This window comes from Eumetopias jubatus, unplaced genomic scaffold (genome assembly GCF_037043125.1).
Source record: "Eumetopias jubatus isolate StellerSeaLion01/CBP00866 unplaced genomic scaffold, mEumJub1_p1.0 scaffold_13, whole genome shotgun sequence".
NCBI classification, from domain to species: domain Eukaryota; kingdom Metazoa; phylum Chordata; class Mammalia; order Carnivora; family Otariidae; genus Eumetopias; species Eumetopias jubatus.
In genome coordinates, this window is record NW_028274819.1 from 5,638,743 (window position 1) to 5,698,356 (window position 59,614).

The 59,614-nt window shown below is 53.9% G+C and overlaps 2 protein-coding genes across 3 annotated transcripts; both read right to left on the reverse strand.

Annotated features, from left to right (window-relative positions):
• Window positions 1-1,466: 1,466 nt before the first annotated feature.
• RHOD (ras homolog family member D) lies at window positions 1,467-10,059 on the reverse strand. The gene is made up of 5 exons (XM_028118267.2): window positions 9,928-10,059; window positions 5,485-5,572; window positions 4,572-4,681; window positions 2,632-2,766; window positions 1,467-2,082 (listed from the first exon to the last, which is right to left on the reverse strand). Exons 1-5 carry the CDS (start codon window positions 10,057-10,059, stop codon window positions 1,915-1,917), a joined length of 633 nt encoding a protein of 210 aa, XP_027974068.1. The 3' UTR covers window positions 1,467-1,914.
• A 5,922-nt stretch (window positions 10,060-15,981) lies between these two features.
• Window positions 15,982-29,014, reverse strand: SYT12 (synaptotagmin 12). 2 transcript variants are annotated; one of them, XM_088017727.1, is made up of 9 exons: window positions 28,981-29,014; window positions 25,286-25,479; window positions 24,861-24,885; window positions 24,652-24,689; window positions 22,720-23,112; window positions 19,805-20,020; window positions 19,041-19,161; window positions 18,011-18,144; window positions 15,982-16,632 (listed from the first exon to the last, which is right to left on the reverse strand). In XM_088017727.1, exons 1-9 carry the CDS (start codon window positions 29,012-29,014, stop codon window positions 16,459-16,461), a joined length of 1,329 nt encoding a protein of 442 aa, XP_087873853.1. In that variant the 3' UTR covers window positions 15,982-16,458. The 2 variants fall into 2 exon arrangements, with proteins under 2 accessions (XP_087873853.1, XP_027974160.1); XM_028118359.2 differs by lacking the exons at window positions 24,652-24,689; window positions 24,861-24,885.
• Between the last annotated feature and the right edge of the window lie 30,600 nt (window positions 29,015-59,614).

The following is a 59,614-nucleotide window of genomic DNA, read 5'->3' on the forward strand; positions in this document are numbered from 1 at the left end:
AAGGCAGGAAGGGGAGAATAGGGAATATTCTGGGTGTGGGGTATGCTTAGCGGGGAGGAGAAATCAGGCTAGAAATCTAGGCCAGGAAATGTTATTTCCCATTCCTGAGCAGTTTATAGTAAAACCTTGGAGTGGAGCCTGTAATCCACGTGGGGTTTCTGGAGCAGGCCAATAATATCATTTCACCTGCCTCAGTTCAGCTCTGTAACCCAAGCCATGAGCCCTCCTCTGGCACAAGGGGTCCTTCCCTTGAGCTGTTTGTCTTCGTCCTTTTCTCCCTTTTTTTTTTAAGATTTCTTTTTATTTATTTATTATTTTTTAAAAGATTTTATTATTTGAGAGAGAGAGAGAGCACAAGCCAGAGAGGGAGGGATAAACTCTAGACTCCCCGCTGAGCACAGAGCCCCACGTGGGGCTCCATCCCAGGACTCTGAGATCATGACCTGAGCCGAAGGCAGATGCCCAAACTACTGAGCCACCCAGGCGCCCCAAAGATAGATTTATTTATTTATTTATTTTTAAAGATTTTTAAAATTTATTTATTCATGAGAGACAGAGAGAGAGAGAGAGAGGCAGAGGGAGAAGCAGGCTTCCCGCTGAGCAGGGAGCCCGATGCGGAACTCGATCCCAGGACCCTGGGATCATGACCTGAGCTGAAGGCAGACGCTTAACCATCTGAGCCACCCAGGCGCCCTCCAAAGATTTATTTTTAAATAATCTCTATACTCAACATGGGGCTCGAACTCACAACCCTGAGATCAAGAGTCACACGCTCTACCAACGGAGTCAGCCACATCCCCATGAAGTGGTCCCTCCCTTGAGCTCTTTTTTAAATTTTATTTGAGAGCGAGCGAGAGCCCGTGTTAGAGTGTGGGGAGGAGCAGAGGGAGGGAGAGGGAGAGAAGCTCTAGCGGACTCCATGCTGAACACGGATCCCGGTGCTGGGCTTGATCCCACAACTTACCTGAATCTCCAGCTTGCCCTACTGGTGTCGGACTTGCCAGGCCCTGTGATCCCATGAGCCAATTCCTTACAATTTCTCTCTCTCTCCGCACACACACACACACACACCCCCTATTGGTTCTATATGGTTCTGTTTCTCTGGAAAACCCTAATATAATATTATTGAATATATTACATATATTACATCTCTGCAATATTATATTTATCATAAACAAAAAAACCCCACTTGTGAACCTTTTGTGAGCACTTACTGGGTGCCAGGCACCTGCTAAGCTCTTTGCGTGTCTCTCATGATGCCCTTACTCCTCTAAAGGCTCCATGACATCATCTGTGATTGGTCCCATTCACAGATGAGGATACCGAGGCGCAGAGGGTTCAGGTAACTTGCCCAAGGTCCCAAAATGATAAAGCCGGGTTTGGATCCGGGTAGTCCCATTCCAGTGCCTACATGTGGTGGGTTCTCTCCTGCTATGGAACATGTGTGTAAAGCAAGACACGTGACATAACTGACAAGCAATGTAGCTTTAGTTGTTATAGTTACCACTGGATGGGCAGGGGGCAAGGGGATGGGGAAGGGTGTGAGTAGTGGCCCAGGGTCCTGGGAGTGCCAGGTCCCGAAGGTGCAGCCCTGAACAGGCTGCTTCCGGATGTGTGGGTCCAGGCTGGGAGCTGGGAGTCTGGTAGTCATTTTTAGGGGACCCCAGGAGTAGCCCTTTACCGGGCAGGTGGGCTCTGGAAGCCCCTTCCTCAGGCCTTGCAGGGGGGATTACGCTCTAGTCCAGGGATTGCAGCCCCAGGGTCAGGGGCCCGGCCTCGGTGGTGTCCATCTGTTTGAGGTGCAGTTCGGTGATCACAGCCTCGGGACTGGGTCCAGCCCAGCCAACTGGGCAGCTCAGCGCCCAGCTCCTTCCTGAGCTGCTGGGGGGTTGGGGCAGGGAGGGCCTCAAGATGTCAGGTCACCACGCAACAGCTCCGGGTAACCCTCCTCCAGAAGTTGCGACTGCGGCTGCTGAGGGCCACCTGCGCTGCTTCCTGGAAGACCGCGTGGACGTTTTCTTGGAGCAGGGCTGAGCACTCGAGGTAGGCCACTGCGCCCACGGACCTTGCCATCTCCTGGCCCTAAAAGAGAGAATGGAGGGGGCTGCCTTGAGGTGGCGGCCTCTGGGGTGGGGGGAGGGCTCACGTCCTGCCTCCCCATAGCCCTCTTGGCCATCCTAGGGAGTCTCCAGGACAAAAATGGAAGGTGAGTTTTTCCAGGACACCCACAGCGCCTGCCCCTGGCTTGACCAAGCACTCTCATGACTGCCTTGGGTTTCCTGCCTCAGTTCTGGGATGGGTCCCTGCCTCTCAAGGCACCAGCTAACCCATTTCACAGGTGTGTAGCAGAGAGGGGCCTGTGGCCTGAAGAGCTGTGGCCTCAGCTTACTGCACTGTGAAGTGGGTGGGTAGGATTACCTGAATGGGCACACCACTCGCTCTCCCTTCCATAGGCGGGATCTTCTAGAGTATTCTAGGTACCATTTCCAAGCCCAGACCATTCCAAGATGACCCCTACCCTGACCCACCCCCTGAGTGTGCTGGACACTGCTGAGAGGCTCGGCGGGATCAGCATACCCCGAGGTTCCCCCTCCCAGGACCCGCCCTCCACCCCTGGGCTGGGTTTCCTACCCTGTGGTAGGTCACAGGCTCCAACCTATTTTTCCGCAGCTTCTTCACCAGCGACTTGTCCTTGCGCAGGTCAGTCTTGCAGCCCACGACAATGATGGGCACCTCCTTGCAGAAGTGGTTCACCTCTGGGTACCACTGCGGGGAGGGTGGCAGTGTGGGTGTGTGTGTTAGCCATCAGGATTGCTGTCCCTCCCTGCAGATGGGGAGAAAGGGCCACCCTCTCACTCCCCAGGTGGATTTCAGCAATGATAATCAGCGCAGCCAACATTTAGGGAGAATTACTCTGGGCTAGGCTCTAAGACTTTACATGTATGAACTCTTCAATCCCCCAAGTCCCTACAAAGCAAGTTCTGTCATCAGTCCCATTGTACAGATGCAGTAACTGAGGCTCGGAGAGGCTACATAACTTGGCCTTGGTCATACAACTGGAAGTGGCAGGATTTGAGCCCAGGGGCTGGGGCCCAGAGCCCTGCTCCTTCCTGGTCTAGAATCCTGCCACTCTGCAGGCTAAGGGCCCCCAGGACCGCCTCCCAACTGGGTAAAATAAAGAAATAAGTCATCCCTTAAAAATAAAGCAGCTCACAAAATGGTTGCCGCAGCTGTTTGCCTGTTGGAGGGAACACTCCTATTCTGTGTCAGCTGCTCTCTGGAATGTGAGGCTCCAGGGCCTGGTTATTTCAGCCTGGGCAACAACTGGGGAGTCTAGAATCCGGAGACAGGGGATTTGTATCTCCAGGAGTGCATGCCTACTCAGTTTGTCTGTTCAGAAAAAACTGGCATCAAACCGTCTGGCTCCTGGAGCCAGATGGGGCCCGGGTGGGGTCCTGGGCTTACTCCCCATACTCCAACCCCTCTACAAAACTGCGCCTGATTCTGGTCTCCCCCGTGACTTCACCTTGCTAAATCCAACACTGAATCCTCAGCCTTCATCCTGCCTGAGCCCTGGCACCAGGCAGGGATCTCTCCCTCCTCTACCGCCTGGTTGGCACTTTGCCCTAGGACCCTGCTCTCTTGCTTCTCTCCGGGTGACCTTCCCATGTGCAAGGCTCTTCCCCACCAGTGGTTCCTAAATGGATCTGCCCAGCTCAGCCTGGCCCTCTCCTGGGAGCTGCAGACTCAGACCTCCATGTCTACCTGGCCCTCCAATGCGATGTCCAACAGGCCCCCATCTCCCACCTCCCTACCCTCCACTTGCTCCTTCTCATCTTGGGAAATGGCAAGGCCGCCTTCCACTTGCTCTGGTCAAAACATCTCTCCCACTCCCAACCTGGAGATACTACTATTGGCTCTATCAGGTTGTTAGCGGCAGTAGACGAGTGAATGGGCAGAAGTGCCCAGAACGGTGCTTGGCATGAGCTAAGTTCTCAGTCGACAATTCCCATTGTTGTGGCTCATGTTACTCATGCCGTCGTCACCAGCTCTGCTCCGATGAACCCCCGGCACGCTGTTTGCGTGCCATTCACAGGGAGGCCCTGGCAGCAGCCGGGCAGGAGCAGAACATTTCAGGGGACCACATCCCTGACACCTGTGGGCAGTGAGCAGCCTTGGGAACCCCTGACATGCCTGGGGAGGGGGGGCATCTTGGGAGGCTGCTGAAAGCTAGCAGTTACACAGAAGGGGGCTGCCCATACATGCAACCTCGGGCAGGCCCAGGCTGGGGAGATGCGGGGGCCTCTGGGTGACGCAGCATACTCAGGTAGGTCACGGTGGAAAGAGCAACAGCGGTCTCAGTCCAGACCCTGCCCCCAAATCCCTAAGGGACCTCTGGTAAGTTGCTGCCCCTGCTCTGGGCCTCAGTTTCCCCATATACACACCAAAGGTGCTGGATTCGATGTCATCCGGGGCCTGCTACGCTCTGACAGGCTGCGGAGTCAAGGGTGGGGACAGAGCAGGGTGGCCTGGCTGTGGGGGCTGTACCTCCCCCGTGCCCTGGTACCTACCCGGTTAGAGATGTTGTCAAAGCTGTGTGGGCTGGTGACATCGAAGCAGAGGAGAAGGACGCTGGCGTCGGGGTAGAAGAGGGGCCGCAGGCGGTCATAGTCAACTTGCCCTGGGGAGAGTGGGGGTGGGCACTCCCTTCAGATCTTCCCCAACATCAGGGAATTAAACCCAGCAGATGGGGGAGCCCAGATCAGGGCGTGGTTGTGTGCCTCGTGGTCTGATATAAATGTGGTGCCTGGGTGGCCACTCCACGTGAACGTTTCCCTCCGGGCAGTGTTCCCCTGGCTTGCCCATGGGCTGTGTTAGCCCTGGTCTGGGTGAGACCACTTGCTGAGAGAGTCCTGTTCTGGTAGGAGTCAGAGACAAGGCAGAGGTCCGGCCTGCAGGGACTGGGACCATCGGTCCGAAGCCTGCTTTGCCCTGGGCTTTGCCCTGGGCTTGGGGGGTGAGGAGTAGGAAGCAGGTAGGACCCAGGACAAAGGCCCCTTATCCCCTGCATGGTGAGGTGGCTGCTGGGATACCCTGGGGTGAGCTTTCAGCTCTGGTATGGATTTGACTGAACCCTATGTGGATAAGGTCAGGAAGCTGGAGGGCAGAGGTCAAGGTCAGGCAGACCTCACAGAAGCTAAAGCCAGGGTGGAATGCTTAGGAGGCCAGGAATAGTTTACCCCTTGAGAGAAAAGAGCTCTGGATCCCCCGTCTCCGGAACACAGTTGGCTACCCTCTGCTGGGGGAGGCAGTGGATGCAGGCGCAGGAGCAAAGAAGGTTCAGGTTCCTGGGGACCCTAATCCTGGGCAACACCTGTCCCTGGGAGATTGGTGAGACTGGTTGGGCCTCTGTGGTTCAGGAGAAAGGGGGCAGGGCTTGGCTCCTGGGCATAGGGGGCCCCCGCCTCCCACCTGCACACCCACCTGCTGTGTCCCAGATTTGGAGGTTCAGGGGTTTGCCCTTCATTTGCAGATTAACGGTGAGCCGCTCAAACACAGTGGGGGTGTAGCTCTGAGGAAGAAGGGGGCAAGGCGGAGGCTGTGAGGACAGCTGCTGAAGCAGGGTGGGCCCTGGTGCCCAGGCCAGAGCCCTCGAATGCCTGTAGCAACCCCTGCCCCTTCTTTGGGAGTCTGACAGTCTGAGGGAGGGAGTTTCTGGGAAGTAGGTGGCCAGTGCGGGTGAGGCCTAGAGCTGCCACCTCCTAACTGTTTGCCCCAGTGTGGCACGGAACCTCCCCGGGCTTCTCAACTGTAAAGTGGGACTATGAAAAGCACCTACCGCAGTGTGTTGCCGTAAGGATTCAGTGCAGAGCCTGGCACACACTAAGCACTCTACATGTACCAGCTACCGTTATTTTTATCTTTGTCCCCTTGGATGGGGGACTGTCCCATTTCTGAGCCTTCCTTCATGCTGTCCCCTCCTCCTGGAATGACATTAACCTACATTTGTTCGTTCGATTGTTCATTCATTCATTCATTCATATATTCATTCAGTAAACAGTGGCACCTTCTCTATTTCTGGATACTGGGGAGCAAGTAATAAATCAGACTCATTGCCTACTCTAGGGAGCTTGTGGCTTTTGGGGGGGGGGTCCCTGCTTTGCCTCTCAACCTCTCATAATCCAACCAAGACCCCTGCCCCATGCCACCTCCCCCAGGAGGCCCTTCTGGATCCCTTCCCAAGTCCTCTCCATTTCTGCCTTTCTTATCAGCCCTGTCTGGCATCAGGAGGAAGTCACTCGGGCCCCAAGCCCCACCACCCCAGACCTAGGGCCTGACTGCACTCCCTCTCCATAAAGGCTGGACGAATGGAAACGGGATGGGTTTGGTATACCGACAAAATGCAGGAATGAGAAGGGGGAATGTGCAACAGGTGAGGAGGTTTTCAAAACTCGACCACGACACAAGCCCCTTGCTGGAGTGGCATGCTGGACCAGCTACAGCTAGGGTCCCCAAGGCTCGCTCACTTGCTCGGGGTTGGTGGGTGGGGCCACAGCATGAGGAGACCCTGGCCTCCTGGCCTCCCCACTTCCTAGGCCAGGTGGTGCCCGTGCCTGCCTTGACTCAGGTGGACTTCAAGCCGGTCTGCCTGCCCGCCGGCCTGCCGGCACTCTGAGTCAGGCCCTGGGCTGCTGGCAGGGGCAGCCCCTTAATGGTGGGTCAGTGCGGTCCTCCAGGCCACTTGGGGGGGTACAGGGGGAGGGTGGGGAAAAAGGTGAGTCCCAGCGTGGGCTATGGAGAAGTCAGGGATGGCCCTGGGATAGGGGTTCAATCCGCCCTGCAGCTCTAGTCACCTGTCACTCCCTCTACTAGTAGGTACAGACAAGGCTTCCACCTACCTCCCCAGCGCCCGGCCTGCCCCGGGCCCCTCCCTTCGGGTCCCTGGCCTGGCAGGAGACAGTGTGACATGATAGCCATAGCACTGGCTTTGGACTCAGATGTTCCTGGCTTAGGATGGGCTCTGGCCCTCACCAGCTGTGTGACCTTGGGCCTGTCCCCTCACTGGTTAAAGGAGAAGAGTGTCCCTTTACAGTGTGATAGGGGAGACCACGCCAGCTGCTGTCCATCCCTCCAGGTGGTGTGTCCTTCCCCAGCCTGTCACCATGGAAGGGACTGACACCTGCGGAGCTTCCACTCACCCACCTCCCACCTGTGGCAGGACCCCTCCTGATCTGAGGTGGACAGCAGCCGGCCACGAAGCTCTGGGGGGGGGGGCATGTATCAGTACTTTGCAAATGCCTGTGGAGATGACACTATCATCCACAATTTTTTAGGGCTCTACTGTGCATGGCCCTCCACCTGGTCTCTGATCCCTGCAGCCTCAGGAAGTTAGCGCTATCCCCATTTTCCTGATGACACAGCAGGGAAGTGACTTGCCCAGGGAAACACAGTGCCAGCTGGCTACGGATGGAACTGGGTCTTTCTGGCTCAAGAGGCCAGGCTCTGTCCCAGGCCACTGGCCTCTCCTGAGGTCACTGAACTCTCCAGCCCCTGGTATCAGGAGTGGACAGGCAAGCCCCATTCCAGACTGTGTGGCTGGGTTGCTCCAGTGGCTTGTAACTGGCACAACCCTCCCCCCGGCCCTGTAGACTTTGTCTACACCTTCTGTTGTGTTCTTTGAACCACCAGGCAGGGTCACTCTGACCGGTAAGTGTCTAATCTTATCTGTTGAAGCTGTCCTTTGCTGGAAAGGCAGGGCCAGGTCTGAGCCAGACCAGGGTAGAGGTGACTCAGGCTTGGGTCTGCCCTCATGGGGCTCGCAGACAGACAGATGGATCATTACAGGATGGGGGAACATAGTTCAAGAGAGGAGAGTCAGGGGTTTCACACTCATGAGAGTCCCTGTGTGGACCAGGAGGGACTGAGCTGGTTCTGGAAGGCAGGGCTGGTCCTCCCTGCCCCCTCCTCTTCCCACTCTTCTGTGAGACCCCTGGGCTTTGGAATGGTTGCTAATCCAAATGTCAGCCAGGACTGGGCAGAAGCTGGTGCCCAGCCTGGACTTCCCTCTACCTCAGGAGCTCTCTCTACTCTGCTCCCTTGCTCTGAACCCGAGGCTGGGCCACAGCCAGGCAAGGGTCCCTGAGGCCCCTTCAAATCCCAGCCTACTCTCTGCTTTTTGGGAGACTCGAGGTCTTCTAGCTGCTGGTTCCCTGAGCTTGGAGGCCTGCCAAGAGGAGGAGTCTCAGGGCCGGAGCAGAAGGCAGAGCACTGGGGACTGTGGAGAGTGTCCTGGTCAGGGGCGGGGAGATCTGGGCTCTTGACCCGCACTACCACCGCTGGGCCCTGCTCCCCAAGGCAAGAGTGTCCCTCTAGCTTCAATTTTCCCACCTCTAAAATGAGGCCTTTCCGGTGCTTGGACCTTGTGGTTCTTTTAAAAGAAGGTTCTTAAAAGGTTCTTTCTTGTGCCTGGAGGTAGAGGGGTCCTCAAACAGATGAGCAGCCTAGACAAGGACAGGTCCATCTCCCTGGTGACAAACATGTCCTCCCTTCCCCTGGCCAGCCCCAGCCTGCCCTTCAAAACACACGTTCCATCAACTTCCAGATGCCCATTTCCATGTTGCAACCTCTCTGGAATCAGGATGAGCCTTGCCATCAAGGATGTCTCAGGGCCTGGGACACCCCTCCCCGCTGGTCTCCTAGACCCTGGCTGGCCTGGTCCCTCTCCCCACCATGCCATAAATTGTTGGGTTCCCTTGGGCAGCGCCTGGGGGCCCAGAAACTTGTCCCACCCAACTTAAAAAAAAATGTGACTGGCCAGAGGAGGTGACGTCAGCTCCATAAACCACAAAGTAAGAGTTGGCTCGATGCTGCCGCAGTGAAAAGGAAGGTCTGACACTGTTACCAGGCCTAGCCTCTCCTGCCTCCCCCATCCGACTCCCAGGGGCCTACAAAGCCCAGGGGTTTGGAGGATGATGGGACAGGCAGGAGGGAGATGAGCTGCTGGAAGCAAACCCATAGACTCCCAGAACTGGGCTGAGCGGTGGCAGAGTGAATGGGTCCAACGCCCATCCTGGTGCCTGGGAGCCTCCTGGACAGGCTGAGCATGCTAGTGAAGGACTGACAGCCAATGTGCCCAGCGTGTCCAGGATGTCCAGGTCCATATGGGCTGTCTCTCAGCCCTACCCTAATTCCACCTCACTGGGTCACCCGCCCTCTGAGGTTGTGCGAGGAAATGGAGGCTCAGAGAGGGTAAGCAAGGTACCAAGGGCCACATGGTTTGTTAGAGTAGAGCTGAGGTGCCAACCAAGCTATCTGACTTGAGTCTGGTGTGCTCTGACCTCCACGACAGAGCCCACCAAAGGTCCCTTGTACATGCAACAGCTGGTGGGGAAGATATTTCCCAAATTTCAGTGAGCCCTTCCTGCCGCAGGCTCAGAGGTGAGCCCTTGACCTGTGTTAACTCACTCTTCACAGTGACCCTGGAAGGTGGGCACCATCCTTACTCCCATTACGTGGCCAAGAAAACAGGCACAGAGAGGGTAGGGGGACTTGCCCAAGGACACACAGCTTTAAGTGACAAAGCCATGATTCGAACCCAGGCAAGTCTGGCTCCAGTGTCCTCAGTCCCTCCCGCCCATGCTGGGCCACCAAGTGCTCTCTTAGGATCTGCGGTATACCCAGGTTGCCTAAGTCAGTCCCTGTGACACCTCTCCCAGGGAGGTGCCATTCTTGCCACTTTACAGATGATACTACTGAGGCCCTCGCTTCCGATGGCGGAGCGAGAACTGCCTTTGAGCCCCCACTCCGCTGGGAGACCCCTTGGAGGGCCCGGTGGGTGCACCGGGGCGCGCGTGCGGAACCCGACCGGGCGGCCGGGCGCGCGAGGCAGGGTCGGGGGCGCGGGGCCCGGAGGGGGCTGGCACTCACCTCGGGGAAGGCCCCCTCGGCGAAGACCATCAGCAGCGACGTCTTCCCGCAGCCGCCGTCGCCGACCAGGACCACCTTGACGGACCGCGCGCCCTGCGGCGCCTCGGCACCCGCGGCCTGGGCCGCCTTCATCGCGAGCGGCGGGCGGGCGGGCAGGCGGGCAGCGGCGCGGGGCGGGCGGCCGGGCGGGCGGCGGGGCAGGAATGTGGAAGGGGCGGGGCGGCGGGAGGAAGTGCGCGCCGGGCGGCCGGGGGCGGGGGCGCGGGCCCAGGTGAGAGCCGGGAGGCGGGGCGGGCGGCGGGGCGGGGAGGGGGGCGCACAGGACGGGGTCCCGCGCTCAGCCTGCGTCCTCGGGAGGGCACCCGGGTCCGATGGGGAGAAGACAAGGAGCCGGACGATGACTGTGTGTGGGGAGGGTGGACAGGGAAAGAGGAGGCATCTGGCCCACTTCCCCTGGGAGGAAGGAGGCGGGGGTCAGCCCGGTGAGCCTACCAGCTTTGAAGGGACAAGAACTGGGGGGTCCCTGGTGCCCAGCGCCGGTCGGCCCTGAGCAAGAGCCAGTGACTTTGGGTGAATGAATGGATGCGTGAAGGAAGGAATGTGCATTTCCCCCAGGGCTCCGGAATCAGAACCTACCACAATCCTCCCTCCAGATGTGTAAGGCCAGGTGGGAAGGCGGGGACCCGGGCATACCCTTATGGGTCAGTTGCTGGCACTGCCAGCCTGCCCTGCCCTTCCCCAGCCAGCACCAGGAAGTTTCGATGCAGGGGGTCGGTGACCACCTGTCTCAGCTCTGGCTGGGGCATCATCTAAGGAAAGTGAGGGAACCTTCCACCCATAAAGTGCTTAGAGTAGGGTCTGGTGCATGGTTGGTGCATGTGTTAGTGATCCTTACTGTTTAACCAATACCGATGCCCAAGGGCCTGGGAACCTTGAACACTTCAAGATGAAGTCCCTATCTTGAGAAGCTCACCTCTAGAATGGGGACAGACCGGACGTTGGTGTGGTAAGAGCTACAACAGAGGTGGGGGACAGGGATGGGACAGCAGTAGGGAAGAGGGGCTGGTTCCTTACCTGGTGGGGGGGGGGGGCGGGCGGGGATCAGGAAACCCTTCTAAGGAGAGGGGCCAGAGTCTTGAAGAAAAAGTGAGATAGTCAAATGGGGGTGGGGGGAGAAAGGTGGTCCAAACTGAGGGAGCAGCACAGCCAAAGTATGGAGGCAAGAGAGAGGGGGTACTTTGAGGGGGTGCTGCAGGCCTTCCCTGTGATGGAAGGTGAGGTCAGGTTGGGGAGCTGGTGCCAGGAGAGGCTGAGGTGCCAAACAGGGCCTGGGTAGTGGAGCATTTTGGATGCTGGGAATAAATACAGAACTGAACTGAACTGAAATCTTTTGAAAATGGGCACAAGGCTCTCCCCAGATCCTGGATTGAGTGCTTTCAGTGAAGCTCAAAGGCATGGACGGTAGAATCTTTGGGTTTCACACACCCTTCCCCATGCAGGTCATGACGTCATCCCTTGTGGAGTTCAAAGCCGGGCACGTGGAAAAGCACCCTCAACCCATGTTGCACCTCACTGGGAACCAAAGAGGCAGCTGGGGCAGGAGTCACTGTCCCCATTGCAAAGAGGCAGAGCCCAGACCCCTGACTCTTATTCCAAGCTCAGCCAGGGTCACAGTCAGCAGGAGGGATGGAGCCTCGTCTGGATGGAGGGAGCCTCTCATGACATCCCCACCCTTTAGGTGCTCTTTCCTCCCCGAAACTGCCAAAGGGCTGAGCAATGACTTGGCACTGAGCTGCATGTGTAGCCACTGAGCAGGGCTCCCCGCCCCAAGGAGTGGTGGGAGGGGCCCGTCCCCCAAGGATCAGCTGTCAGCCTTGTCATCCTCTATTCTCCCCACCGCTGCTGTCATCGGGCCTTGGGTGACAAGGCTAGGAGGCAGGTGGGGCCAGACTGGAGGTGGAGGGAGCTGAGAGTCAGGCAGAGGCGTTTGGCCTTGGTTGCTATAGGGATAATCATTATAATGACATCCTTGACGTGTGTCATGCCTTACAGTTTCGCTGAACATTTCCTAAGAATAACAGCGCCCATTAAAGTATAGCTAACTGTGTGCTGGCCCTGTCCCCTAGCAGGTGGAAATTGTTAGCCCCATTTTACAGATGAGGAACCCTGGGGGGCAGGGAGGTTAAAATTCTTGTCTAAGATCCACAGCTAGTAAGAGGCAGAACTTGAGTTTGAACCCAGGTCTGGCCACACAGCAGGTCTCTTTTGTGACATCACACCTCATACGCGTTATTTCATTCAGCCGTCAGACTGTGACGTGAGCAGAGCAAGTGGTCTGCTTCCTTCATTCTACAGATTTGGGAACTGAGGCTCAGGATGTTGTGTCCGATTGACTGCCTGGCTGGACAAAGAGGGGAAAGGAAGGAAAACGGAGCAGGGAAGAGAGGAAGGAAGGTTGGTTGACTCAAAAGAATGTTAAACAAACTGGAGAAACGAACAAGGACCAAACGACCACCCAGGTGAGAATACAGCGCATGACCCGATGGCAGGGGCAGCAGGCAGGTGACCACCCTCCAGCCTCCATCCGCTCCAGTGCCCCCTGGCCTTGGCACCTTTGCCGCATTTTTGACCCCACCCCCACCCCCTTCTCCCTGAGGCCAGGAGTCCCCTGCAGCCCCAGCCGAGTCTCTGCTGCCGCCTCGTGGCTGCTCGGTTCCCTGCACCATCCCGGCCCCGGCTGCCTGCTAGCTGCTGGGAGTTCCTAGCTCGGGGTGTGGGGCACTTATGAGTGGTTGACGGAGGGCGGAAGTGGGTGCCGGGGGTGGGGTGGAACTTCAGAGGTCAAGTGCCCCTGGGGATGGCTTGGCAGGGTCCACAGGCCCTTTGCTCCTCATGCCTCCCTCTGTGCCCTCCCCTCCCTTTCAGCTCAAACAGCAGGTCTCAAGAGATCTTGTCTTTGGCCAGAACTCTTCCACCCGAAGCCCTGATCTCCTGTTTACTGAGCATCTCCTGGATGCCAGACACTTGGCGTGTGTCACTTCGTTCCATCCTATCATGTATAATTCTTATCCTCCTTTGACAAGTAAGGAAACTGAGGCCCAAAGAGGACAGATGATTTGCCTAAGATCCCATAGCTGGTAAGTGGATGAGCTGGGATTCTAACCCGGGCATTTGGGGTCTAGAGCTCCTACACACAGAATCCCCGAAAGCCAGAGGTGTGGGGGGGGGCCTTCAGAGGCCTTTCTGACCAACACATTTATTCTTCAGATGAGGAAACTGAGGCTCTCGAGAGGAAGGGACCGGTCACACAGCAAGTAAGCTGCAGGCCCACTCTATGGCAGGTGGAGGCTGTTCTCCCGTTTCCATCTGTCTGGCCTCCGTCAGATCCACTCCACTCCAGCTACCATTTAACTGGACGCCTATCCTCGCCTCCTCTCCCTGACCTGCCATTATGGATCCCGGTGGGTGGAATGAGAAGGTTGATAATGGGGTGGAAGTGGCAGACAGCGAGGGGGCCCCGTGGCCCAATCTTATGTTTATTTAGCCTTTCTGTTTGTCCCTTTGGGCATCTGTCGGCATAGCTGGCTGAGGCAGGAGAGAGGAAGTGAAGGTCTGAGTGGCTGCGGGCACTATGCTGGCTCACCACCCCCCCCCCCACGCAGGCGTGGTCCAGTGTGGTCAGGTCACTGACCCCCATACCCGTCCTCCTGGCTGCAGTGCGGCCTGTCCCTGAAGCATCCCAGATGAAGGGGGCCTGGGACCCTCGAGCCCTGTGGGAGGCAGGCCTCCTGGGGACTGCTGGTGATTTCCACCCAGATGATCCTCCTACACTTGCTGTGGTCTTCCAGGGCAGGGGAGGGAGAAACTAGAGCAGCCTGGGGGAGTCAGGGAAGGGGGCGGTGTGGCCTGACAGTTAAGAGCGTGAGCTTTGGAGCCAGACAGGTGGAGCTTGAGTCCCAGCTCTGAGGCTGTCTGGCTGTGTGATCTTGAACTCGTTGCCTAACTTCTCTAAGCTTCTGTTTCTGGACCTGCAAAAAAGGGGATGACAACAGTACCTCCCTCTGGGTAGGCCGTGTTGCAGGACTGCAGGCTGGCACCGGCCCCCACTGAGCTTGGACGGCCCTTCTTCTCCCTAAGCCTTTCTTTTGGTTCTCTTCTCCTCAGCCTCCCCGAGAATTGCTCCCGCAAGGTTGACAAGTTGGCCCATTTTTTTTTTTTGCCCACTCCTGCCCTTTTGTGTATTGTTCCCTCTTCCAGAAATGCTTTGTTGGCCTTGTCTACCTTTTTCAACCTTATGGTTCTTCTTGCCCTAAAGACGGCTCAGCGACACCACGAGGAAGCCCTCCGTGGTGTTCCCTATTGCCGTGCTCCCCGACAGGCCTGGCTCAGGGCCCCTTCTTGGAGCTTCCCAAGCAGTCTGATGGCACTGGTCCTTGTGATGGTCCCCCCAGCCGGCCTCCTTCCCCTCTGGGCAGCCAGCAGCAGGGCGGTCCACTCAGAGCAACACACACAGAGACCCAAGTCCCTGATTCCTGAAGAAGAGACGAAGGTGACTTGGGGCTGAGCCAGGCTCCCCGGAAGCCCCCTCCTTCCTGCCCCAGCTTTATTTTGGTTCTAGAATCATTCCAGTCAGCAGACTCGGTCCCCACCATGCCCATCCCAGGTACACAGCCCACATTTCATGCAGTTAGAGGGGGGGAAAGGGGGGGAAGGGAAGGTGGGTGTAAATGGCCTGCCTGTGCTGCTTAGCCACTGGGGCAGGAACAGTCTGGGTCTCCCCGGCCGCAGAGGCTAACCAGCTGTGCCCCTGGACCCCATGCAGACCTCCTGGTGCCGGCCACAGGGCTGGGCCACAGCCGTGTCAGGTGGGGAGGGCCAAAGTTCTGCCTCCGGTCCCATGACCACCCTGGGCTCTCCCAGCAGCACTGTGGGGAGGGGGCGACTGGGTTGGGCCTGGGTCTCCATAGCTCACCAGGGCCAGAGGCAGCCAGCCTGAGAGCCCTGCCCTGACCTGTGGCTGGCCCCAGGGAGCAGATGCCGCCACACACCACCCTCCCCACCCCATCCCTCCGAACTGGCAGGGGCACCCACCCCTCAGCTGCCTGCTTCTCTGGGGCCACCTCTGGTGGATGGGGGTTGCCTCAGCCAGTGACAGCTGGAAAGTATGCACGCTCTTCCCCAGCTGGGGTGGGGTGGTAGCCAAAGCCCTGTGGGGGCAAAAGAGCCCAGCCCCTTTGCTTCTTGGCAGGACCCCTCGGGGGGGGGCCAGTCACGCAACAGAGGTCCTCAGGCCATCAGGCTAGAGCTAGACACTCCGGAAGCCATAACATGCTTAGCTTCTGCCCCTGCTCATGGCTTCCCTCTCTGCCCTCCAGTCTTCTCCTGAGGGAGGAAGGCTCCCTGCTCCCCTTCCAACCAACCCCTTGCCTGAGAGTCTCAGGATCCACTTCTAGAACTTGACCTAGGACACCGGGTGCCACCTCCTTCCCAGTCTGGCATTCAAACCTCCTCCCCACCCACAGCCCACTGCTCTCAATCCGGATGCCCCTCGACTTCCCCTCACTGTCCCTGCTCAGGCCGCCCCTTTCCTCCAAGGCCCACAAAGGCCTCTCCCACGGACCCCCTGCAGTCTATTCTGCCTGCCCTGCTGCCCACCAGCTACCCCCAGGCTGAGTCATCTTTCTTCCCAATAGGGCCTGGCCTGGAGGTATGGAGCCAATGCCTAATTCAGTTGGGACCGAACACAAGGACCTCTGGGCCTTGCAAGGATTATGGATCAAGGGAGTGGATTTCATAGCGCGTGACTCCAGAGCCAGCGTCCTCCTGCAGGCCTCTGCTTGGCCTGGTCTCCTGGTCACTTCTCCTGCCCAGAGGCTGAGGACAGATTGTGACGGGGAAGTTCATGCCCGCCTTGCTTGGGCTGGCTGCCTGCCTGCGACACTCAGTTCCTCTCCTGCCCCTCAGGGCACGGCTCCCATCTTGTCCCTGCAGCCCCCAGAGCTCTGCCACGGCCACATCCAGCACTGAGCGGATCCCCAGTGCAGGGGGGTCTTGTCTTCCGGCCATCCTAAGGGCCGTGTCCTCTTTATGTCATGTCTGCTGGTGTCTAGCACAGCGTCTGGCCCCCAAGACTCACGCGTTTCCTGTACATGACCCAGCTTAGCCCTGGCCTCCCAGCAGGGGTGGGGCATGGAGAGCCCTGAGAGACTAAGCCCCAACGCCCCAGGCCAAGGGACAGGCCGGTTGGGGATCTCAAAATGGGAGCACGATGGGCCAGTGCCAGGCTGCCTTTCCTGGGTCGTGGCCCAGTTCCAGCTGGCCCTCCATGGGAGAAAACCCTGGGTCCCCAGACACCTGGCCAGGCCCACTCCTCCACTGCAGTCTGGACAGAAGGACCAAGATGGCTCATGGGGGCTCCAGTGGGGGACCCCAGCATTCATGGCTCCCGCTGGACTAGGGAGGGGCTTCGGAGCTGAGCGTGGGCCAGGCCCCGGGCAGCTCGGTGCCCACCCTGGCCCGTTTTGCTGGCTGCTAGTTTCGACGGACGGGGTGCCACATGGACACGGGTCTGCGCAGCGTGGCCAGCATCTGGTTCCAGTGTGTGGTGCCCATGCCGCTGGCCGAAGGCCCAATAATGACATGGCCCACGTTGTCCCCTCGGCCGTCACTGCTGCTCTCAGCCACCGTCACACGGAGAGATAGGTCCTGGGGAGGAAGTGACATGGGTGCTGGGGACCGGCTGCCAGGTCCCAGCGGGGGGCCAGGTGTGGCTCTCTGAATCCTTACCCCTGATCTGCTTAGCCCCCAGGCTTCTGCTGCTGCCTCCCTACACAGAGGTAGTGCTGACTGCCAGGCTCAAATGCTGGCCTCACCGCTTGCCCTGCTATGTGACCTTGGGCAGTGACTTGGGCTCTTCCTACCATCTGTGAAATGGTAATAATATTAGCTCCTACCTGTTCTGGGAACAAAGTAGGTTAAAATGTGTCAAGTGCTCAGAACAGCCTGCGCACGGAGTATTTTAGATGTCTCATTATTCCTAATATAATCCCGTGTTGGGCTCATAGCTGAGGAAGGCAAAGAATGTGCCAGAGATCAAAGTGGTTGAGCTGAAACTGAAACCCAGCCTGACCTCCCTGCCTCCTCCTCCCCCACCTTCCCCCTGGTCCCAGGAGGTCTCCCACTCCTGGAGGCTGGGTAGTAACACTGCGGCCACCCGGGGGAAGAACGGGACAGGTGGACAGTCTGTCCCATGAGGGCGGAGGACAAGGTGACACCCAGCGCCAACCAGAGATGCTGGGACGTCTGCCTGGATGGGGAGCTCTCGGAGGGAGGCAGAGCCCTGGGCTTTCAAATTCAGATGGGGTGTCAGAGCAGGTGCGTTCTGTACAGCCCCATGATTAAGGGGCAGGATTTGGCTCAAGGCACAAAAGGACGTTCTCACTGTCAGGAATGCCCAAGGACGGAAGGAGGTAGTGAGGCGAGGTGGTAAGCTCCCCATCCTCTGAGGCATGCCAGCAGGGCCACTGGTGTGGCACAGGCCATATCCTCTGTAAACCCCCAGGCTTGGTCTGTGGTATATGTGCCGGGGAGGTGGGGGGGGGGGGCGGCGGTCGCCCTGGAGCACGTGACCTTCTGAAAGCCACAGCAGTGTGGGGGGTTCAGCAGGGCCTCTGCAGGTAGCGTCTCCAGAGATTTACGGCCAGAACTGTGGGCGCTTGGGTTAGCCCTGGCTCATCTCCAGGCCTTTGTAGCTCCTACCGGGAACCGTCTCCCCCCAGATCTTGGCTTAGCTCACCCCTCCTGCCAAAGCCTCCCCTGACCGCCAAAGTCTGGCATGCTCCTAGTGGATTAGGACTGTCTGGGGACTTTCTGCCTGTCCCTTGTGAGAACCAAGGAAGCAGCGCCTGTGTCCCCAGCACTCACCATAGAGGGCTGGTACCTAGTGGGTCCTCCATAAATACCTCTCCACTAGAAAGGTGAGGGCTTGAGGCAAATCATCGCCAGGGGGGGAGCCCTGAGATGTGAGGCCGGAGAGCTGGAGTGGCCCCCAGGGCCCCCCATGGCTGAGCCGTGCCCCCCTCACCTGGAGCACGATGGCTGGCACCGAGAAGATCATGGCTTCGTTGAACACCGGGTTGGGGTCGTCCCTCTTCACAGCCGTCTTCTTTTTGCTCATCTTCCGCCCATCCTGAAGCAGGTACACCTTGACGAAGGGGTCTGTGGGCGAGTGAGAGGTGGGGGTCAGGACCAGGGCCACACTCCCTTGGCATAGGCCTGCCCAGCCCTGGTGGCCCGCTGGCTCCACATGCCCCAAACCTTCACTGCCGCCACCATCTCCTGCCGTCCGGCCGTTGGGCCTCTATTTCTTTCCTATTTTACAGATGAGAAAACTGAGGCTCACGCACGAGTCAGGAGAAGAGCGGGGCTTTGGGCTCAGGCAGCCCGTCTCCCGGCCCCCACACGTGCTCCCCACGCATGGCGCTCAGCAGAGTTGGCAGACCCACCACTTCTCATTCTATAATGAGCACAGACGTCAGCCCTGAGTCACCCTGCGCCCGCTCAGTGGAGCCTGACTCTGAAATGACAAGTTGCTCTCGACTTGTCACCCTCCGCCCACTGGGTGTCTTTGCTGTACCCGCCTGGACCCTGGATCCCCCCTGGCTCCCAGCAGGTCGGGCTCCCCCCCAGCCCTCTGTTTTCAGTTCCGTTCTTGCAGGCTGGGGGCATCAGGTCCTGCCCGGTACCCACACCATCCTGGGGGTCCTGGGATCTGGGATGCAGTCCAACTCCTGGGAATCGAGCCTCCACCATGAATTCTAGTTCTGGGGAGCAGGTGTCCACCTTGGTTTCTTCCTAGTGCCCCAGCCTCCTGCTCGCAGACTCCAGTCTGTCCCTCGTGGGTGTTCCCTGCCACCCTCGGCTGCTCTCAACTTTCCCCAGCTAGACTGATTTCCCCACTGTGCACAGCTCCTGAGCTCAGCCGAGACTGGGGGTGGAGGGGCCTGGCACCACGCACCACACCTGCTGATGCTCCCAGGTGTCCCTGGCTTAGCAGCTGGGCCACCGCACCTGGCAGCCCACATGGAAGAGCCAGGGAGCCAGCGGGGCCTTACCTGCTGTGGTCTTGTCATTGGTCCAGAGGAGATTCTTGGCTTTCACCACCACCACCGTGAGGCGCTCAGCCGTCGGGAGGTAGCTGAGGGACAGCAAGATCTCGCCCACAGCGTCCGCAGCCTGGAGGACACGTGAGTGACTTAAGGGGTCGAGGGAAAGGCAGAAGCTTCCTTCTGCACTGGGAAGTTGTTGCTCTTGCCTTTCTACCAGGCACCGGACCGGTGGGATTGAGAAAGGGACCCCAATCCCCCATTCCATGAGGGGTGTGTCATCTCTCCCTCCTACCGGGGTGTGGGTCCTGCCTTGGAAGGAGGGCCAGAGGTGGCCTGTCAAATGTGGCCACCAAACGCAGTTAGGGTCCGTCCTTCCAGTCCAGGGAAAACATTCTGTGTAGTAGCACACAGAGGTCCCACTGGACTGGGACTGGTAGATCGTTTGCTTAAATAGCAGTGATGTTCCCCAAGCATGCCTACACTTATAAAGGTCAACTGCAGCTCGGCCTCTGTCTGGAATAACTCCCCTTAGTGCCAGAGCGCCTCCCAGCAGAAACCTTCTAGAAGTAGAGCTTCTGAAGGTTTGGTGGTTGGAGCAGAAGAGCAGTAAACAGTGATCAGAGCATCTTTGTTTCATGCAGTAAACAGAGTTTCCTCGAACGCGGCTCAGGCCTCTTTCTCTCATTTCCTAAAGATGCCGGGGTTTGGGCTGTTGTGGACAGTGGGGTCCCCCCTCTGCGAGAGGTGTGTGTGACCCTCTCTTCACTGACCTTGTTCTGGTCCTGTAAGTAGAGCCAGCCGCTGAAGGGCTGCAGCGGGAGGTCGAGCACAGAGAGCTTCAGCTCCACCACCCCCGTGCTGACATTCCGCTCATCCTCATCGATGCCAAACACAGAAAACCGCAGGCTCTTCTCCTCCAGGGCGGCAGGGTCCAGGGGGATGGAGAACTTCTCATCGAAGAAGATGGAATAGGCATTCCTCTGGATCTGTAGAGAGAAAGGGACATGGAGGGAGCTCCAACTCTGGGGAGGTGGTGGCAGCCAGGGGCCTATGGTGGGGAGAGAGCACTGGGCAGAGAGTCCAGAGGCCTGGGCTCGAGTCCTGGCTCTGCTGCCCCACAACCTCAATGCGAATTCTGCCTTTGGTGGCTCAGCCCTGAGAACTTCTTTAAAATTATTTATTTATTTATTTATTTTAAGTAGGCTCTATGCCCACCAGGGGGCTTGAACTCACGACCCTGAGATTAAGAGTCGTGTGCTCTGCCGACTGAGCTAGTCAGGCACCCCAGCCCTGGGGATTTAAAAGCCCCCGTCTTCCTCTCCGTGGTGGCCAATCTGGTAGCGTGGCATTTGAAGCTTCCATAATCTGACACCAACTAATTCCCAGCCTCAGTGCCCATGGCTCCACAGAACCCTTGTGATGTCCTGGTTGGGCCGGTTTCCTCTTTCTTGCACGAGTTCAGGTCCAGCTGTGGGCCAGGCGTGCAGTAAGTACAGATAATCATGGAGTTGGGAGCTGCTGATGTCCCAGCCTCCGCAGAGCCTGGCCCAGGATGGTCTGAATGTTGTGGGATGGATGGACGGATGGAGTGACGAGGCGAGGCTGGGCAGACTCTGCTTCCAAGTCCAGTCCTGCCTGGTGGGCGCCTTTGGCCTCCTCCCAGGAAGCCGTGGGCAGGCCCCCTGGGAAGGTGCCCTGGCGGGCACAGCTCCCCCTTCCACTGGGGGCTGCCTTAGTCACTGCCTGGCAATATTTAGAGAGGAGCTCTCATTCCTGGCACCGTGCCTGAAGCTGGGGGGTTGCCCAGCCTGGGGGCAGCCACCTACCTACTGGGAATGACTGGGCTACGATGCTAAGAAGCCTGCCTTCTTGGGAATAAATCCACCAACACCTCTGAGTGCACTGAAGCACGCTCTTTGGTCACTGCCTGGGTTGTGGGAAGGCTCCTCTGCCACCACTCCCTGGGAGTCATGTTCCACATCCAGTTCCCTGCTTGAGGATCTTCAAGGGCTCCTTCCCCTGTGGAATAAAGTCCACCCCGTAATCTTGACCTTGGCATTCAGGCTCTTCATGATCTCCCTTCTCCGGCCAAATGGGCCACTCTGCTGTCCCTTGCCCACAGGGGCTCAGGTTCCCTGACCATCCATTCCCTGTGTGTTGTGCTTTATGAGCACATGGCGGGAGGAAAATGGGAACTCCAGGGCCAAGTCCTGGATCTCCTGCTCACTTGCTGGCGTTGTGTTGGGCAAAGCACTCTCTTGAACCTCCTCATCTGTAAGATGCCCTCGGTCCATCCCACTGGGGCGAATGAGAGAATCACGGATGTATGGGCTCTGTGAACCAGGTTCTCAGCACACATCAGGCTGTGGTGGTCCCTGTCTGCCAATGTCCCTCTTCAAGGAAGGTGTCTGGAACCCCTCAAGATCTTCTAGGCAGTCCAGGCCATTGGCAGCGTGGATCCAGGCTCAACAGTGACACCTCATGGCCCTGAGATACAATCTTTTGAACGCTTACCAGGGACTGGGCTGAGTTCTTTGCATATATTAATACATCCGTTCCTCAACGATTATGGCGCCCATTTGACAGATGGGGAAACCGTGTCACAGAGAGCTTACGTGACTTATCCAAGGTCATGCTGCTAGGAAGTGGGAAACTGCTATTGGAACCCAGAGAGTGAGGTTTTAGCGTCCTGCTCTTCACCACCCACTGGACTGCTTCTCTTGGGCCCCACATGTACTGGGCCGTGGTCACCCGTTGACCATCCAGGAGTAAGGAGGGCTGGGCGTCTCCCATCGCCCTCCCCACCCTGCTCTCCACCCCAGGAACTGGCCTCTATTGGTTGAGCAACAGGCTCCTTTGGCCTCTGGCTTCCGGTGGGATCAGAAAGTAGGGGTCACTCAAGGGAAACCAGAGGTCAGAGGGAGCTCGGAGGGCTTATTCCCTAGGTCCTTCTCTGCAGTAATGCTGTGGTCTGACCATGTCCTGTCCCTTGACCGAAGGACACAGCGCCTATCAGGGTGGCCCCTCCACACGCCTGCCTCTCTCCTTTTGGGTCCAGGAGCCCCCCCTTCCCCTTATCCCTCAGACAATGGTCCACTCCATCTCTCACATCACCCTACACCCACCCATGCCACTGTTTGTTTTTCTTAAGATTTATTTATTTATTTTAGAGAGCGGGGGCAGGGGAAGAGAGAGAGGGGGGAGGAGGAGCAGAGGGAGAGGGAGAGACAGAATCTCAAGCAGACTGCCCACTGAGTGAGGAGCGCGACATGGGCTCGATCCCACGACCCCAAGATCATGACCTGAACCCAAATCAAAAGTCGGATGCTTAACCGACTCAGCCACCCAGGCCCCCCTCGCCCACACCACTGTTAACAGTTCTGTTATTAAGCTCTCCCCAAATTAGCCAACTTGAACATGTCATCCCTTTCCTGCCAGGACCCTAAGCTGACCCAGGGGACAGGTGTGGAAATGGACAATTACCACACACTGGGCTCATGTGGTAGCTTTGCCGAGAACTGCGCATGGTGTGAGTCCTCAGGTTAGTGGCACCTTCAGCTCTGGGATTAGCATCCAAAGCTGCCCTGCGGCACCCTCCTCACATCCGGCCTGGCCCTGCAGACCCGCCTGCCTGGGGAGGACTCCCGGGAGCCCAGAGCACACCGCTGCCCCGGCCCCCACTTACCCGGGAGATGCCCACGATCTGCTCATCGGGCAGCAGGCTGACGCGCATGAAGCAGGACTCGAAGCCGGCTTCTTCCCGCTCCAGGAGGTCCTTGCCCTGCAGCACCGCCACGTGGAGGGTGTGGGAGGCCGCATCGTAGTCCATGCTCACCTCCACCTGGCCCAGCGTGAAGTCCTGCCCGAAGGTGTTGCTCACGGAGGAGATGGAGTTCAGGGAGTCCGCCGACTGGGACTTGCGGAGGGTCCCGTAGGGGGCCAGGTCCAGCTCCCGGCCCATCAGCTCCAGGGGCCCCAGCTCACTGATGCTCTCAAAGGTGTCCTCAATGCTGAGGCTGCCTTTGCGACTGGGTGGTCCCTGAGTGCTGGCCCGCTGGGCATTCCAAGCAGGCACTCTCTGGGGGTGAGAAAAAGGAACACGGGAGCATCACAATGCAATAGGCATGGTCTTGTGAGCCCGGTTCATTCGAGGCACCTCTAGTTCTCCTTTTGCAGAAATAACGCATGCCTTAGTCAGGAAGGTCCTTGTTTTCTTGTTTGTTTTTTTGAAGGCTTTATTTATTTATCTTGGGGGGGAGAAGGAGCGGGGGGGGAGAGAGAGAGAGAGAGAGAAGAGTACAAGCAAGGGGAGGAGCAGAGGGAGAGAACATCCAAGCAGACTCCCACTGAGCGTGGAGCCCAGTGTGGGCCTCGATCTCACAACCCATGGGATCAGGACCTGGGCCAAAACCAAGAGTCCAATGCTCAACTGACTGAGCCACCCAGGCGCCCCAGGAAGGTCCTTGTTTAGTGCTATTTTGTGTCTCTCGGTTTTCTTTCCCTAACCACGAGGGAAGAAAGCTTTTTCTCAAAATGTTTAGTGATGTGGACTGAGTTCCATACATAAAGATGTTCACTGCAGTGATGTTTATAAAAAGGGAAAGTAGCAATCTAAGGCTTCAGTGAAAGGGGAATGGGTAAGAATCCTAGAGTAGAGCTATTCAACAGACGATCGAGCAGCCTCAAAGGATGTTTACCAAAACATTTACAAAAGGAGAAGTCTTCCATGTTGGATAACACTTGCCCTAATATTCAAAATTTTCTTTTCCCTAAACTGACCCTGGGATTTGAGAAAACAAAAGCCTTTGTACCGGGCGCCTGGGTGGCTCAGATGGCTAAGCATCTGCCTTCGGCTCAGGTCACGATCCCAGACTCCTGGGATCGAGTCCCACATCGGGCTCCCTGCTCCTTGGGAGCCTGCTTCTCCCTCTGCCCCCCTCTCCCTCTCTCTCTCTCTCTCTCTCTGTGTGTGTCTCATGAATGAATAAATAAAAATCTTTTAAAAAAAAAAAGCCTTTGTACCATTAAGCATCTCCCATGCTGCTGCATAGTCTTCATTACCATAATTTTTAATGGGCCCCCAATCTGTCATTGAATAGATAGCTGTAATTTACTTTACTATCCCCCTACTGTTGTACATTTATGTTGTTTCTTATTTTTCACAAGTATAAATAATGCAGGATCAAATAGCTTTCTTAAAATCCTAGCTCAGAGGACCTGGTCCTTTTGAAAGTTGTTGACACATGTTGCCAAAATGCTCTTTGGAAAAGTTGTGCCAATGTACTGTCCCCCTCCACAGAATGGGAGATAGTCCCCTCACACCCCAAACAAATGAGCATGTGGGGTCCCTATCCAATAACAGATTCTGGCTGTGCTCTCTGGAACTCTACATGATGTTAGAAAAATTCTCTGCCAAGTGTCTAATGATGAAACATTCAGCAATATATTTCAAGAGCCCTAAAAATGTTTGTACGCCCTGACACAGTAGCCTACACCTGGGCATCCACTCAAAGTACATAATCCCAAATGAAGACAAAGTTTTACATATAAAACATTCACTGCATTATTTATAATGGCACTTAGTAAATCATGGCACGTACATAAAAAGGAATCCAACACAGCCATTAAAATGATGTTTATGGGGCCCCTGGGTGGCTCAGTCGGTTAAGCATCCGATTCTTGGTTTCAGCTCACATCATGATCTCAGGGTCATGCAGAGTCTACTTAAGACTCTCTCTCCCTCTGCCCCTCCCCCCTGCTTTCTCTCTCTCTCTCTCTAAAGTAAATGAATAAATCTTTAAACAAATGATGTTTTATGATGGGGGCTCAACAATATGGGAAAATGCTTTAGCTGTGAGTTAAAAAGAGCAGGGTATAAAATTCTATGTAGAATTGACACCCGTCGTAAAAAAAACTATGCACGGAAAAAAAGACTGGCAGGTGGATTAAAAGTACTGGAAAGAAAGAAATCAAAATGTTAGTAGTTAAAATACAATTCACAGTTATTTGCCTCTGGGTGGTGGCACGTGGGGAGAGGTTTTTCTTATTTGTATTTTCCTGTTTTTTTCACAGGATGGTTTTTAAAATTGAAAACATTCATTCCCTCACCAAGTATCCCGATTTTGCAGCACTGGGCTATGGTGGAGACACGGAGGGGGACAAGGGTCCCTGTTCACAGGAGGAAGTTAGCCAGGAGAGAACAAGGGAATGGGGAGGGAGGGGAGGCCATCTTGAGAGAGCGGAAACCTCACCTTCTGCTTGGCCTCTGCGTAGGTCTCCCCGTACTTCTGCTGAAGGTACCTGTAGTCGTAGTTTGGGAACGGGGAGGGGCTGGGGAAGCTCCCTGATGTCCAGAGCTTCCACAGGCTCACCGCTGCAATTCCCAGCAGTGCCAGGGCCCCAGCAGTGTAGACACCCACCTCCCAGCCAGGGGGGCTCTTGATGACTGCAAGGCAAGGGCAGCCTCTCATTAGTAGGCTCTGGGGTCTCCCAGTGGTTATAGACTCCCACCCAAGGAGCAGGTAGTTCAGCACTGACTTCTTTATTCACTGAACAAATATTTCCTGAGTGGCTACTATGTGCCAGGCTCCATGCTAGGTGCTAGGGGATCCAGGGTTGAATAAGACATATGTACTCTGTGATTTCTGCTTCTATCCCCTTTTTTACAAAAGCATGCATTTCTACCGGAATAGAATGGTGGTGGGGACACTTGGCTAGATCAGATGAAGAGTTGTGAACAATGGTTAAACATTCCCTAGGCTTTGAACAAATGCTTCCCATTTTTGAGTTCTCTGACCTTATAGCCTTCCAAAGACCTCTTACTTCCAGATGATCAAAGCAGCCTTTTGAGGTCTGGGGGGAGAGGGAAGGGGTTTGGGGAGAAAAAGAAATGACCCCGTTTTTGCCTCAACCTTATCTAGAACAGCCCAATGTCCATCAACTGATAGATGGATAAATAAAATGGAGTCCATCTATACAATGGAATATAATTTGGCAACATAAATGTACTGGTACATGTTGTAACGTAGATGAGCCTTGAAAACATTATGCTAAGTGAAAGAAGCTAGTCACAAAAAAAAAACAACACACGTTGTACGATTCTATTTATATGAAACGTTTAGAATAGGCAAATCCATACAGACGTAAAGTTGATTAGTGATTGTCTGGGGGGATAAGGGGGCAATGCAGAATACAGGGCTGCTCTGGAGGATGATGAATGTATTCTTAAAGTTAAAAGTGTTGATGGGTACAAAATAGGTTAAATCCACTGAATTGTATTCCTTAAGCGGGTAAATTGTATGGTATGTGAATTTTATCTCAATAAAGCCACTACCAAAAAAAAAAAAAAAAAGTCTCAGCCAGAAGTGAGAGGTAGCTTTTTGGCAGTGCCAGGCTTGGGCACATAATCCAGATGCTCAAATGCTCTCTCTCCACTGATAAGTAAAGAACTTTCCCTATCTGAGCCTCACTGTCCCCAGACATAGTAATTAACCGCCCCCTCACCTGTGTTGGGTGAGCTCTCACCTAGCAGAAGTGACCTTCTGTTGGCAAATATAATTCTCTAGACCATTCTCAGTGCTGCCTCTATACTCAGTTCAAATGAGGAAACTGAGGTGCACAAAGGATAAAGAACTTGCTCAAGGTCACAGAGCCAGGAAGGGGTGGTCCTGGGATTCCAACTTGGGCAGCCAGACTTCAGAGCAAGCAGAAGTCACCTCTGCCCCACCCAGCCTCGACCCAGCACAGTTCCGAAGTAGCAGGGTGGAAAGAGGTGAGAGGGCACTTCAGGGGTGGAGATGTATCACTGCAACATCTGTTGAACACCTACTGTATGCGAGCACCCTGGTGAGGGAGTCAGCCCCAGGGCCAGTCCCTGTCCTTAAGTAGCTCACAGTCTAGGGATGAGGTGAATAGGCAAATAAACAGATAAAACAGAGTGATGAGAACAGTCCAGGAGGGCTTCCTGGAGGAGAGACATCTAAGCTGAGATACGAAGGAAGAGCAAGAAATGTGCCAGGCCAAGGCTCCAGGGACTGGGAGTTTCAGGCAAGAAGAGGAGAGGGTGTAAAAAGCCTGGAGTGTTCAGACTGTCCAGTGGGAGAGAAGGAGTGGGGCATTTGGGGCTGGGGAGCTCCTTGCCACCCCTTCCCTGAAGCCAGGCTGCAAAGGGATCACACAGCAGTGGCAGCCCCTCTGGCAGTGGGAGACCTCAGCCTGCCCCTGCTCTCTTGAGCCCAGCCACCTCTAGCCAGAATCCATAACACTATCACATTCGGGAGCGGGGCAGGGCCCAGCCTGTAGCCCTGGCATTTATCCAGCACTCAGCATCCTATGAGCTCCCTACCTCCACCTGCTAGAGGAGGACAGCTGAGGCTGCGAGAGGCTAGAGAGCATGCCCAGCCATCAGCCCAAGGCCACGGGGTAAGAAATGCAGAGCCTGGCTGCCACCTTGACACCGTGAGCTTGAGCCTCCCCATCCAGAGAATGGACATGACCACACCCCACCCCACCCCCAAGCAGACGGTCCCGCCCTGGGGAATTTATCTTGCGGGGGCAAAAATCCCAGGAAGTTTCATATCTGGTGTGAGTCATCGAGGCTGTATTTATAACATCAGAAATCTGCAAACAGCCTGACGGGGTCACTGGGGCCAGGTCGTGCTGACTTGGGAGGCAAATATCACTGGACTTTGAGAATTGAGGTCATTAGGATGTCACTGTGGCAAAGCAGGAAGACGTTTTCGGGCATTGTCAAAAGAGAAAAAAAATGAATCCACGACATGGTCCAACCACACAGTTTTGACGTAAAAATCACACAGCCTATGGACAAGGGCTGGGTGGGACCAGAGACAGATGAGAGGAGCAAGAAATCAGGATGGAGGGGCTGTGAGCAAACTCTGTGCTCTCCTGATCTCTGTTGACAGAATGTAATTTGTGGGCTAACCGAAACCACAAGAGTGATATACAGAGGACCCCAGGCAAGCCCTGCTGAGCCAGGAAAGTCCTGGGAGTCTGGTGAATAAGGGATGGCCTGGGAATGGGCCTGGTAAACTGGAGAGTGAGGTGCACATGTGGGGGCTCCGGCCGGGATGCGACTCGGTGGGCTCTCAGCAGGGCCTGGGTGGTTCCCAGGGGCAGGCAAGCGGGTGGGCACTGAGGTCTGAGGTCCCCGCAGACGATGGGCAAGAGCCAGGCTCCCCTGAGAGTTAGGATCCCAGGGGGGCTGAGGGACTGAAGCCAGCTTCCTGGTTGGCAGCAAAGGGGGGCAGAAGAGGAAAAGCCCCAGGAAGGTGACGCAAAATGATGCCTATTAATGCAAATTTATTTATCCATTTTATTGACTGCCAGCCTCGGGTGGTATGGGAAGAATTCCTAAGGGAAGCCAGGTCTTCGCTGGGACCAGAAATGAGGAGGAGGAGGCAGTGGAGTGGCAGGTAATAAAAGCTTCCTTGACTGTCAACTATTCGCCAGGCCCTGGTCCAGCACTTCATTGTAGATTAACCACTGAGACCCCAGAAGCCGAGGGACTGAGGAGATATTCGCTGCCTGCCAGTCTGGCACTAGATCTACCCCTGGGGCCTCCACACCAGTCTCGAGGGCTTAGCCAGGCAGAGGCAGGGAAGGATTCTGGGCAAAGGGAAGGGCACGGGCAAAGGCCTGAGTTGGCACTTTATGTAAGTTTGGTCACTGAATCTTCCCAGCAGTCCTTGAGGGAAGCCTCACTGCCCCCATTTTGCAGATGAGTCAGTGGAGGCCCAGAGAGGTGTCATCACTTGTCCAAGCCATGCCAGTTCCTAGCCCCATGTCCCCAAGACTGTGGGACCTTGGGCAAGTCCCTCTCCTTACTGGTAAAATAGGGCCATTGCTGGCATCCCACTGATCCCCCCCCCCCCCCGCCCAGGCCTGGTGGGAGGGCCATGTGAGATGACAGGCTTCTGCTGGGACTCACCGCTCAGGTGGTATTCAGCCACATCCATGGCCATGATCCCCACTGAAGCAGCTGGACCTGGAAGGGGAAAGAGAGTCAGCATGGGCGCCTGGGTGGCTCAGTTGGTTAAGCGACTGTCTTCGGCTCAGGTCATGATCCCAGAGTCCCGGGATCGAGCCCCACATCAGGCTCCCTGCTCAGCAGGGAGTCTGCTTCTCCCTCTGACCCTACCCCCTCTTGGGCTCTCCCTTTCTCACTCTCTCTCTCTCTAAAATATATAAATAAAATCTTAAAAAAAAAAAAAACGAAAGAAAGAGTCAGCAGAGGGGGCTTTGGAGGGCCACCAACCGCAACCCTATGCCTTGACCTTCCTGATGCCCATGGGCCTTCCGGAGCCCACATTCACTTGTGAGGAGAGCTCAGCCCAAGGTAGGTGGCTTTTAAATGGCATTTTTTTTAAAGATTTTATTTATTTATTCATGAGAGACAGAGAGAGAGAGAAGCAGAGGGAGAAGCAGGCTCCCAAGGAGCAGGGAGCCCGATGCGGGACTCGATCCCAGAACCCTGGGATCATGACCTGAGCCGAAGGCAGACGCTTAACCATCTGAGCCACCTAGGCGCCCTAAATGGGCATTAAAAAAAAAAAAAGATTTTATTTATTTATTTTTCAAAGAGAGAGCGAGAGAGCGCACGCACAAGTCGGGGGGGGGGGATGGGAGGAGGGGGCAGAGGGAGAAGCAGCCTCCCTGCTCAATTCCAGGAGCCTGGGATCATGACCTGAGCTGAAGGCAAACGCTTAACCGACTGAGCCACCCAGGCACCCGTTAAACGGCATTTTTAAAAAATGGTGTTTAAAGCTCTTTTCAACCACTCTAAGACCACCTTAATTTCCCGGTTGCCAGGTAAAACACAAGATGCCCAGTGACATTTGAATTTGATTCATTTGTAGTATAAGTATATCCCAAATATTGTCTGGGACATATTTATACTACAAAAAAAAATTATTCATTGTTTATCTGAAACTCAAAAGTTCCTGGGCATCCTGCATTTCTATTTGCTAAATCTGGCACCCTTACCTCATTTCCATCCAACCAACTTCCTACCAGCAACAATTCTTTGATTCTTTGCTACTCATTAGTGTGGGCCCTTGGGGTGTTTGCTAAGCCTTACTTCAAAAGCTTTTGTTTCAATTGGAAAGGAAAGGCTGCATTTCTGTAATATTCTATTGTCAGTCCTTTCACTGCTCAGGATGGTTTCCTCCCCACCCCCACCCCCCCAATTCCAAGTTTTATGAATGCTGAAGGTCTGACTCAGTTGTTCTAGAAAGGTCTGGGAGCCATACAAGCCATTACCTGAACCTGGGCGACTGCTCATAGTTTTATTACTGCTGCTGAGAAGTAAATTTGTCTCACAGACATGAGCTAAGGGAATGGAAAAGGGAGGCTGGGATAACCCTATGGGCCTCAGCTCCAGGGGCACGGGAGGATAGGAGAGCCCCGCCCCCAGAGAGGTGGCTGCAAACAGGTCAGGGTGTTGCTTGCCCACCCGAGGGCCACTGTTTTTCTGTTCCCGCAGGAATGCCAACCTAGCATTGCTGGATCTTCTGGCTTTATATGATTTTATTTTATTTTTTAAAAATATTTTATTTTCAGGTAATCTCTACACCCAACGTGGGGCTCAAACTTACAACCCTGAGATCAAGAGCTTCGTGCTGTACTGACTGAGTCAGCTGGGAGCCCCAGTCTCCTGGCATTTTATTTTATCTCTCTCTCTCTACCTACCTACCTTCTAAAGAAAAGCCAGATACCTGGACTTTTTAATGTGCAGTTTCTTGATTTTTAAATGTTGTAACCAATTCACAAAAAATGTAAACACTGTCCAGCCACAGAGGAAAAGGTTCCTGGGCTGTGGCTTGGCTAGCCTGTTTGCAACCCCTGGAAGGAGCCTGTGGGTTCCCTTGGGGACTGGGGTCAAATCAGAGGGTAAGCATTTTCCTGAACCCTGGGGTTCTCCCCAATCTATGGCTCTAGAGCCAAGAAGTTCGGGTGCTTCGGTTCAGACAGGGTTATCCAGCACATACTGGAGTGCCAGAAGTCTCAGGGCAGGAGGCCTTAAGAAATGGGGCAGGACAGAGCCCTGGGGCAAAGCTCTCTCAGGTGCCCAGACAAGCTCCTTGCTCCCAGCTACCCTGCTAATGATCCAGTAAGATGTGGGTCTTTCATGGTGATAGAAGGGAGGTTATTAACCAGGGAGGCTTAACTGATGCTGACTCGAACGGGGAGCTCATTCCTGGGATCCTGGGCTGCCGATCTTGATGACAGTTAAACTTGCTGAGCACTCTTTACTCCTGGGAACAGGGTTCTAAGCATTTTGCATATATATGAACTCATTTAATCCTCTAACCACCACAGGAGGTAGATACTCTTACCATTTCTGGTTTGCAGAGGAGAGTCCTGAGGCCAGAAGGGAAAATCATTTGCCCCAGACCACACAGCTAAGAAACCAGTCAACCGGGGCCATCTGGCTCCACACTCCTAACTTCCGTGCCTTACTGCAGACAGGCATATGGTTTCTAAACTTTCCTAAGAATGTGCAGGCCAAACTGGTCACTGTGGACAAGTCCAGGGTGGCCCTAGTTCCCAGGAGAACAGGGTCTGGATACACCAACACACACATGTTAAGGTGAACACACATGTCCCAGCCCACCTCTGCCTTGCTGGGAATCCAATAATGCCGTCAGCTTTCTTTCCTGCTCCCTTGGCACAAGCTGACTTCCAGAGCGAGGCTGCCTGGGGATAGCCAATGCCAGCAGCAGGCTGGGTACACCCCTGTGGCAAGTACCACCTGGTATGGGACAGAACCCCGTATCTGCTCTATCAGACCTAGAGCCATTGAGGGGCCCCCAGCCCTCCGAGGCTGGTCCAGCTCCGACCCCAGACTATCACACTGCCCACTTTTCCCACACCCCTCATTCTAAGACCCCTTCCCCAGGAGCTGTAATTTCAGTGAAAGTGTGAATGATTCTAGGCACACCCAAGCCCCAAGTTTCTGCAGTGGTCCCCAGGGAGGTGGCAGAAGCCAGGCCACATCTACCTGGAGGGAGGGAGCGAGGGAGAGAGGAGAAAACTGGGGTGAGGGAGGGGGTGGGCAGCCTGAGCAAAGCTCTGAATCCCAGAGCTCCCCCTCACTAGCTCTGAGCCTCAGTCATCCCATCTGTAAAATGGGGCTCGTGACTGCCTTATCAGGGTGCCAGGAGGGTAGAATGAGAAGTAAGGGTAGTCTGGCTTGGTAAATATTAGCTGCTGTGGTTACTGGGCCTGACAATCGTCCCAAAGGCCCCCAAACTAACCCCTAGTTTGAGCAGTAGAATCGTGTGGGCCGCACTGCCAGCCTGCAGATATTTTTTTTTGTCTTCAATTAAAGGGAGTTGCCAACATTTAAAAACTGGGAAATTTCCCATTAAAAATAGATTTCTAAAAAAAAAAAAAGCTGGATTTACAGCTTCCCTTTAGAAGTTAGAAGATCTGGGGGCAGGTGGGTTGGTCTCCCTCCACCCCTGCAAAATTGCCAAATTTTGAGTAGGCTCCGCCCCTTTGGACAGCGTATTTATTCCTCAGGCCCCTCCCCTCCCTCCATTCACTTGGAATCCAGAACCTGCCGGGCCCCCGGAAGCATCTCCATTCATGAGCCGGGTAAGCAGGCTTTCGGATGAGCTATGAGAGGTCCAGAAAGGTTCAGTGATTTGCCCAAAGCCACACAGCCAGAAGTGGTAGAGCTGGTCCTGCAGCCCTACCCCATTAGTAGCCACAGCCCCCACGGATTTCACATGTGACTTCCGCATCACCTCCCCCAAGACCCCAATGGGGCACAGCCTATTATGAACCTCGGTCCACAGAGGAGGAAGATGAGGCTCAGAGAAGGGCAGTGAATTTGCCCAAGGTCAACCAACCAGTAAGCAGGGAGCTGAGACTGAGCCAGAGCTCAGCAGTAAGAGGCTTTCCTCACTGGCCCGGAAACGCCCTGGCTCCATCTCATGGACCGCAACCTCGGCAGGCTCCCGTCGCCAGCCTGGAGGTCCGCCTGGCAGAGGGGCTGCGGCTTCGGCTCGCAACAGGATGCTGACAAGGCACATCGGGAAGCCAGGGCAGCCTATGACAGGGCTCCCCTGAGCTTCTGATACACAGGAAACGGGGCTCAACCCGGCTGGGCCAGAGCTGCCCCAAACTCACACCCGAGCTCCTCAGATGTTTGTCCCCATCTCTGGCACCCTTTCCCATTCAGTCTATTCATTCTGGCCCCAACCCCTGAAACCCGAAACTGCATGGGGCTTGCTCACTGGAAACCGCTCTAGGTTCAAATCCAGGCTTAATCATACCTACCTGGCAATAACTACCGACTACTGTAAGCAGTAGACATAATAAGTGCTCAGCACGGAGCCTAGATTGGACGAGGCACACAATACAGACACGATGCTTGACTGGATAAACGGGTCCCCATTTTCAAGATGAGGAAGTGGGGGCCCCAGGTCACACAGATTTGAGTAGCAACCCTGGGATTGGTGCCAAGGTGTGATGGATCTGGGCCTGGGCTCTTGGCCGTCATGCCACCTCCTGACCAGGCCTTTCGGGGGGTGGAGGTGGGTGGGAAGAATTGTCACTGGTCTTACTGGAATCTGATGACAGTCGAGACCCCCTCCTGGGCTTGTCAGAGGAATGGCTTTCGAGGAATTTTGTGCCTCTTCAGGGGAAAGGGGCCACGTGTCTCTGCTCCCCCCACCCCATTTCCTTGCTCACTGTGTTCCCCCATCACATCTGTGGCTAGCAAGGTGTTGCCTGCCCCCCTCCCCAACCCCCATGGGTCATCAGATAATAGGAAGGATTAGGATGTGGGCACAGGGCAGTTCTCGACCTCCCAGGCTGTGGACCTCTTTAGGATCTTTAGGTCTGAAATCTTTTTCAAGTGCTCCCCCCACCCCAGAAATTACCACGTCCTGCTCCCATCCCCCTAAAGCCCACAGAAACTGCAGGACAGACTGGCTAGGGTGGTGGTGGCTGGCATTTACTGGGCACCCACCATGTGCCAGGCACTGTACCAAGGCCTCGCCATGGTTTATTTCAGCAAGTCCTCCCTGCCACCCTCCGAGGGGGATGCTTCTCTGCCCATTGTACCGGTAAGAAAACTGACGTGCAGGAAATGACTTGCCCGGCGTCACCAGAGCCAAAAAGAGGGAGAGCCCAAGCTTGAACCCTAGACTGGGAACCTCCACTCTCCCAAGCTAGGGGAAGGTTCTGGATTTCAGAGTGGGGAGGCAGGGGGCTTGGATACTTGTCTTGACCTTTCTCCCAACTGGCTAACTTGGCTGGAACTCCTGTCTGCTCTGAGCCTCAGTTTCTCCATTTCTAGTAAGGAGCACAACTGCTACTGTTCTCCAAGCCTGTCCCCCTCCCTAGCTTGGAAAGGGGCTGACATTCCTGGGTGAAGGTTTCCCAGTCACTCTGGGGTGGCCTCACTGACGGACGAGGGGGGCACACAGTCATGCAGCCCTGGAAGAGGGGTCACCAGGATGGCTGGCTCTGGGCTCCTCCACCCACAGGCCTGGCTCCAGGTCCCCATGTTGGGCCCCACTCCCACCCTCTCATCAGCCCAAATCTACAGTCCGAGGCCCTGAGACGCGACAAGAGCAGCGGCATCAAAGGTCCCCAGGAGCCCCCAGAAAGCCCCACACGAAGGCCAGTGACACTGGACGGGGCTGAGGATCCTCTCCCGAGCTCCCGGGGCCTCCCGGCGATGGGGTGCGACATGCCTCTCCGGATCGGAGCATTTCCTGAAGACCCAGCACCCCTGCCGCGGGAACCCCCAGGGTATATGGGGACGCGAATGTGGGGGACTGACCTGGGAGAGTCGGGAGAGGGTGTGAGGAGGGGCAGGGGCAGTGGAGGCAGTCAGGATGCTGAGTGTGAAAGTAAGGGGCGCTCGTGTAGCGCGGGCGCCGGGGAGGCGTGTAAACGGCCGGGGGAGTCGCGTGTGTGCACGCGCGGGACGGGCGTGCGGGGCGCGATGTGATGCGCAGTGAGCGGAGTGGCCGAGCCGGGCAAGGGAGCCCGGCGTGCTCTGTGCCCGGCGTACGTGTGCAAGCGCGGCGCGGGTGTGCAGGGTGCGCGGAGGCCGGGGTCCGCGGCGCTGGGAGGGGGCGCTACGTGCGTCCCCGCGCGGGACCGGCTCCCGGTGGTGCGCGGGGGCGGCCGGGTGCTACTCACCCCGGCTCGGCGGAGGGGGCCGCCTCTCAGCTCCCGCTCGGGCTCCGGGCTCCCGGCTCCCGACTCCCGGCTCCCGGCTCCCGGCTCCCGGGTCCCGACTCCCGGCTCCCGGCCGGCCTCCTGTAGCGCGCACGCACCGGCGCCAAGCCCGGCCTTCGCCGGCAACGCCACCCCTGCAGTGTCGCCCGGCGGCCGGCTCGGAGGAGCGCGGCGCGGGCGGGGGGCTCGGCCGGGCCGGGGCGGCAGACGGGAGCTGCGCCGCAGTCCGGGCACGCTCCCAGGAGCCCGCCGCGCGCTCCCTCGCGCTCGCCCGCCCCCCTTCCGCTCCCTCTTTAATTTAAAGTGACAACCCCGAGCGCTCTCTCCGCTCCCGGGAGCCACGCGCCGCTTCCGGGGTCTGAGCCCAAGATCCCCAAGCGCACCCCGCAGTCCCGGGGGGTCGCCCGAGGCCGAGCCCAGCCCCTCACTCCCAGGTCGGGGGACGAGCGTGGGGTGGGGTGGGGATGTGCTCTCCAATGGCTTTGAGAGGCAGGCGGAGTACTGGACGCAGTCGACAGGCCCGGGTTCTAGCCCTAGCCTGCAGCGCCCCGGGTTATCCTCTTACCTTTCTGGGCCTCAGTTTCTTTTTCCGTAAAACGGGCCGGATACTGCGCGCCTCCTAGAAACCGGCGAGAAAACAGGTGGAACAGCGGGAGGTTTTCCCTTCTCTGAACGGATAATTACCCTTCCCACCGTAACTGGGCTTTTAGGCAGGCCAACCTCATCCCACTTAATGCCTACAGTGACCTAATGGGGTCGTGGTCACACCATTTTTTTTTTTACATGAAACAAGCCTAAAAGAGGTGCAATGACCTTCCCAAGGTCACAGAGCCAAGGTCAGAGCCAAGACTTGAACCTACGTCTGTGTGACTTCAAAGCCCATGCTCTTAACCTCTTAGAGGTCGTGCTTTCTCTCCCAAAGTGATGAATGAATCATTCAGGAGCTATTTATGACGCCCCCGCTGGACTCCAGGCAGAGTGCCAGGTGTGGGCCATCTTCCATGTTCCCGGAACAAGGGGAAAGGTCCCACCCTACCCTCGCAGTCTGGCAGGGAGGCACGCATGCATCAGGAGGGGCCGGGGTGTGTGGGGGAAGATGCCACCTGGCGTGGGCACCTGGGACATCCTCCAGGAGGACCTGGAGGATCTGGGATGAGGTGGAGAAGAGGGGAGAGGATCTCAGTGGGGAGTAAGTGTGTAAAGGCAGCAGTGGTTCCTGGAGCATCTACGCCTCTGGGCCTTTGGGGCTGAGAGCAATCTGTGGGCACTGCCTTCTCAGTAGGAGCTGGGTCTGTGCTGGCCTTGTGGGGAGCGGGCTTCCTTAGCCTAGAAGACCTGACCCTGGGGAGCCAGCGATGCAGTTTCACCCGCACCCACAGGGGGCGCCCTCGTTTTCCGCTTATTTTCTGGGTCTGAAAGAAAACGGGAAAGGCACTCACTGTAACCCTTGGAGGTAGGGCCTGGGCACCGGGCTGTGGGCTTTCACTGACATTTCTCATTTAACTGAATCTTCACAGCCACCTGAAGTTTTGGAATGATTGAGCCTATTTTCCATGGAACACCGTCGGTCTAAGAATAATATCTTCTTAGGACACCAAAGCCTGAGGGAATGACAGGGTTCCCTGTTTGGGAGGGAGTGATGAGTTAGACACACCATCAGCACATAAAAGGGCAACTTTGATGTGGGCTTCTGTGGGAGCAGCAAAAAGCTGAAGCTGAGCTGGTCTGGTTCTGGTGTCGGTGGGGCTGATGCAGGAACTGGAGTGAGCTTGGAAGGAGCTCTTGTAGGTTTCATGTCAAAAACCCCTCCATGAACAGAAGAGCAGAACACTGTGCACCAATGTCAGGGGCTGCAAGTGCCTGTCAACAGTCAGGTGCGTCAATGCAGCGGGGCATAGTCACGTGACAGGTGCCCAACAAAGGGAGAGAAAAACTACCACCACTTGCAACAAGCTGGATGAATTTCACAGGCAGGTGATGGTGAATGGTGCTTATAATGTTGAGTGAAAGAAGCCAGACACAGAAGAACACAGCTGTATGATTCCATTTATAGAAAGTTCAAAAAAAAAAAAAAAAACCCAGCAAAACTACTCTCTGTTGTTAGCAGTCAGGATGGTGGTTTCCATGGGGGTTGCAGCTGGAAGGGCCTAAGGGGGAGTCTGGGGTCCCATTCGGGTCCTGGCTTTGATCTCAGTGTTGGCTCCTGGGTGTGTTCACTTTGTGAAAATTCCCAGCATTGGACACTTGGATTGTGTGAGTTTCTGCATGCATGATCCGCTTCTGTACACAAAAACAGAAGCACCTCGTGCGGCTGCCCACCCTCCTAGAATAAAAGCCACGCTCCTTTCTGAGGTCCATACGGCCTTGCTGTCCTCTCTGACCTGTTCTGCTGTCCTCCTCACCCACCGATCTCCCACCTCTCAGGCCTTCTGGTGTTCCTGATTCCTGCCAAGCCATTTTCCACCTCACGGAGTCTCACTTGCTGGTCCCTCTGCCTGGAAAGCACTTTTCCTGCTCTTGCCAAGGTTGCTTCCTTTACCCCCTAAACATCGCCCTAAAGCAGTCACCGAGAGGCCCTCCTGACTACCCCACAGAGAGTCCTCCACCCACAGCATGTCATTTATTTCCTTGAAAACACCAGCCGTAATCTGCAATTATTTTATTTGTTTACAGTTCATTTTCTGCAGCCCCCACTAGACTAATAAGCAAACATCACACTTAGTATTTGCCAAGTGCTCTTCTAACATTATATTAAGGCATTGAGTCCCCACCCCAACCCCCCGGGGAGATACTGTTCTTAGGCCGATTTTACAGTTGAGGCAATTGGGGCTCAGAGAGGTTATGTAACTTGCTCATGGTCACACAGCTGGAAAGCAGCGAAGCTGGGGTTTGAACCCAGGCAGCCTGGCTCCAGAGTGTCTGCTTTAACTCTACACTTTGACAGTTTTGACTACCTTCTTCCTTGTGAAGCTTATCTGGGACAGTGCCTGGCAGAGAGTAGGGCTCTTCAGACTCCCTCCCACCCCATCCCAGAAGCCAAGACCGCCCCAGAAGAATCTTCCAGTTCTACGTATGAGTTCTGGAAAGTCCTCTGTGCCCAGTCTCAGTTATCTCACCCCCTTCCATAAACTGGGATCATCTGCCCCAGTATCACCAACTGTTGTGAGGATTTCATGGTGTAATAGCCAAGAAAACACTTTGCACAATGTCAAGTATTATATGAGTTCCAGTCCTGTACTATTATTTCAAAGAAAATGTGGGGGCAGGTGGTAGCAGCAGCCCTCATTTGTTGAAGGCTTGTTGTATGCCATGCATGCACTTCTTTAATGCCCCTCCAGCCTTGTGAGGCTCATCCCCGTTTTATAGATGAAGGCACTGAGCTCAGAGAAGGGAAGCTGCTCCCCCATAATGGGAATTTAAATTCACATCTGCCTGACCTCAGAGCTCATGCCCAGGGGCACTGGGCCGAGCCTCTCCAAAAATGAAAGAGTCCAGCCCTCGGAGGTAACAGGTCTCAAGATGAAGGGCACAGAGCAGCCAGCCAGGGCTTGGGAGAGAGAGGCTAGGTTCCCTGCCAGAGCCCCCAAACTGGCTGGCTGGATTCATGCCTCCTATTTTCTTATTCACTCTGTCATACTCCAAGGCAGATGGGGAAACCGAGGCTCAGAGAGTAGGAGAGGAGCCATGCTGTGAGTTAACAGTGGGTGGGGTAGGTGGCACACTCTGTCCCCACCCCACCCCCAAAGCCCAGGCCCTTTAGGGTGCCTGGCACCCTCCCCCACCCCTTTCCCAGGCTACCCACCCCTGGTGGCCTCTTGGCCACACTCTGCTCCTTCGCTCCTTCTCTGGCCTCTCCAACCTCAACCTCACCTTTGCCGTGGCTGGTCTGAGGTGCAAAGGCAACCTGGGGAGACCAGCAGGGACCCCAAGCACTTGGAACTGGGTGAGGTGCAGGGGGACCCAGTCATCACTGTGCTTGGAGCGGGACCCCTTAACCCCTCAGCGCCAGCGGCCCCTGGGTCTGGGGGGGGTGCCATCACAGACAGTAGCCAGGATGTTGGGGGATGGGAGATGTGCAGAGTAAGCAACTGAGGAGGGGGCAGACAGAGCTGGTGGAGGGGAGGGGTGCTGAACAGCAGGGGGAGACCAGGCCACTGAAGTAGGAGGGTTAATGCTAAGGCTCTCACAGCCATTTTAGTGATTTTCAGACTTCATGCCCCAAATCCTGTCTTTCCTTACTCTATGGAAAAAATCAAAGGGATCTGTTCCCCTCGAAGCTTGAGCTTCTCCCCAGACCTGGGGCCCTGGGAAACATAGTTTGAGGTTCCATCCATTGAGGTCTGTTTTTTGGGGTGCCCAGGTTGTAGCTGAATAATGGCCCTCCAAAGATGTCCACATCCTCATCTCCAAACCATGAATATTACCTCACATTGTAAAAGGGACTCGCATGTTGCATGTGTGATTAAGTTAAGGGTCTTGTGATGAGTGTCCTCGGTTTATCACCGCGAGCCCAGAGTAATCACAAGGATCTTCACGGGTTGGGGGGGGGGGCGGCAGGAGGGCCAGAGTCAGAGACTAGGTAAGAGACAAAAGGCCACGTGATGCAGGGCCATGAGCCAAGGAATGAGGACCGCCTCCAGAAACAGGAGAAAAGCAAGAAAATGGATTCTCCCCTCAAGCTTCCAGAAGGAACTAACCCTGCTGAGATCTTGATTCTAGCCCTGTGAGACCCATTTCAGATTCCTGACCTCAAGAACTGGAAGAGAATAAATTTCAGCCATGATTCTGTGATAATTTGTCATAGCAGCAATAGGAAGCTAATGCACCCAGGGTGTCTTAAGTAACGAGTTTCGGGAAGGCCAGAAGCAGGGGTGGGGAATGGGGGCACACAGTGCCCTCTGGGGAGGGGTCTGGGAGCAGGGCCGGCTTGAATGTGAATCAATCCCCGAGATTCTGCTGGCCGCCTCCCCAACACATACTTTTCTGGGGCACCAGGACTCTAGGCCTGGCCTTTTTCTTGTCTACCTCCTCATCAGCCTGCTGCTCTTGGAGGTCTTGGAGCAGGAAGATGGAAACCTCACTTTCTGGTGGCTCCGGTACTTTGCCATCCTGGGATCATGTTGCTCAGCATAGCAAGAGATGAGTGTGGCCTGTGCCCTGGCCAGGGGCTCCCTGCCTTCTCCTCTACTTGCCGCCTTCCTGGACCCAGGAAAGGTAGAGTCAGCCAAGAGTCTTCCTGTCCCACGAAGCAGACGTAACCACAAAGGAGGCAGACAGGGCCCTGCCCCCTGGGGCTTACGCTCTGGTGGGGAAGACAGGAGGTAAAGGAGCAAACCAAAAAGGAAACAAGATGCTTACAGAATTTGGTAACTGTAATGAAAACAATAAAGCAGGGTGACATGACAGAGAGGGGCTAGGTGAGCAAGGAAGGCTTCTGAGGAAGTGACATTGGAGCTAGACCTACCATGCTAGGACTCGGGGGCAGTCCAGGCAGAGGAAACAGCCAGTGTCAAGGCCCTGAGGCAGCAGGGGGCCTGGTGAGTTGTGCAGGCGAGGACCCTGTGGCTTTAGGCGGTGGTGGGGAGAGATGGATCAGCAAGATGGGCCGTCGCAGATCTGGGGTGATAGGGGCAGGGCCCACCATGATCTGATGTCAGTTTTCGTGACTCCTTTTCTGGCTGCTCTGTGGAACAGGGATGGAGGGGCAAGAGTTTGGAAGCTCTCGTGGGATTCAAGCAGAGGAGGCGAGAGCTTGGAACAGAGTTTTCTCAGGAAGAAGAATAGACAGATTTAGGGTCTACCTGGGGGGCACAACAGCCAGTTCGGAAGAGGAGATGCCATCATTCCTGCGATGAGGCTCATGAAATAGAGTGTAGTTCCTGAACAAGCTTGCCTTGGGGAGATTTCGTGATGCTCTTTTTTGATAATATATGCTACTTGGAGACTCTGTCTTACACATTTAAAGAAACACTAGTCTGGCATCTGAAATGGCTGAAAAGTTATTTACATTTTTCCAGAAGCCTCTCTAGAAGATGCCAAAGAAGCGCATTCATAATGCTCAGCAAAAACCCTTTCCTCCTATCTTCTCTTGCACATACTTGCTGCTCCCCAAATTTCTCTCTACCTGGCTCCAGACTCCTGGGCATTCTGTTGGGGCTCTCCTACAGCCCGCCCTCATGCCCCCTCTTTGTGCAGATGATCTTTCTCTCCAGCCATGAGCTCCCCAGCTTCCCAGTGAGATCCAGCCCGGCCTCCCCTGGCTTCTCCAATCCCCCTCCTCCATTCCCACCCCCTTGAGATCCAGAGCCCTCCTTACCAGCAAGGCAGGAAGGAGCAACTGGACCCTCCTGTGTTCATAGTTTTTTTCTGGTCACATACAGGGAGGAACTTTCTAAAGCTCCAAACATGAAGGGATTCCAGCAGTGAAAGCCACAACAGCTGGGATCTGTCAGACATGTTTTAAACCCTCTTTATATTCATTATCTTGTTTAATCACAACAGGTTAATGCTATAATTAACTCTTGTCGCTGCCAGAGAACCCAAGTCCAGGAAAGCTGAAATCACGTGCAGGTAGAGCCCCTGAGCCTAAGCCCCAAATCCTGAATCCCTGTTCTCCAAGGAGCCCCTTAACTTCCCTTTGCTCCCAGTTGGGGATCCCATCATCCTACCATTACCCGAGGGCACCCACCATACCTGATCCTGCGTGCCTCCCTCCCCGACACGAGGGTGAGGAAGTGGCTCCTTGAGCAGCTGTCTCCAGCACAGCTCCTTAAGAGAGTTGCCCACTGGGATGTGGAGGGCATGAGGCAAGGGGCTGGGACTCAGGCTGGGGAGGGCGTTGAGATGCAAGTGGGCATCTTTGCGGGGGCAGGGACTCATTCTCCCAGCTCCCCTGGTGTAACCCTCCACGCCAGGGACTCTCGGTTTGCCCCCACAAGACACCCAGCCTGCCTCATTCATGGGTAGCTCAGAGCCCCTTGGTTGGGGGAAATTCAATTAGGAAATTCAAGTGGAGGCTACAGCTCTGGATGTAAGGCCAGGTTGGGGGGCGCTTTCCAGCCACCCAGGATGTGCCCAGGGAGACCTGTCAGCCAGCCGCTTCTCTCCTGATGGGTATCTGTCCATCTGCCTCTGTGGCTCAGAGGCCCGGGTTGGCTGTGACTCTCCTCCCCACCTCCCACGCCCATCAGCTCCCAGGGCCCACGTTCACCGGCTGGGATTGTCCTTGTAGTACCCCCTCCCCCATCTTTGGCATTCCCAGCTGCCAGGAAACACCAGTGTAGGAGGTGGGACGCCACAGCAGTCCCGGATGCCTGTGGGGGGCAGGACAGGGACACCTAGGCCCATCTGTGTCCTCAGACCCCCAGGCCAAACCTTGTTGCTGCCTCCATTCAAGTGAAAACAGCTGTGTGACCAGCCCAGCCCCCCCCCCCACCCTCCCCTCCCCCTGCTGCAATCCCTCAGCCTTCATTCTCCAGCCTGGGTCGCACCCACAAGGCCCCGGCGTCCCACCAGCTCCCACCTTCTGGGGACATGCCTCGCTCATAGCCTGGCCTCAGTGTCCAGGCAGAGGGCAGGCTGACAGGGGCCTCTTCTCTAGCCCTCTCCTGAGAAGCTGGTGCTGGGGAGGCAGGGAGGCTAGCCTAGGGTGTCTGTGGCCCCCCATTCCATCCGCTCACCCCCTAGCCGACCCCCCGCGCCCCCAGGCATCTGCTCTGGGCACACTGTTTGGATTCTCAGTCACTGAGTCAGTCAATAATGTTCTCCCAACAAGCATTTTCTACGGGGATGGAGAGGTGAAGGAGATATTGTTCCTGATCCCTGAATGCTCCTAGGCTAGTGGGGTGGTGTAGCTGGATGAATTGTGCCCCCCACAAAGATATGTCTGAGTCCTAACCCCCAGTAGCTTTGAATGTAACCTTATTTAGAAATCAGGTCTTTGCTGAGGTAATTAAGGATCTCAAGATGAGATCACCTTGGATATTGAGTGAACCCTAAATCCAATGGCTGGAGGCCTTCTAAGAGAAGAGAGAGGAAGATCACAGACTTGATTTCAGACTTCTGGCCTCCAGAACTGTGAGAGAATAAACTTCTGTTGTTTTAAGCTGCCAAGCTTGTGGTCATTTATTACAGCGGCCCCAGGAACCTAATACAGATGGCATGACCCCCGACCTGTGCCAGAGCACTGAGCAGAGTGCCCCGGAGGTCTGCAGGCAGAGAGGCCCCGACTTAGAGGTTGGAGGAGGCTTCTCAGCCAAGGTCACGCTTGACACGGGCCTGGAACCTTGCAGGGAAGAAAAGGGAGGACCTCATAGGGGAGGGTCCAAGGCGGGACCATTTGGTGTGCTCAGCACCCAGCTAACTGGCTGGTGGGGTCTTGGCCCAGGGAAGGAGGTTGTGGGCCAGGAGCTTTTGGGGGGGTGGGGGTGGTGAAGGGGATGGACCCAGGGCCTAAAGGCCTTGAATGTCAAGGTTAGGGCAAAGAGGAGAGAGGCAGGAATCTTGGCTGAAAACCAGAAAGGTCTGGATGGCTTATTCAGCTCCCGGAAGGGCTGTAGGGAGAAAAGGGAGGTGCGATCCAAGTGGGCGTGGAGCACCACCTGTCAGAAGCAGCTTTGGGAAGCAGAGGTAAACTCAGCATAAACGAGAACTTTCTCATGGTCAGAGTCTCCCAAATCGAAAGCATCCCCGAGAGGTATCGAGCTCCCCATCAAAGGAGAGCGTAAACATGAGTGTGGCACAGAGCTCAGCACCGGGTATGGCTTGTTACAGCTCGTCCCTAAGGGCCTCTTTCCATCCGGAGACCCTACACGTTGCCTGGCTGGGCCCCTTTCACCTCCCCGCGCAGCGACTCGATTACCCTGAATTACTCTGGCTCAAGCCACCCACACCCCCTTTCCTGCCAGACTCTACAGCCCATCACCTGTGAAGACATGGGTGCCATCCCTCGAGGCCCAGAACTAGGAATAACAGGTAGATTCTTGCTCCCACCTCCCAAAAGAAAGCCTGACTCTCCCGGACCGCAGAGCCCCAACTTCTGCCCCAAGAGTCCCCTCTCCTGGGGGAGCAGCCACTGCGGCCCCTTTTCAGCATGTACCTACTTCGTGCTAAGTACCTGACATCTGCGAACCTTCTCCACAACCCTCAGAGGCAGCACAATGTGGTTAAGAGCGCCAGAGTCACTTCGTGAGCTTGGGTAAGTTTCTAACCTTCTCTATGCCTCAGTTTGCACAAACTGCAAAGTAACTTGAACTGCCTCCTTAGACCAGTGAGAATCTGGAGTGTGGCTCTGTGAGCGATGGCTCTTATTACCACTTCGAGGCCAATGGGGAAACCAGATCTGGTGCTGATTTCAAGGCTCTTTTGCCCCATTCACCTGCTGGCATTTTTAAGTACCTGCGTTTTTAGACAAAGGCGGGTCTGAGGGCCCATGAATGAGACAGACTCTACCCTCTTGAAGCTCATAGTCTGATAGAGGAGGCTAACTTGTAACCAAGCAGGTACAAGACCATGGGATGAAGGAGTCTAGAGCATGGTGGGAGCACAAAGGAGTGTGGCTCGCTCAGTCTGAGGGGGAAGGGCTTCCCAGAGGGCTTCCTGGAGGAGGTGAGCTTTAAGCTAAGACCTGAAAGGTGACCAAGCATTGGCTAGGCAAACGGGGTGGGAGAAGGCATTCCAACCAGAGGAAAATGGGCCATATGTTCCATGAAAGCAGGGAGGGGGACTGACCTGATCAGCCCTGCATCTCCAGCACCTGGGCAGTGCCGAGTAAACATGTGTCGAGGGAATGAAATTTACTTTCGGAAGGGAATGGAGCAAGTTGGGGTTGTGGAGGTGGAGAGGGGCCAAGCAGGGTCTTGTGGGTCCCAGTAATCTGGACTTTATCTCAAGGCCTTAAATGCACATCCAAAGGAATCTTTTTTTGGGCGCCTGGGTGGCTCAGTTGGTTAAGCGACTGCCTTTGGAGCGACTGCCTTCGGCTCAGGTCATGATCCTGGAGTCCCGGGATCGAGTCCCACATCGGGCTCCCTGCACAGCAGGGAGTCTGCTTCACCCTCTGACCCTCCCCCCTCTCATGTGCTCTCTCTCTCATTCCCGCTCTCTCAAATAAATAAATAAAATCTTTAAAAAAAAAAAACACAAAGGAATCTTTTTTTGCTGGGATGAGAGGGTTAAGTGGGTAAGGGGCAGATCTGGAGTTTCTGCCACCCAGCACAGACACCTGGGCTTCAGTTCCAAGGCTCCAGCCTGCTGACCTACCCAGCCCTGGGGCCTCCTTCCCAGGGCCTGGGCCTCCCCCTGCCTTCTCCTGCCCCTGACCCCTGGCCTGTGCTCTCCTGACCACAGACCGACTCTGAGTCTTTGTCTCTACACTGTTAGTCTGGCTGCCGACGCAACCAGCAGCTGGGGCTCCCTCTGCCTTGCCACTAGGGACCCCACCTAAGAACCTCAGTTTTCCCATATGTACAATGGGCACTCCTCATCCTTCCTATCTCACAGGCTTGCTGTAAGGAACTGTGAGATGGGTTGCAGCTCCCAGGAAGGGTGGGACATGGGATCAGTTCTGTCCCGCAGGCTCAGACTCTCTCCATCTCCAGGCCCTGCTGGAAGAGGAACAGTTGCATAAGAAGAGAGTCAAGGCCCATTTATTAAGCACCCGCTGTGTGCCTGGGCTAGACTGGGAGACCAATCCCTCATACGTAACGAGAATGTTGATTTCGCAGGAGGCTCGTCACAAAGGGTGGAATTATGATAGGGGACTCTGTGGTGTTCAGAGCGGGAGGCTACTAGAGGGCTGAGGGGTTGGGGGATCTTTGTGGGAGGCTCTTCAAAGACAGCCCAGTGCTTCCAACCCAGTTTGCAAGGGCCTACAACACGGACACCTGGGAAAATTATTGCCTTCCAACTAAGAAAAGAAAATCAAAGTTAGTATTTGATGATATACAAATATTTTGTCAACTAGTAAACTGTACCATAACATAGTGTGATTAAGAATCAATCCTCTTGGGGCGCCTGGGTGGCTCAGTTGGTTAAGCGTCTGCCTTCGGCTCAGGTCATGATCCTGGGGTCCCGGGATCGAGTCCCGCATCGGGCTCCCTGCTCAGCAGGGAGTCTGCCTCTCCCTCGGACCCTCTCCCCTCTCATGCTCTCTCTCTCTATCTCATTCTCTCTTTCAAATAAATAAATAAAATCTTTTAAAAAAAAGAATCAATTCTCTTTACTATAACATGTGGACACATTTTGTGTGATGTGTTGTGGGATGAGGCCTTCAGGAGAAGGAGAACGTGGGGAATCTTAAATGACCCTGGCCCCCAAATCCTTTCCCTACGTCCCCAGGTCTGGAATTCCCTTGGCTCAGCACATTTGGGGGTAAGACCAAAAAAGTGTGATACCATTGCCAAAAGCCCTTGTTAAAATAGGGCAAAAGAACCACAGGAATGCCCCTCCTGACTTCTCCCCAGACCCTGAGCCACAGCTGAGGTTACCCTTCCCCAGAATGCCCAGGCACGAGCGGGATGTAAGGCAGCCACAGAAAGCATTTGGAGGTGGGGGCAAGTGTCAGCAGCAGGGTGCTGAGCAAGCAGTTAACAGAGAGCCAAAACAGTCCTGGCAAGATGAAGGGCATGAGCCCAGGAAGGGGGCTAGGGGACCTCGGGTTGGGGGGGGGGGTTGGCACTGCACACCTCCAGCCACATCATGATGCCTACAGTCTAGACTTTGACACCCCTCTTGGCTCTCATCTGTCCTACCCACCCCTTAGGACCCAGCATGACAGAGGTGGAACCTGGACTTTGGCAAGGTGGCTAACTCCAGAAATCATGCCACACCCTCCCCATCGAGGGCCCCTGGGATAGAGTTGGCCTGGATGCTTCCACAGGGGAGAAATGAATGACTGAAGATTCCTCCGGGTAATTCTTAAGACTCTGCTTTTTCTTTTTCTAGCCTGGGAGGTGGCAAAATATTTTCTCTTAATGTCTTGGGAAGCCAGAAATCAGGGCAGATATTTTTGTGGTATTTTCTCACCTGGATCTTCAGCTTCTTGTCGAGCCCTCCCTGTCCCTCAGGGCCGTACATTTTAAGCTTCAGCCAGACGCCTTACTAACTATTCCCCAAACATACCAAGGCTTCCTTGCCTCCAGGTTTTGCTCAATGCAATTCCTTTTGCCTAGAATGCCTTTTATCTGCTTCTCTCCATGTAAAACTCCTCTTCATCCTTCAAAATCCTCTCCTGCAATGCCTTTCATAACTGTTCCAACAGGTCAGTCATTCTTCTTTCCCCCACAGTACCCTGGGTTTCCTTTTAGCATATCAACATATAAAGTCTGTAATGAAAGTTTTTCTTTCGTTTGTCTTTTTTTTTTTTTTTGAAGGGGAGGGGCACAGGGAGAGGGAGAGAGAGAGAATCTTAAGCAGGCTCCACGCTCAGCATGGAGCCTGACACGGGGTTCCATCTCATGACCCTGAGATCATGACCTGAACTGAAATCAAGAGTCTGAGGCTTAATTGTCTGAGCCACACAGGGGCCCCAAAAGTATTTCTTTCTGTGCCTGTCTTTACAGGATGCTGGCCAACTGAAGAGCAAGTACAATTTCTCAGACATCTCTCAATCCTTTCCGCCCAGCATGCAGCAGATGCTTTGTCAATATTTTAAAAAATCAATGGGATGCCTGGGTGGCTCAGTTGGTTAAGCAGCTGTCTTTGGCTCGGGTCATGATCCCAGGGTCCTGGGATCAAGTCCTGCATCCGGCTCCCTGCTCAATGGGGAGCCCACTTCTCTCTCTCCCTCTGCCCCTCCCCCTATTGTGCTCTCTCTCTTTATGACAAATAAATAAATAAAATCTTCAAAAAATATTTAAAAATCAAGAACCCACAATTGTGGAGGCTTTCAGTGGCAGGCAGTTCTCAGTGTTTGTACAGAGTTTGACTCATTTAAGCCTCCCAACACTCCTACGATATGAAAGTTCCTATATCAGACCCCACGGTGCTCGTTGGGGAAGAAAGAAGAAATGTGACCAACAGCAAACACTAGCAGGTAGCAGAGGTGGGATTCAAACAAATGACTAACGAGTAGTAGCGGTAGTAATAGCAATAAGAAGAAGAAGGAGGAAAAATAGGTGGAGGAGGAATGAATTGATGAATGAACAGGTGACTAAAGGGACCCACGGGAAAAAAATCAAACGAAGAGGGACTTCTTCAGGATCAGAAAGGAAATGTTCCCCTCAGAAATGAAGAGAAACCCTTTGATTCAAATCCAGTCTTTTAATAAATCTATTCTTCCTTCTCCCTCGTATTATTGCCTCTCACTTGAGAACTGAGAGCGCTCTGGGCAAAAATAGCAAACCCGAGGGAGTGTGAAGGAAGCTCTCGGCAGAGCACTCACCAGGAACCCCACTCTCACACCATGTCATCCACTTCCTATTTCCTGCTCATCCCTGGAAACCCGGCTCACTCCCCCTCCTCTAGGAAGCCTTGTCCCACCCCAGCAAGTAACAAGAAACCCACGCAAGCTCGCTGAAGCAGACGAGGGTAATGTCTCAAACACATGCTGCGTCTCAAGGCGCCCTGCCAATGCAGACAGATGTCCATAAATGACAAGGATCAGGGACAGGGAGACCGTCACGAGCCCTAGTGTCTTCCCTCTGTGCCTCTGCCCCCTTCTTCCTTCTCTGCAGCCCCCTCACCAGGGAGAAGGGCCACCCCAAACTCCCGGGTTAACCTCATCTGGAATCCCAACCTGTGCCCCCTTCTCTGGAGAGAGCTCTGATTGGCTGGCGTGGATCAGGTGGTCGGCCCTGCTCCAATACAGTGTGGCCGGTAGTGCTGTCACGTGATCCACACCAGCCTGCGCCGGAGGGGCTATTGACGTCACCCAAAAGGTGTCCCTGCCGCCTGCGTGCTCGTTTCTCACCCTCACGCTTCCTGCCGAATTAATCTCTCTGCGTGTGCTTACTGAACTTCCTGTGCAACGCAGTTTCAAGTCCAACCGCCTTCTTCTGCTTGCTTTCTGAATTGGTTGTGTGTGCTGGTCTTTGCGCACAAGCCTACAGGAGGACCCCAGCCTGCGGCACGGACAGAGCCCGCCCCCGTGCGTGTGTTAGTTCAAGGCCTCCACCCTAACCCGTTGTCAGGCCTGTCTCCGTGGGCGTACAGCCTGATGCATGGTTTAAAGCTGTGCTGTTGCCACCTGGACATTCACGATAATTTTTGGAAAAAGGTCAGCGTTTACATTTTGCTAAAGCCCTACAAATTCGGTAGCCAGGCCGCCTCCTCTCCTTGCCTCACCTTGAGATCTTCTTTCCAACCTGACCGTCCTGGTCTGCTTGGGCTGCCGTAGCAAAATACCATAGACTGGGCGGCTTGCACAACAGTAACTGACTTTCTCGTAGTTATGAGGCCAGAAGTCCAAGATCAAGGGTGCTGGCAAAGGCCGTTTCAGCTGAGACCTCTCTTCCTGGCTTGTAGAGGGCCACTTTCCACTTTGTCCTCGCGCGGCCTTTTACCTCAAAATGCCCCATGGGGAGAGAAAGTGCTCTCTGGTGTCTTTTCCTGTTATAAGGAAACCAGTTCTATCTGATTAGGACCCCACCCTTACAACCTCATTTAACCTTAATTACTGCCCCAAAGGCCCAGTCTCCAAATACAGTCACATTGGGCCTTAAGGCTTCAACATAGGAGTTTGGAGAGGACACAATCCAGTGCATAACACCAACCTTCTCGGTTCCTAGCCCCTGTGCTTGCATCTCGTGCACAGACTCGTGCTTGCCCCCATGGATCTACCAGGTGGCACTGGCCCTTGGCGTTGACCTCTGGTTTTCACTCTGGGTCATGGTTCATCTTGCCTTGGCTTCTTCACCGTGGGCAGCACCCTGTTCAACCCAATCTACCCCTGACTGTGTCTGACAAAGCCCTCCAGGATAAAGAGCACTCCCACCCTTCAGGGACTGGCTGGTGTTTTCCACGCCGGCCAAACTTGTACTCCATCTTTAGGACATGCCATGACCCATCCTCACCTTGCATCCTGTTTTGGCCCACCTGTCATTGCCCCCATGACTGCCCTCAGAGTTCCCTCCTGTGTGTCTTATCTCACCCTGTTAGAGCTCCCACCAAACCCTATTGTAGAGGCCGCTTTTAGGCAACAGGCTTGAGCAACGGAAACTTGAACAAAGCAAAGGTCCACAGTGACCACGGAGCTGAATGCAAACAGGTGCATTAAGCCATAGGCCCTAACCGATCAATGGGCTACTGACAACCAGGCACAGTTACCAAAAAAAGGAAAATTCCCTACATCGCCATACTCCCTCACTCCACCCTGTAACTGTGGCCTGTCCCCACCACGTGTGGCAGTCTCCCCTTTGCTGTCCTGCCTGCAGCGTATTCAATAAACTTCTATCTCTTTAGTTCTGCCTTGGGTGGATTCTTTCACCGCCTGCACTGCCGGTCCCCACCCAGTCGGGACACCCCACACAGTGGCCAATTTTGTGCCTGTTGGGCCTGCTGGTGTCTTTACCAGGGTAGCGACTCTTGTCACCATCTTCACCCTGATGCAGAGTGGACACAAGAAATGGCAAGGTGCTCTTTGAAGGTGGGGATTAGTCTTGTCTCCTTTGCTCCCCTTCTGATTCTATCCAGTTGTGCAGTGAGGACTGTCTGCAGGGACAGAGAGGAAGCCGGCCACTTCTAGGCCAAATGGGATAAGAATCTCTTGGGTTGTTAATCATTTGGCTTTAAAAAATTAGAGCTGCGGGATGCCTGGGTGGCTCAGTTGGTTAAGCTTCTGCTTTCGGCTCAGGTCATGATCCCTGGGTCCTGGGATCGAGTCCCTCATTGGGCTCCCTGCTCAGTGGGCAGCCTGCTTCTCCCTCTGCCTGCCATTCCCCCTGCTTGTGTGCTCGCTCTCTCTCTCTCTCTGACAAATAAATAAATAAAACCTAAAAAAAAAAAATTAGAGCTGCCTTGAGGCGCCTGGGTGGCTCAGTTGGTTAAGTGTCTGACTCTTGATTTTGGCTCAGGTCATGATCTCAGGTTCTTGGGCTGGAGTGCCACGTCGGGCTCTGAGCTCAGTGGGGGGTTCTGCTTGAGATTATCTCTCCTTCTCTCCCTCTGCCCCTGCCCCCCACCCCCACGCACTCTCTCTCTCAAAATAAATAAATCATAAAACAACAACAACAACAAAACTAGAGCTGCCAAAGACCCCAGATAAACTCATGGCCTTTGTCCTTTTTGCTTTTGATTTGCAGTCGTGATAGTCTTTAAGAAATACATTCATTAAATTTTTTTTCTTAAATTACAGAAGCTCTATAAATGTACCAACATCAAACAAATGGCTGTCATTTAAGATTTGAAACACGAAATTTGGTATGAAACACCAGAATCTCTAACTCTGTAATAACTGAGCTCAGCTTCCTTTGCCCACAGTTCTGCTCAATGGCAGCAAAATCCTCATAGTGCCAATTTAGCATTGGGCACTTTCCATTTACACTTAGATTTTATAGTCTTGGAGAAAGTTTGGCTTCTATTTTTGACCTTAGCTCAAGGAAGAAAATTCACTGCACTTTGAAACCCAGCACAGCTGAGATAAGGAACCTAAGTGAACCCCATGAAAAATTGTGGGTTTTTTTGCTCCTCTTCCTGCCTCTGTTCTTGCTCTGCCTACCTTCCTGCCTCCTGCACATTGTAGAGCAGATGATGTGTGTCCTCCTTGTAGAGGTCAAGGGTTTAATGATTTCTTTGGAGTCTTCCCGCACAACAGATAACATCTAAGGAGTGACTGGGTGGGGTTGTCATGAACGTTTTCCAAGACCGCTGACCCACCAAGACCCCTAGCTCCAGGGCCTAAGTGACTTATGGGGGACACGTAAACACCTCTCTTTGCTCCTGGATGCCTGAGAAGACGCATGCACCAGACCACAATCCTTAATAACCCCACGCCCTGAGCCCAGAGGAGACTCATTCTTACTTCCTTTCCAAGTCTCCCAGATCTCTGTCTCTGTCTGCACTCTATGTCTTCGATAAACTCTGTTCTCACTTCCTCTCAGCTCATTTGATTTCTATCCTGTGTGAAGCCAAGGACCCTTTTGGCTGGTCCTGTGGGACACCCTCTAAAGGAAAGCACATTCATCAGGTGTTTGTTTATGCATTTGCATATACATATAGGCACCCAGGTTTGTGTGTCCACATTTTTTTTTCCCGTTGTTATTATTTTTGCTGTTTCAAGCCAGCTTGCCGGGTTCATATCCCCACTCTGCTAATTACTACGTGTGCAACCTTGGGAACGTTACTTAATCTCTGTGACTCAATTTTCTCATCCGCAACATGGGAATAATAATAGCGATGAACTCACAGAGTTGTGAAAATTACACCGAGGGAGAGGCTAGCCCACAGGAGGAATGGTACAATGTTAACTGTGACTATTGCACTATTTTTGCCAAAGGCCGACCTCATGCTTTTGCTCTATTGCAGAGTATTATTTTATGGGAGCATCATAGTCTTCTATTGATGGGCCAAAGCTGTTTCTAGTTTGGGTTATTACTAATAATGCTGCAACAACACACCAGGCACAAGCATATTTATTTTTAAAATTTACAGCCAAATTGCCTCCTTCGGAGATTACACCAGAGATTACACTCCTGCAGACACTGACTTTGTCCCTGTGCCCTCATCAATACCGGACACCATCGGTTTCTCATCAGGTGAGAAGGTGGTGGTTCATTGTTGTTTTAATCTGTATCCATTGTAGGGCATCTTCACGTGAGTACTGACCTGTTTCTCTCCTCTTCTGCGAATTTTCCCGTTTCCTTTCTTTGCCCGTGTACGGGAGCTCCTGTGTATTCTGGCCATAGACCTTCTCCTTGTTTTAGATATTCACGTATTTTCTCCCATGCTGTCTCTTTTCTTTTTCCCTCTTTTGATACTCTTTTTTCCTTTTTAAGATTTTATTTATTTATTTATTTGACAGAGAGAGAGAGAAAGAGTAAGAGTACAAGCAGGGGGACTGGCAGAGGGAGAAGGAGAAGCAGGCTCCCCGCTGAGCAGAGAGCCCAACGTGGGGCTCGATTCCAGGACTCTGGGATCATGACCTGAGCGAAGGCAGATGCTTAACGACTGAGCCACCCAGGCGCCCCTCTCTTTTGGTACTCTGTAACGTAGAATAATGTTCAGCTTACAGAGAATTTGCAAAGGTTGAACAGAGAGTTCCCATATACTCCACACCCAGGTTTCTCTATTAACACCTTGGTGTGAATTAGTATGGCATGATTGTCACGACTAATTAGCCAATATTTACACATTATTATTAACTAAAAGTCCAACCTTTTTCAGATTTCCTTCCTTTCTAAGCCATGTCCTTCTGTCCCAGAATCCATCCAGGATGCCACATTACCTTCAGTCCCCTTGCCTTCTTATGCTCTTCTTTCTCTCTTTTTTAAAGAGTTATTTATTTTAGAGAGAGAGAAAGAGAGAGGGAGAGAGAGCAGGGGGTGTGTGCAGAGGGAGAGGGAGAGAGAGAACCTCAAGCCGACTCCACACTGAGCTCAGAGCCCGATGCGGGGCTGAATCCCTGGAGCCTGAGATCATGACCTGAGCCAAAATCAGGAGTCAGATGTTTAACCGACTGAGCCACCCAGGGGCCCCTTAGTCAGGTTCCTTTTGACTGTGACAGTCCTAAGACTTCACTTGCGCGCGCGCACGTGTGTGTGTGTGTGTGTGTGTGTGTGTGTGTGTGTTTAATGACCTAGGCAGTTTTTTAAAAAATATTTTATTTATTTATTTATTTGAGAGCGAGAATGAGATAGAGCATGAGAGGGGGGAGGGTCAGAGGGAGAAGCAGACTCCCCACCGAGCAGGGAGCCTGATGCGGGACCCGATGCGGGACCCGATCCCGGATCTCCAGGACCATGACCTGAGCCGAAGGCAGTCACTTAACCAACTGAGCCACCCAGGCGCCCTGACCTAGGCAGTTTTGAGAGCAAATAGTTAGTATTTTGTAGAATGTCTCTCAGTTCGTTTCCTCATGATTAGGTAGGATCCGTGGGCTTTGGGGGGGAAGACCACGGAGATAAAGTGCCATGTTTGTCATATCGCTTATCATCGTTGATGTTGACCTCACTGGAGTAGTATTTGGCAGGTGTTTCACTGTTAAGTTACTCCTTTATTCCTCTGTCTTCTGTGTTTCTAGTGTCTTTTTTTTTTTTAACAGTGTCTTTTCATATGGAAGATTTACATGTTTGGTCTCTTTGGAGCTGGAAGGACCTTCATCAGGGGACAGAATCAGTGACACCACCAGGTCTGATGTAGCGAGTGCCCCTGGAGCATCGAACCCCATGCTATAAGAACTCCCACACTTGCCTCACTGACTCTTGAGGACAACCCGTAATGTTGGTCCCTTTCTTGTCTCCATTTTCTGGAGAGAAAGTGGAGTCCGCCTGCCATTAGCCACACCAGAGCCAGCTAGCGGCAAAGTCAAGATTCATACCTGGGTCTGTCTGACACTGGACATGCTCCTTTTTTTTTTTTTTTAAGTTTATTTATTTTTATTTATTTTGAGTAATCTCTACACCCAACGTGGGGCTCGAACTCACGAACCGGAGATCAAGAGTTGTGCGCTCTTCTGACGGAGCCAGCCAGGTACCCCTGAACAGAACTGCTTAAATGTAGAAACCAAGGGCCAGAGAGAAGGCACTTATCTGAGCCCACCCAGCAAGTTGGTGGCTTTGCCCACGCCCCCCCCCCCACGGCCCGGCCACCTCTGACCCCAATGAGTCAGCAGCTAATCCTCAGCCAGCAGCCCTGCCCTCAGCGCCCCCCCCAAGCCGCCCACTCGTGAGCCACCTCTAGTGCGTGTCCTTTGGCCACTGCGGCTTCTAGCACCCCCAAGGGAAGGGACCCAGACTTCCCAGCAAATAAACACTGCCCACAGATTTCCAAATATAAGGAGATAAGTGTTCCTTCCCACCTCAGCCAGGCCTGGCTGGAACGTCAAACATCCTGCCCGGCTCCTGCCCCTCCCGGGGTCAGGTTCTGGGTCTCGAGTCCTCCTCAGGACAGTGTGTGTCCTCTGCTGTGCAGAGACCTGCCCTGTGGGGCATCTTCACCCCCACCAGCAGCAATGGTAACAGCAGTAGTAGCTCACGGCCACATCCGGCTCGCGTGCGTCGTCTACGCTTCACATTTACAGAACGATCGGGAACAAAGTCTTCACAATCGTCCTGGACACCGGTGTCTTTGTCATCAGACAGAGTGTTTCGTGGGTCCTCTTCCAGGGCTGTCTCCCGCACCCCGCGCCCCCAGCCTCACATCCCGGGGACTGAATTGGGCTGCAGAGCTCTTGCAGGTACGTGAGCTGCCTCCACCCGGTCACCATTGACAGAGAGGATTGCTTTGCCAAAGCTCTTGATTGTGGATTATTGTGAACATAAAATCAGGCAGTCTCCACCCCGTCGTTGCTTCAGTTCAGGGCTGATCTTGCTTTGTCTGCGTTCCCATCCCTGCCCCTCACCTTTAATGCAAATCCCAGAGGGTGCATCATTTCATCCACGAAAGGCAAGGATCATGTAAAGGATGAGGAGTTTTTCATTAATATAATAGTATAATTTTCACCCCCCGGAAAGGAATAGTTCTATAGTACCATCAAATGTCTGGACAACACTCAAGAGTGCCAGATACTTCCTAAAGAATTTCCTTTAAAAAAAAAAAATAGTTTGGGCGCCTGGGTGGCTCAGTTGGTTAAGCGACTGCCTTCGGCTCAGGTCATGATCCCGGAGTCCCGGGATCGAGTCCCACGTCGGGCTCCCTGCTCGGCGGGGAGTCTGCTTCTCCCTCTGACCCTCTTCCCTCTCATGCTCTCTATCTCTCATTCTCTCTCTCTAATAAATAAATAAAATCTTAAAAAAAAATAAAAAAAATAGTTTGAGTTAGTATCCAAATAAGGTTAATACACTGTGATTGGCTAACATATTAGGTTTCTTTTACTCTAGAGTTCCCCTCCATCTCTCTTGTTTTCTTTGCAACTAATTTGTTGAAAACAAGCTTGGCAGTCTGTCCAGTAGGGATCACCATAGCCTGGATTTCGCTGATTGCAGCCCTGTGGTGTAATGTAACGTTTCTCTCTCCCCTGGGGGGGAAATCTTGTAAATTGGGAGTGGGGGATCTAGAAGTTTCAGAAGACAAAGGCTCAACTTTTTTTTTGGCAAGATTGTTTCATAGGTGGTACTGTTTCTTCTATCAGGAGACATATACTGTCCGATTGCCTCCCCTTTTGCGGTGGTGTCATATTGCTTTATTTGTAAAAATTCTTATTTTGGAAAAATTTCAAAGTTGTGGAAAGTTGCAAGGGTGGTTGGTACACCTTCACCTTGATTTACCAATCTTTGCCACACTGATTTTGTCATTCACACACATATATATATATACCTGTATACACATTATTTGAGAACGGGCTGCAAGCGTTATGCCCCTTCACCCCAAATGCTTTCACTTGTTATCTCCTGAGAACTCTCTCATAGCCATCTAAGAGAAAAACAGTTTTTTTCTGTATTCACAATATTACTGACACCAAACGTGTGGGTTTTCCCTCACATTAAACAATTTAGGGCCTTGGGTGGCTCAGTCAGTTAAGCATCTGCCTTCGGCTCAGGTCGTGGTCCCATGGGATTGAGCCCTGTGTTAGGGTCCCTGCTCAGTGGGGAGTCTGCTTCTCCTTCTGCCTCCCTCCTCATGCTCTCTCTCTCTCTCTCAAATAAATAAATAAAATCTTAAAAAAACAAACAAACAAAAATAATTCTCCAACTCTTTAGATACCAACTAGGTGCCCTACAATTCGGTTCTCACACTAACCACTTGGATTTAGCACAGACCCCACAGGCAAAGGGCTGGGTCCCACAAGATTGTCTCCCCTTTAGAAGCCAGTGATAAGTCACAGGTTGTCACCTGCTTCTGACCAACTGGCTATATAAATCAGGGGTTCCCAGACCTCCTCCTCAAGTTCAGTAGTTTGCTAGAAGGGCTCATAGAACTCAGGGAAACACTGTTTGCCAGTTTATTATAAAAGATATGATAAAGGATACAGATGAACAACCAAATGGAAGAGAAGCATGGGGCAAAAAACGTGGAAAGGTTGTGGAGCTTCTAGGCTCTCTCCGGGAGAACCACCCCTCTCAGTGCCTTGATGTGTTCACCAACCAGGAAGTTCCCTGAATCCCATTGTTCAGAATGTTTAGGGAGGTTCCATTACGTAGGATGATTGATTAAATCATTGGCCATTGGTGATTGAACTCAATCTCCAGCCCCTCTCCCCTCCCCAGAGGTCCAGAGGTGGGACTGAAAATTCCAACCCTCTAATCACAGGGCTGGTTCCTCCAGCCCCCGCCTTCCAAATGTCTCCTCGTTAGCACAGACTTGGGGTGTGGTTGAAAGGGGACATATTATTAATAGCAAAAGATGATCTACCACATACTCAGAGAAGTGGGATCCGGAGAAGACCCCCACTAACGACTCTGAGGCTGGGTAGAGTGATGGGTCCCCTTTTCTCCACATCCTTGCCAACACTTGTTATTTCTTGTCTTTATGCTAATGGCCATTCTAACTGTTGTGAGGTGACATCTCATTGTGGTTTTGACTTGCATTTCCCTGATGACGGGTGACATCCAGCAGCTTTTCTTGTACCTGTTGGCCATCTGTGTGTCTTCTTTGGGAAAATGTTGATTCAGATTCTTGGCCCATTTTTTAATCAGATTGTGTTTTTGCTATTGTGCTGCATGAGTTCTGTATGCATTTTGGATATTAACCTCTGATAAGGGGTTACATATATTTTTTCCTATTCCATTTTCATTTTATTAATGGTTTCCTTGCTGTGCAGAAGCTTTTTAGTTGACAAAGTCCCACTTGTTTATTTTTGCTTTTGGTGTCAAATCCAAAAAATCATCACTAAAACCATCAACAACTATTAATTGAGCACCTACTATGCATAAGGTATTGGGGATACAGCAGGTCACAAAGCAAATCAAGTTCCTGACTCATAAAGTTGACATTCTGGTGGCAGAGAGAATAAGAATAAGAACATGTGTTGACCAGAATAAGCGGGTAAGGTGCAGAGAGGAAGGATGGGATGGGAGGAACTGTTTTAGATAGAAAAGTCAAGGAATTCCTCTGTGATAAGTCAATTAACGAGCAGACATTGCAGAGAAGTGAGGCAGGTATTGCAGGAAAACATTGCAGGTGGAGCGAATAGTAAGTGCAAAGGCCCTGAGGTGGGATAGTGTATCAATATGTTTAAGGACCAACAAGGAGGTCATTGTGATTAGACCTGAGGGGCAAGGTGTAGGGGGGAAGGCCTCCTGATGAGGTTGGAAAAGTAGCCAGATAGTGTTGGGTGGTGTATGCCATGGGATTTGCTGTGTATAAGCAGGGAAGTCATTTCCGAGTTTTGAGAAGAGTGCCCGGATTTGACTTTAGCTTTAGAGACATAACCCTGGACAAATGTGGAAAGTAGATGGCAGGGGGTCGAGTTGGAAGTGGGCCACCAGATAGGAAACCGTGAACATGGTCCTAATGAGAGGGGATGGTGGCTTAGCCCTGGGCTGTGGTACTAAAAGGGAGGGCAAGTTCTCAGAGTTTGGATGAATTTTGAAGATGAGACCAACAAGATTAGCTGGTGGAAGTGGCATGTGGAGAATGGGGCATGAGCCATAATGGTTAATTTCATGTGTAATTTGGGCCATGGGAGGCTCAGACATTTGATTAAACATTATTCAGGGTGTGTCTGTGAGGACGTTTCTGGATGAGATTAACATTTGAACTGGTAGACTGAGTATAGCAGATTGCTCTCCCCAATGTGGGCGGGCCTCATCTAATCAGTTGAAGACATGAAAAGAACAAAATGTGGAGTGAGGCAGAATTCACTCTCTCTGCCCAACTATCTTTGAGCTGGGACATCAATTTCCTCCAGCCTTTGGACATAGATCCAGACTTGGACTGGGACTTACACTGTCAGCTTTGCTGGGTCTGCAGTTGGCCAACTGCAGACTTAGCCTCTACAATGAAACAATTTTTATAATAAATCTGTATTTATATATGTCTCACACTGGTTCTGTTTCTCTGGAGGACCCTGACAGATATGCTGACCATTGAGCTTTCTGGTCCTCCTATCGAAAGCTTGGAGTTGGCAGGCTGTACCAGATGACTGGGAAGACAGTTTGGGACATGCTGAAGGGGGGCTGTGTGACATGGCGGGGGGGAGTTGTGTGACCTTGGGCAATTGACCATTTCCTGTAAGCGCTTTATATTTTAGTTGGAGAATCCATCTTGTCCCATGTGATTCCAGGGAAGACAACTCAGACCTGACCTGTTAGAGCCTTGCGTTACCT

Coding starts and splice junctions, on each gene's coding strand:
- RHOD (XM_028118267.2), bottom strand. CDS start 10,059: ATGAAGGCGGCCCAGGCCGCGGGTGCCGAGGCGCCGCAGGGCGCGCGG. Junction 5,573..9,927: donor CCGAGGGGGCCTTCCCCGAG/GTGAGTGCCAGC, acceptor CTTCTTCCTCAG/AGCTACACCCCCACTGTGTT. Junction 4,682..5,484: donor CCAAATCTGGGACACAGCAG/GTGGGTGTGCAG, acceptor CACTCTCCCCAG/GGCAAGTTGACTATGACCGC.
- SYT12 (XM_088017727.1), bottom strand. CDS start 29,014: ATGGCCATGGATGTGGCTGAATACCACCTGAGCG. Junction 20,021..22,719: donor AGATCGTGGGCATCTCCCGG/GTAAGTGGGGGC, acceptor TTCTCTCTACAG/ATCCAGAGGAATGCCTATTC. Junction 19,162..19,804: donor ACTTACAGGACCAGAACAAG/GTCAGTGAAGAG, acceptor CGTGTCCTCCAG/GCTGCGGACGCTGTGGGCGA.